At 35.9% G+C, this 72089-nt stretch overlaps 1 protein-coding gene across 1 annotated transcript; it reads left to right on the top strand.

The window, feature by feature from the left end:
* The first annotated feature begins 18192 nt into the window (after positions 1-18192).
* SNX3 (sorting nexin 3) lies at positions 18193-63700 on the top strand. Its single transcript, XM_074187296.1, has 4 exons — positions 18193-18628; positions 56429-56524; positions 61599-61723; positions 62954-63700. Exons 1-4 carry the CDS (start codon positions 18467-18469, stop codon positions 63057-63059), a joined length of 489 nt encoding a protein of 162 aa, XP_074043397.1. The 5' UTR covers positions 18193-18466; the 3' UTR covers positions 63060-63700.
* Positions 63701-72089: the final 8389 nt, after the last annotated feature.

Genomic DNA, 72089 nt, shown 5'->3' with positions numbered 1-72089 from the left:
AGAAAAAACTATGGAGTCTAAATTTAGATTGAAGCATAACACTATTTTCATGTTGGGGTTTTTTGGGGGGAACTTTTCCCTTTTATTGTTTCTTCTGTTACAATATGACTAACACAGAAATATATTCATATGATTTCACATCTTTCACAGATTATTTGTCATCTTAGGGAGGAGAGATGGGAGGGACCCTTCCATATGACAGGAAAAATTTTTAATTCAAAATCTTATAAAAAATGAATGTTAAAAATTACTTTATATGTCATTGGAAAAAAATATATTATTTATTCAAAAAAGAAAGAAAAGAAACAACATGCAATGATTTTACACAGAAGTCATTCTGTAATAACTGATTATAATTTCTTGGGTCAGATATCTTTTTATTTTAAAAAAATCTAACATTTGCATTTTTCCATCTACAGCACTATACAATTTATAGGTTAATTAATTTACCTTTTGAAAAGCTAAACATGTAAGTTAAACACAAATGTATAATTAACTAAGGAAAATATACACCTTTTAAAAGAGCTACATGTAACCCTAAATGTGTGTTTACTGATGGCGCTGGAATAGTTCCAGTTAGTGTTCTTAGTAAATGATATGCATTTTATAACCTTCCAACACAGATTTCATCTTTTTTTTTTAACATAATGTGAATGATATACATGGGCAAAAGGTAGGATATTTAAAGATGAGCATTTTGTCTTTTAAAAAAAAAACTTTATGGATATACTGGAAACACAGCCTGAGCTAGGATTTTGGTATGAGGAACAGTTACCATAAACTATGCCCAGTGTAAGGGTTATAAAGTATACCCTCAACTGAGATGGGGATCGTGACTCCATTCCAGGAGATCACTTTGAGGAATCTGCTGTGCAAGGAGGGGTATCTATTTTTTATTTTTAAATAGTATTCTGACTAACCAAATGTTAGGTTACTGTTGTTTCTGGCCTACTGAGGGACTGACTGCAAGTTCTTAGAATATTCTCAATTCTGCCCCTGGGATAAGGCTCTAGTTGCTTCTGCTTGGGAGACAAAACATCTGCTTGAGAGAGAGAAGGCCCATGATGACAACTTCTGACTGGTCCAATAATTTTTTTTTCATATTTGTAGGTCTTGTATCAATTTTCCTGTGGATCAGAGATCACCAAAGGGGTAGAGAATAGAGTATAAAAATGCCCCTTGCCCCTTTAGGAATCCTTCCTTTCTTTCCGTTTTAAATTTTTTTTTGTTTTTTGTTTTTTGCAAGGCAATGGGGTTAAGTGATTTGCCCAAGATCACACAGCTAGGTAATTGTTAAATATCTGTGGCCTGATTTGGACTGAGGTCCTCCTGACTCCAGGGCCAGTGCTCTATCCACTGTGCCACCTAGTTTCCCCAAAGCCCTTCCTTTTCAACCTATCTGCCAAATCTCCTTGTCTATGCTTTTCTCAGCTAGACAATGACCACTAGTCTTCACCCTTGTAGGAACTCATAATCCTCTGTTCCACTCCAACTCTCAGGTATTCTCTCTCCCTTAAAGACAACTAGGTGGCACAATGGATTGGTACTGTGCCTGGAGTCAAGAAGAACTGAGTTAAAATCTAGCCTGACAGTTATTAATTTGACTTTGGGCAAATTACTTAACCTCTGTTTGCCTTATTTTCCTCAGCTATAATATGGAGATATAAGCACATCACAGGATTGATGTAAGTTGATGAAATATTTGTAAAGTATTTAGGATACGACTTGTTCGCTGTTGTTCTTTGTCTTGTTTTTCAAGACAAATGACACAATTGTGACAAAGACACAAATGAGTGATGTCTTGTCTTGGGAGTAAATTCGATTTAAGTGAGGCAGCGTTTCACAAATCATCAGCCTTACTTTTTCTTTCAGAGTCATCAAAGTCCAGTGGCAAGTTGGTGAAGACCCAGGATGCAGTGGATGACCTTGCTGTCTTAAATTCTTGACCAAGCTCTAAGTGCTCTACAGCACCAGCTTCAGTTGCCTTCATGGACATTGGAACAAATTGATCCTGTCTGCCATTCTGCTGGGAAAGGTCTTCAGATGCATGGAGTAAATATTCCTCTAACTCACCGACAGGTTTGAGTCACTAAAGGGACTTCTCTTATCCCAAAACTGCATAGTCAGCCAGAATCCCCAAAAGAATGTAGACTCCCAGGGGCATGGTGCTAGTGCTTGTAACCAGGGGGCAGTCTCCCAAAGTGACAGGATGTAGCCTGCTGAGTTTGTGTGTTCATAAGCAGCAAGAGTTGATGAACACTCAGATAAGTTCTAAGAGGGTCAAAAAATCTCAGAGTGGGACTTTGAAAGACTTGGAAAGTACCAGTAAAATCAATGTGACAAGGCATAACTGAAATTAGACCAGATCAGGACTGCTATCCTGAAGTTCTGCTATTAGGCCCTGAAGATCTTCAAGTTTCCTAGCATTCTGTACTGAGAAGCCACAGAGGACCCCCAGAAATAAAATATTAAATCGACCCCTTCCCCAAATACACACACACACACACACACACACACACACACACACACACATATATGTTTTTGCAAGGCAATGGGGTTAAGTGGCTTGCCCAAGGCCACATAGCTAGGTAATTATTAAGTGTTTGAGGTCAGATTTGAACTCAGGTACTCCTGACTCCAGAACTGATACTCTATCCACTGCACCACCTAGCCACCCTCACATGTATATTCTTTAGGGTATCCTAGAATCCTTATTTTTAGAGAAATACTAAAGCATACTTGCTACACACACACAAAAACAGGAAAAACATGTAGAAAGAGAGATTCAATCCTTCCTAGCCACCCTGCATAAAGTTCTTCATACAAACCTATTTTTAGTGTACAACTTACAACCATCTATATAATTTTTAACAATTAATTTTGCAATTATTTACTCCCTATGATTGGTCATGAAAAGATAAATCCAACAAAGTTTATTAATAAGGGGTTTTATAAACATTTAGTGCCAAATTAAATGAACCTTTGATTCTTATTTTAGTCAGCTACATCTGAAAATTTTCTTTCATTGAAGCTTCTCCATTCTCAAACCTCCTACAGAGAGTGTCTTGGGCAGCTAGGTGGTGCAGTGGATAGAGCACTGGCTTATGAGTCAGGAAGACAAGAATTCAAATTCCACCTCAGACAATGGACAATTACTAGCTGTGATACCTTGGGCAAGTCATTTAACTCTGATTGCTTGGCATCCAGGGCCATCTTCAGTCTTTCCATTTCATATCTGGTCACTGGATTCAGATGGCTCTGGAGGAAAAAGTGAACCTGGTGACTTAGTACAGCACCTTCTCATTCATATCCAATTCATATAATTGCATCACCTTCCTGATGTCATGATCTTCTTTAATAACGAAGGACAAACATCATCATATAGAGTGTCTATGACTAAACTAAACTCATATTTTTCACTTCATTGGGAAAAAAGATATATTCTAAACCAAATTTGTAGTAGTGAACATACAGAGATATGAAAATAACAAAAAAAATTCACATATAGCATAATATCCACATAAATATAACACTGAAAAGGTAATATTTAAGATATTCATTTGATGTTTTGCATATCTACAGATATATAATCTATATCAAATTGCTTGCCTTCTCAATGGGGGAAGGGAAAAAAGGAAGGGAGGAAATTTGGAAGTCAAAAAAAATTTTTTACAGGTGGAAGGGTTACTTTTATGTTATTTATTTTTTATTAATTTTCCAATTATATATAAAGATAATTTTCAACATTCATTTTTGTAAAGCTTCTCTCTCCAACCCTTCCCTCTCCCCACCCAGGTTAGCAAGTAATCTAATATAGGTGATACATGTATAATCATGTTACACATATTTTTCCCCATTAGTCACACTGTGTAAGAAAAATAAGAATAAAAAAGGGAAAAATCACAAGAAGGAAAAAAGCAAAAAACACATTTAAAAAGATGACAATAATATGCTTTAATTTGCATTCAGATTCCATAGTCTTTCTCTGGATGTGGATGGCATTTTCCATCTCAGATCTTTTAGATTATCTTTGAGCACTATACTGCTGAAAAGAACTAAGTCTATCATAGGTGATCATTGTTCAGTGTTGTTTTAAGATGTAAAATGTTCTCCTAGTTCTGTTCAATTCACTCAGTATCAGTTCATATAAGTCTTTCCAGGTTTTCCTGAAATCTGCCTTCTATTGTTTCTTCTAGAGCAATAATATTCTATTATATTCATATACCACAACTTGTTCAGCCATTCCTCTCTTATAAATGTGGGTCTTTTCTTCTTTTTTTGATTTCTTTGGGCTACAGACCTAGTAATAGTATTGCTGGATCAAAGGATATGCAGTTTTATTACCCTTTGTGCATAGCAATTCAAATTTTTTTAAAAAATTTAAATTAATTTTTTTTCATTGAATTAGGAAAAATAAATATTTGATAAAAAATAAACTTGTTTGGTAATTTTTTTCTGGATTGAGTTTTCTTTAATCTATGATTTTCTCATGGTTGAGGAAGGGTTATTATCTTTTCTTTTCTTTTTTTGCAAGGCAGTGGAGTTAAATGACTTGCTGAAGGTCACATAACTATGTAATTATTAAGTGTCTGAGCCCACATTGGAACTCAGGTCCTCTTAACTCCAGGTTGGTCCATCCACTGCACCACCTAGCTGCTCCCAGGGAAATTATCTTTTCAAACTATTCTTAAAAGAGTTGGAAAGAGTCTAAAGTCGATAGTTTAGCCGTATTTTATAGATTAGGAAATTTACACTGAGATACTGAATGACTTGCAAAAATCACACAACAGTTGGAAATGGAATTAGAACTCAGATCATCAGATTTTTTCAGTTCAATACAGTTTACTAGACACCAAGTAGTCAGTCACCTTTTACATTGACTCTAAGTGAACAACAATAATAGAGGAAAGTGCTGATTACTACAGGGCTATTTAGTTAACTTTCCTTGATTAAAGCATTCTTTCAAATTAACTTTTAGGTCAGATTTGTTCTAAGTGATTATAACACAAATGGGACAAGATTTTTTAACAGAGATCACTCTTGACCTTGATCAACTCAAATAATATCACAGTTTTTCTAACTCTGATATCAATATCCAGTTATTAAGGGGATCAGTAGTCCTCTGGACCTAAATTTTACTCATCACATTAAATATTTACAAGTCGTTTAAAAGAACACAATTATTCTTTCTAAAAAATATTGTCCACTTAACTTTACTAAAAAAAAATCTTCAAAGATTTCAAAGGAACTGGATCAACGTTAATTGAATCTTCATTTATTTGGTTTTTTTTAAAGGAACTTCTTTGAGATGTAATGGTGAGCCATGGTTTCATTAGTCCCAATTTATTGACAACTGGGAGTTGATACTTTTAATTTTGGTAAAATCTGAATATTTAGCAACTTGGGAACAAGACTTTTATTCATCCAAAGTTCCTTCCAAATCTGAGTTTTTTATTTAAACTGGAGAAAACTGAGGTGGCTAGATGGATAAAATATCATAAGACCGCTATTGTCTACACATACCCAATGTAAGGGCCCAATTTTCCCAGCATGTATCTCACTTAGCACAAGCAGTTCTCATCAACTTCAAAGGGAGAGATGTGTATCCACAGAACTGAGTTTACTGTAGCCAGGGCTTACTCAGCAGGAGTACACACTATAATTCATGGTATCAGACTTCTTTGCCTTGGGTCAAATCAACCCAGCTGTATTTTGAACCTTGATTTCTTAGAAATTTATCACTGTGCCTTAAAATAACAAATCCACTTGGTTTAATTTTTATTGATTTTTCAAAATAAGTCAAAGCACAGACTTTTATACATTTGGTTATGTAGCATGCCTAAGATATTGGTGTTTGCTATGCTGATAGGTTCTATTTAAATATAAAAATTAAAAAAAATTATTCTGGAGCTAATTTAATACTTTATATTTCACCAGTGTTTGCTGTGCCACAATTTATTTCATAATATGTTTATAAACACTATTTTTATAACTTAATTTGACACTTTACTCCCAGGTAAATCATATTTTAATGTAATTACTTTTTTAATGCCATAATTATGATCTTAAAAAATTTACAGAGTAATTAAAGGATATTTTCTAACACTACTTTTTTTAAAAAATTGTCTTTCTTTTAATAAATAATGTTGACGTAGCTAATTCATCACTAAATCATCATCACTATCTCATCATCCTTATTATTTTATAGTAATAGAGTAGTATGTAGCTATGTAGACCTTTGCAATTACATAAGGACTTTGAAATCTAAAGTATTTTAATTGCACATTTTCAAAGTTGATTCAAGTATATTTCTCTTTATCTTCTTTCTTGTGAAGCACATATTAGATTTGACTCACTCTAGCATGTTATACACATCAGCACCTGTGCCCATTTAGCAATGAATTTCCGTACAAATCATACTGAATTGAATAGGCTTCTCTAAGAAGCATTGCAATTGTTGCAATATTTTTAGAAACTGAAACAAGGAAATAAACAACTTCAGTAAAAGTGATTTAAATAACAAATAACGTATCTTTATAAACAGCTTATCTCCTTGAGAACAAAGAATAAACAAGGAGACAAGGTTTTTTCCTTCTTCGACTATTAAAGCAGATCACAATATGAATGGGTGAAATGTCATGAATAATTGGAGAAAATCACAGAGTAATCTTCGACAAAAACATCTGATTTATTTAAATTGTCACTGTTTGTCTTATTAGAACCTTTATTTAACCTTGTTATCTACAATGTAGTGTTCAAGCTGATTTATATTTTTGAAAAATGCACTTTGGGATCTATTCTATCCTGAAAATGTTGACTTTCTCAAATAATTCCTATGATACATTGTACACCTTCTATGGTAGCTGACTTATTTGAGACCTGGTTAATAGAAACTAGTTAGTCTAGAGACTATTACTAGGTTAATCTCCTAAAACACTTTCATCAAGACAATTAACCATGGTAGTTAAGAAGTTACAATGGCTCTCTAATGGAGCAAAATTTGGAGCTTATTATGTAAGACTTCACTCTTACCTATCTGAGATCATATTAAACCATTCCCCAGACATTTTCTACTCTTCCATCTTCATAAATTTCATCTTTTCTTTTCTTGTACATACCCTGCCCATTCCCATTTCTATATCTTCACTCATACTATGTAACCTACTTGGAATGGCATCTCTTTGTTTTTAATCCAAATCTTTTTCTTTAAGGAACAATTCAAGACTCATCTCCTTCATGATGCTTTATTAACTTAATCACGTCTCATAAGAACTCTTTCCTAAGTATCAATTTCCTAAACACTTTTATAGGTTATACTACGCAATTTTGTACTTGCTTTAATATGTTACCATAAAATCACTCAGAGGATAATGGAGAAGTATATGGTAAACAGGAGCAGGCTATTATAGTTATAACATGAATGAATGAATGAATGAATGAATGAATGAAGCAAGCAAGCAAGCACTATGCTAAGATAGCACCTGTTCATAAGAAGCATACCTTCAAATGGTTGAATCAACATATAGAGGAGTGGTGCCCAGAGAATGTATGATCTCTGATAATTGACACATTCTTTCAAGAGAAAGTGGTAGGGGGCAGTTAGGTGGCACAGTGGATAGAGCACTGGCCTTGGAGTCAGGAGTACCTGGGTTCAAATCCGACCTCAGACACTTAATAATTACCTAGCCGTGTGGCCTTGGGCAAACCACTTAACCTCATTGCCTTGAAAAATCTTAAAAAAAAAAGAGTGGTAATGTTGATATGTTGATTTGATAACAAGTGTCATAAATCTGGAACATACAACTATTTCATGAGTATATTAAGATGGCATTTACATGGAGGGAGATAAGGAGCTGCTTTAGGGAGAATTAGGATGATTAGAACATGCATGGATATTCTGTAACTGGTTTCAATTGGTCTTCCACATGGTTGGAAGATGCCTTTTCCCATTGATTGTATAAGCAAAATAGCATCTTCAAAATGGTCAGTTTTTATTTTTCTAAATTTGCATTTGGGCTTTCACTTATGGTATCTGATCATATTTCCTTTAATCTAAGACCTTAGGGCTTTCCTCGACCTTTTTTGGCCTTTTTGTTTGGTCTTTTCTATTCTAGGTACAGGGAGTGAAATTATTTGGAAGTTTAAAAGACCAGTAGAATTAGACACAGGAAACCTAGAGTCTGAGAGTCCAGGCTATTGCTGCAGAATAGAGTGAAAATCTGTAGTGACTTTACAATCTTCATTTAGCCTAGAAGTCAGCAGCCATGCCACCTTTGGATGTGAATTTGATGGAGAAAATGTTTATGTAGGAACTAAGCTAAATTATGAACCTAATTATACCCCATCTCCACAAGAGGTGGTATAGGGGTAATTGTGCCCTGAAGTATTGAGGAATTGCTTACACATTTGTTCTTATGTCTTTCAAGTAAATGCACTTTTGTCAAAGCTACCTAATATGAAGTAGTTAATCAGAATTTAGGTGCTAATCTCCAGCCTCCTAAAAATCAAAGGGAATATAGTTAATGGTGACTTAAGCCAATGGCAGAGAAAAAAAAATACAACACTCATTTAGGGTACTGAAAAAATCCCTGAGAGGGAGATTAATGGTGGGGCTAGAACATTCATAATATATAAGGAACTAGCAAAATATTTTTAAAATACTTGCTAAGTTGAATTCTGTATTTCTGTCACTGGAATGAATATGTGTTAAAGGATGTCATCAAAGAAATGTGTGACCAAAGTGAGTTGGGCTGTGGGTTATGTGGGAAGAGCAAAGAATGCCTGTGCTCCATGTTCATGTACCCTATGCCTATTCTCATGTGTGATGAAGTAAGAAAGGCCTTCAATATTCTCGGTGAACACTCTCTATTGAATTTATGGAAGGGCATGTACAAGAATCACCTTGGTAGGTATGAAACAATCTGCACAACAGAAAGGAATTTCCTCATCACTAAGATCACAGATCTGTTTGGGTATTCTGATTAGTACTGGGTTGCTGGGCTGCTACTTCTCTAACTAGAAGTAAATTCTCTGAAGAGATATAGGTATCTGTAGCAAAGTCCAGTATGTAGCTTACAAGGGATAATCACTCTTCTTTCTGCTCCTGAATCATTTTCTTTATTCATTCTTATCTCTGGTCCTAAGGCAATCAAGGGATATGTGCTCATAATTCGTCAATAATGAATAAAATTGTAAAAATCTTTCTCATTATTATCTTTGAGGTTATACCAGAGGCCCCCCCCCCCCAATATGTATGTAACAATGATTCTCAATCCCCAACCCACCCTGGTCATCTGAATACTAAGTCTGTGATACTTCAGCCTTTCCTTCCCCCAAGACCTTTCTGGTAATATTAGAGAACTTGGAGTGCCTCTCATCTCTGTTGGTTCAGGTTCAAACCCCCATGAACTATGTCCCCTAATTTTAGGGGTCCAAGAATTACAGTTCCACAACCCTTAATAATGATATTAATTTTTATAAAGGAATACTTACCTCTTAGGTATAACAAGAATAAACAATTATTTCCCTGTGGGGGAATAAATTTCCCCATGTGGGCATAAATCCCATTATACCACCTCAATCTCTGGGGGGTGGGGAGGTGAGGAGAAGAGGATTAGGTTCACAGTTTACCTCACTTCTATATAGCATTATTCCAACCAAGTTCCTAGTCTAAAGTATCCCTTGGGTTTTCATCCCAAGACACTGGTTTCTCAGCACTTCCTTGCTGGAATGAAATAAATCTACCCTTGGGCTCCAAGTCTCCATGGTGTGAGTTTCTGGGTCACGAGACATCAACCATTCCCTGCACCTAAAACTGAAAAGGACAGAAGAAGCAAGAACAAAATTCCAAGACTGTTTATCAGGGTTTCATGGCCTAAGGCTAGGGCCCCTTGAGCAATCCTTCACTAATTTACCATCTAGTGCTCCCACTGTGAATGTCCTTCACCCCTAGATGCTAGAGGAGAATGTTTATGTCTCTGTCAGGTAGATTTAAAGATGTAGGCAGTTCAATATGATTGGAACTCAGGTCTCATGATTTTAAGTTGAGATCTTTCCACTGTATTTACCTATTTAAGGGAAGGAATCAAGATCTCTTGATTAAGTGTTTCTAGCATAAACAGACAACTCTCTCCTTACCTCCCTACTGCTCCCCCCACCCCGGAAAACTGTAAAATAAGATTTTTAAGTTGTACTGATAGTATATGAGTGACTGGCTAGCATCTGCACTAAAGGAAAGGCTACATAAAATTTTTAGTGGGAAGTTGGTTCTTCTGGGCATCATTAAAGTGAGATTAAGCAGAGTAAATAAAGAACAAGGAAAAGAAATAGAAATGTTAGATTAAAAAAAAACAGGAATAAAAGCTGACATGAACTGGGCTATGCAGGGCAGGATACTAACATAAGCAGTCCAAGGGGAATGTTATAGATGGATGGAGGAAATTAGAAGAAAAATCAAGAATGAAGACCAAATAAAAATATATGAAGTTAGTTTTCAATGTAGACAATTTGTCAAATGGTGAGGAATAACTCTTTAATCTGTTGTCACTTAGAAATTGCTGTTGCTATGGAAAGTAATTCAAGTGGTGACTATATCTGTCCAGTAATAGACAATTCAGAGGGATCTGGAAAGCAGGGATAGGATAGGATATACAAATGCTTGTATAAAGCTGAATGTAATAAATTCAGAAAATTATTTGCATAAATTATACCCCACTCCTTTATCTCAGTCCTGGCAGCCAAAACCTGGACCAAATAAATGTCCTTTATTTTTTAGACTATCTTCTCAAATCTAACATTAAACCCTGTTTCTGCTCCAGTGACTGCCTTTTGCATCTAGTTCATTGGCTCAGTTTACAGTGTAGTTATATTAATTCTTGAATATCAAACAACATTTGTGGCTCCCAAACTGAGTGACAACTCAGTTTCATCATTCTCTAGCCTATGCCATTGAATTTGCTCAAACTTAATCCAGGATTGAGTTACCATTCCTATTCCTGCCCTATCAAGGACCAGTACAAGTTTATGGAAACAAGGAAAGCTCCCAATGTTTTGGGTGGACTTTTGTTGAATTAATGGAAGAGCATGTACAAGAAATATCCTGGATGGGGAGGCATGGAACAATCTGCACCACTGAAGGAAAACTTCATCATCACTAAGATTACAGATCTGTCTGTATATTCTGAATAGTACCACTGGTTGTGGCATGCAGCCTATATGGGTGAAGCACTCTTCTTTCTACTTGCTACTGGCTTATTTTCTTTATTCATTCTTATCTCAGGTCCTAAGACTATCAAGAGATATATCCTGATAATTCATCAATAATGAATAAAATTTCTCATTAACTTTTTAGCTTTGAGTCTGCACCACAGTTGACAAAACTTTTCCTGCCATTAGATTTTGCTAATATTTCTCTCCGTGTCTCTCCCTTGTCTCTCTGTCTCTGTCTCCATCTCTCTTTGTCTGTTTTTTCCTCTATCTCTTTGTCTCTGTCTCCTCTCCCAATATAGTTGCATGTAACAGTGATTCCCAGCATATACACACATGCCCTTAACTCCTGCTGCCTGAATATTAAGTCTGTCACTTCAAAGTTATAACAAGATGGAGTGCTAGTATATCAAAGTCACAGATAAATGTCAAGCTTTGAAGCAGAGATTTTTAACTTAGGGTCAATAAGTGAATTTCAAAAAATATTATAATTGTATTTCAATATAATTCATTACTTTAGCATCCTATGAGTTTTATTTTATGCATTTATAAACATTCTGAGAAGAGGCTTCACCAGATGGTCAAAGAACCAATGGCATTAAAATGATTAAGAATCCCTTTTTTTGAAGAAACTATCACATGAGAAAGCTAACAGAGGAGTGAATATACAGCAAAGGCAAGAAAAGTTATTCCAACATTCCAAAAACTTGTAAGATGAAACAGGCTTATGCTTGTAGAAGTCATACAATACTTTTTCAGAGTATATTTTTATTTATTTAAGGCAATGGTCCTCAGGTTTTTCAGTCTCAGAAACCCTTTATACTCTTAAAAATTAATGAAGATGCCCAAAGAGCATTTGTTTATTTGGGTTTTACATTATTAAAAATGAAAATGTCACCATTATTATCATATCAATAAAAATCTGCAAATAAAGGAAACTAAGAGAAAAAGGTTCAAGCATGATCAGTTTGAATGATTAATAGCTCACATTATGAAAAGTTTTGATGACCTGAACCCCCCTCAGACATCAGGTCTCAGGGACCCTTAAAGGTTTTGGATCAAACTTTGAAAACCACTAATTTAAGGAAAAACGGTTATCATAAGAAGATATAATTTGCTGATATAATAATTGAGGCACAGAATTATGTTTTTAAGGAGGACAGAATATTTCATTTGGTGCTAGTCTGACATTAGGTACTAAAACCAACCAAAGATTTCTAACATGGATGTGAAACTTTATCTTCCACTGGAGTCTCACATTTTAATTATTAAATGACTTTATCAATGTCTTCCTGCATGTCCATGAAAAAGCAGAACTATGTAATAAGCATTGATCTTAGGGGAAAAAAACCACTGATTTCTATGGTCACATCTACATAGAATAATCATAATCAGTAGGTTTATTTCTAAATATTCCAAGTGATTATGACCTTCTTGAGAAGAGAATCTGTTCCTTATCTACATCTGTATCTCTAAGGCCTACTACACAGTGTTAGAACAAAGTTTGTTTGAATATACGAATGATTTGGATGTGGATTAAAGATTTGTTAAATGAAAGATAAAACACTGGTGTCCCTCTTGACAAAAGGATCTTGTGGTGAGAGCAATAGCATAATACCACACCTCTTCCCGTATCCCTTTTTCTCTATAAGGAATTGAACCTATCTTTGGGAACTGATTGACTCTGGGAACTACTGACAATTTTTATGTTGGCTGAGTACAAAACAGCTGCAAGGAGCTCTAGCTTCACTTAGCTAATAAACAACGATGGGAAACTTGGAGGTTTCTCTGCCACACAGAATCAAATCGTGGTGTCCTCAATGCACATACTTTTGAATATGCTTCTCCTGCTAGCCTAAATAAATCTTAAGTGTGGAATAACTTTTGTGTCTCATTCTGTTCCAATACTGAACATAAATTACTAGGCTATTGGTCTTAGGCCTGGCTCAGAATAGGCCTGGATGCAATCTCAGGGTTCTCTTAAAAAAAAAAACAACTGATTTCTGAATTATAATTCCATCCAAAAATTTTGGTAATTTTAATATCTGGTTCATTTTTCTTTCTTAAAAGGGTACTCAGTTTCCTGACAAGCACTTAGTATTATAAGGACATTAAATATGGAAAAAGATTTATTTGCCACACAAAATTCAGAAATAAATCAAGCAAAATCCCTTAGAGAGTCAAGAAAATATTTTCATTCATTCCCATATGGACCAATACAGTTTTTTTTTCAATTTATACAATGCTTGTCTGCAGGGCTAAAATTCACTAGAAAGCTGTCTCCTTAACTCAGAGTGTACATAGTCCATACATGGGATCAGCAAATGGCAAAGTCAGAATGCCATCATCTTTAACACTCATTGCTTCATTGCTTCAATCTTTCCCTATCTTTCAGTGGTCTGTTGACCTGCAGCCAGCTGTGTCTTCATCTAGAACCAGTTAATTTCCTTAATGAGTTGCATAGATACCCAGGACTCCCTTCAGATCTATGAGTGCCTAGGTTGCATGCTACCTGTGTCTGCCTCCAAAGTCTGTTTCTCTTTGCCTCCTCCCTGGAGTGGCATTACCAAGAGGAGGCTGGAATCAGCTCTAACTAGTTCAGGAAAATTGATTAATAAACTTTAAGAGTGAGTCTTTATACCTCAGAAATCAACAAATGCTAGAAATAGGGCTTGATTTGTTGCTTTGCTGATTGTGCTGGAGAGAGCAATGGAGAGAATATTAATAATGCAGGTTAAAATTAAAAAATGTGACAAGCATTTTGTTTTTAGAGTACCAATTGTTAAACATTTACCAATATTATTCTGTTACATTCATGTGCCACAATTTCTTTAGCTATACCTCTACTAATGGAAATCTGCTGTGTTTCCAGTTTCTTGTTCCCACAAAAATTTTGGTGTATGTGGAGCCTTTCTATTTGCTAATGAGTTCCTTGGGGTATAGGTGTAGCAGTGGGATCTCTGGGTCAAAAACATACAGTTACTTTGTCAGCATATTTCCAATTGGCTTTCCAAAACTGTTGCACCATTACAAAGCTCCATCAACAATACATCAGTGTGGCTATCTCCTAACTACCCCTCCAACAGTGTTACTGTTTCCAATTTTGCTATTTGTGAGGTCAAACCTCAGGATTGTTTGATTGTTTCTCTTAATATTAGTAATTTAGAACATTTTTCATGTGGTTGTGTGGAAGAATAATGAACCCCTCCCCCTTTCCCCCTTCAGGGTGCATAATACAAAATATTAGGACAATACATATAGTCCAGTCATGTCTAATCTGAATAAGAAAGTATTTCTCTGTTTTATGAATTTTGAAACAATACTCTGAACTAAATCTTTTTTTGTGTATGACAATCACTTTAAGGAAACTAGATGAAATTTTCAGGGAGAACTCTGCTGTACTTGAGGATAAAATCAGAGCAGTGTTCAAAGGCAAGAAGCTCCTGAGTGATTTACTTAAGAGCAATATGTTCTTTTCTTAAAATTTTAAAATTTAAATTTAATATATTTTTAAATCAAACATTTGCCTTTTCCTCCCTCTTACTACCTCCTACTTCTCTACTTTTCACCATGGGGGGAAAAAGGTACAAAATCTTTGTAACATATAAGTATAGTTAAGTAAAACAAATTCCTACCTTGGCCACATCCAAAAGTGTGTCTGCATACTAGTTCATCACTTCTCTGTCATAAAGAAGGCAATATTCTTCATAAATCCTCTGGAATCATGGTTGATCATTGCATTGATCAGAGTTCCTAAGTCTTTCAGAATTGTTCACTTTTACAGTACTGATGCTCTAGTTTAAATTGTTCTGTTTCTATTCAGGTCATTCTATATTGAATCATACAAATTTCAACTTCCTTCAAAACTCTTCATTTCATTTTATTCAAATACTATAATTTGTTCAGGTATTCCCCAATTGATAAGTACTTCTCTTTGTTTCCAGCTCTTTGCCAATACAAAAAGAACTGCTATAAATATTTTGGCACATATAAAGCCTGTTCCTCTTCCTTTGATCTCTTTGGGGAATAGATACGTAGCATCATTGGGTCAAATTGTTTTCCAGAATGGTTGGACCAATTCTTAACCCTGCTAACAGTAATGTGAATATTTTTCCCACGCCCTTCTAACATTTGTTATTTCCTGATTTGCCAGCTTTGCAAATCATAGTGGTATATGATAGAACTTCCGATTGGTTTTAATTTGCATTTCTCTAATTATTAGTCTCATATGGCTATAGGTAGCTTGACTTTCTTACTTTAAGAATTGTCTCTTCATATTGTCAGATCATTTATCAAGTGGGAAATGGGATCCTATTATATAAATTTGAATGGTTTTCATATATTTCTTAGAAATTAGGCCTATCAGAGAAACTTACTGCAAAGATTTTTTTTCCCTAATTAATGGTTTTCCTTCTAACCTTGATGGGTGTTGGATGTTTTGGGCAGAAACTTTTAGATTTCATGTCATTATAATTGTCCATTTTATTTCCTATGATCTTCTCCATGCTTTGTCATCAACTCTCCCCCTAGCCATAGATTTGAAAGGTAATTTCTTTTATGCCCATGTAACATATTTATGATGCCTTACTGGTCTGCCTGCCACAATTCTCTTCCCACTCCAATAAATTCTCTGTTCAGATGCCAAAGTGATTTTCCTAAAGCACAAATTGGAGCCTTTCCATCTCCCCCCCCCCCCAACCCCCCCAACCCAATTTGATAAACTCCAATGGCTTCCTATCATCTGCAGCATCAAATATAAAATCCTGTTTGGCATTCAAACCTAAACCTCCACCTACCATTCTGGTCTTTTTAGACTTTACATCCTGCCCTCAACTACCAGCAAGCTCTTCAATCCAGTATCACAGGTTTCCCTGCTGTTCCTCACCTTGCTATTTCTTATCTCTAGACTAAGGCATTTTCTCTGGCTGTTCCTCATACATGTAATATTTTCCCTCATCTTTACCTCCCAGTTTCCCTGGCTTCTTTCAAGTCCCAGCTCAAATTCCACCTTCTACAGAAAGTCTTTCTCTATCTCTCTTAATGTTAGTGACTTTCTTCTGGTGCTTTCTTATTTATCCTAGTTAGTTTATAGTTGCTGTCTCCATTAGATTGTGAGTCCCTGGAGGGTGGGAACTATCTTTTGCCTTTTTTGGTAACTCCAACCTACATTGCTGTTGTTGTTTGGTTGTGTTAAACTCTTAGTGACTTCATTTGGGGTTTTCTTGACAAATAGACTAAAGTAGTTTGCTATTTCCTTCTCTAGGATAAGGAAATTGAGGCATAGAGGATTAAGTAATTTGCCTGGAGTCTGTGTGACTAGGTTGAGGTTGGATTTGAACTCAGGTTATCCTCCTCTCTCAAATCTCCAGGTTTTTTTGGTTTTGTTTTTTTTAGTTTTTGCAAGGCAAATGGGGTTAAGTGGCTTGCCCAAGGTCATACAGGTAATTATTAAATGTCTGAGGTGAGATTTGAACCCAGGTACTCCTGACTCCAGGGCTGGTGCTCTGTGCCACCGAGCCACCCCTCAGATATCCAGCTTTAATAAAGGTTTATTGGCTAACTGACAAGCAAACAGTGAATGACCATTCCTTGGGTACTATAAAGGGGATTATTGTCCAGATATACTTTGTGGTATGTGGTCTCTGACCATTCTTTGAATACTGTAAAGGGGATTATTCTCCAAACAGTTTGTAGTAGGTGGTCTCTGACTATTCTCCTGGTGGTCTCTGACTATTCTCCTGTGAGGGGGTTATTGTCCATATATAGTTGTATTAGATGGTCTCTTACCATTCTTTAGGTACCATAAAGGGGATTATTGTCCAGATGTAGTTTGAAGTAGGTCATCTCCGATATCCCTTCCAGAACTGAGAGTCTCTGATTCTGTAGTAGAGAGAAGGTTGGACATGGAGGTAGAAGGGAAGGGATTTGTGACCAAATCACTTAATCTGTTTTTTCATTCCTATTCTTGACTGTGCCTCACCTGTTGTTGGGAGAAAAGTGCTTTGCAAACTTTGAAAATAAAAAGGTTTTATTGGTGGCCGACAGGACCCATCCTCAGACTTGAACCTGGATAGTTGAGATGACCTGTCAATAAAGGATATTATACTATTATCCTTGTCTCTGAAAGACCAAGTAGTTTCTTTCTTTCTTTCTTTTTTGGCTTTTTGCAAGGTCACACAGTCTGAGGCCGCATTTGAACTCCGGCCCTCCTGACTCCTGAGCCACCTAGCTGCCCGAGATAGTTTCTTCAAGGTTATAGATAATAAAAATTATAAGGTACATGTTTATCTTTGAGATTGTGACAGCATCAGGTGACCTGGCCAGGTGATCTCTCCCCTTCTGGTCTTGGGAGGTGGTGGGGGAGGGAGAAGAAAAGCATTTCTTCAGTGCACACCATGCCCCAGGCCCTTTAGGGATCTAGTCTCTTCTGATTTTAACTCGGGGAGGCGGATTATGCCCTTATGCTCATCTGACAGTTAAGGAAACCGAGGCGGGCAAGTTAAGTGCCAGGGTCTGAGTCTGAACTTGAACCCGGGCCTTCCAGGCTCCAGGCGGCTGCTTTCTTCCGAGTGCTGCAAAGCATCAGGGCAGGCGGGGGCCGGCCTTTGGCGGCACGCTGGACTTCTGTCCTCTGGGCGCCGCAGGGTCCCCCTTCCAAGGCCTGAGCTCGCTTAACCCTTCCCCCGCCGAGGCTCCCGTCCTCGTGACCGCCATTTCCGGAGCGGCGCCGCTGACACAGGAGAAGCAGGCCGAGGAGCCCATCCCGTTTTTTTTTTTCCCCGTTTTTTCCCCCCAGGTTCTCCAGGGGCGGGCCCGCCAACACCCTCGGCCGGAACCCCTCCGTGGTGCTCGCGCATTGTGGGAGTTGTAGTCTTACCTGGTGGCCCCGCGCGTCTCCTCCAATGAGGACGCTCGTTCTAGAACCGGGCGAAGGAGCGGAGGAGACTACAAGTCCCGCGATGCCTTTCGCGCCTCCCTCCCCCGCCCCCGGCTTCGTCCCGCCCTGCTCTCTGGGGTCTCCCAGCCGCCGGTCGCCTTTGCCCGCGCTCGAGTCAGCTGTTTCCCCCCGCGGGACGCCGGGGAGGGGGCAGCCAGCGCCGGGGTCTCCTGTCCGCCTCCCCCGAGGGCGGGGGTAGGGAGCGAGACCGGCGGGGGAGAAGCAGAGCGCGCACGCGCGCGCGTCGGTACGTGCGCGCGGGCGGGCGGGAGCGCGCGAGCTCGAGCTCGGTTCCCCCCGGGTGGGCGGCGGCGGAGGTTGGCCATGGCGGAGACGGTAGCGGACACCCGGCGGCTCATCACCAAGCCGCAGAACCTGAACGACGCCTACGGGCCGCCCAGCAACTTCCTGGAGATCGATGTCAGCAACCCCCAGACGGTGGGGGTCGGCCGAGGCCGCTTCACCACCTACGAGATCAGGGTCAAGGTGAGGCCTGCGCCCCCCCCCCCCCCGGGCCCGGGGCCGCGGCCCGCAGTGGGGCGTGGCGGCGCGGGGGGCGGCGGGGGCGGGGACGGGGGCCCCAGCTCCCCGAGGGGCGCCGGGGCCGCGGCCGTGGGGAGCCGCCCCGCCTTGGTCTCCCAGTAGTTGTCGCGCCGGGCCCTCCTCGGGGGTCGGGGTGCCGCCTGCCCAGCCCCCCCAGCAAGCCCGAGGAGGCAAGTCCGGGCTTCTGGTCCAAAAGGAGAAAAAAAGAGGAAGGCTCCCAAGGAGGGGCTGTGGATCTGGCCCTGGACCCTGGACCTCTGGGCCACCGGGCTGGCCAGGGCCTGGGGCAGTCCTGGAATCCAGGAAAATCTACTCATTTAGGTCAAACACACAGACAGACATTCCAATTCCAAGATTTGTGCGTTGAATGAAATCAACTGAAGTAGAAACGCACACTTTAGAAGCATGACACACACACACACACACACACACACACACACACACACACACACACCAAACACTTTCCTGACTTGTATTTGTTGGGGATAAGTAATTCAGATGACTTGAAAGATGCAGATTGAGAACAGCACGGGGATGAAAGAATTTGCCCATAGATCCAGGTAAGTATCTTTTAAAAAATTAATTACATAAGACTAATCCAGCTGTTGAAAACATTAACAAATGAAGGGCGGCTAGATGGAGCAGTGGATAGAGCATCAGCCTTGGAGTCAGCCTTAGACATTTAGTAGTTACCTAGCTGTGTGGCCTTGGGCAAGTCACTTAACCCCATTGCCTTGCAAAAACCTAAAAAAAAAACCCAGAACAAGCTAGTTAATTAAAATTAAATATAACAAAATTTTGACTTTGAATGAATTGAAATTTACATAAACAAATTAGTTTCAAGTTGCCATGTTAATGGAAGTCAAAGAAAAATGGCTTCAGCCACTCTTGGTTTTCATTCTCCCATTATAATGTTTTTTGACTAATGCAAAATTTTTACCTAGGAAACATCTTTTATTTTAAAATGAAACTGACTTCATATATCCAGTTGCCTTGTTCTGTTTGCTAAATAAATAGATGAAATTTTATTGAACTTCAAGAATCAAAATAACTTTTTTTTTTTTTAGGTTTTTTCCCAAGGCAAATGGGGTTAAGTGGCTTGCCCAAGGCCACACAGCTAGGTCAATATTAAGTGTCTGTTTGAACCCATGTACTCCTGACTCCAGGGCTGGTGCTTTATCCACTGTGCCACCTAGCTGCCCCCAAAATTAAAATATCACTTTACTCAAATGGAAAGTACTAGCAAGGTACATGTTGGCATTGGTTTTAAAGCAGTTTTATATTTAGAAGAGTATCTTCCATCCTTTCCAAAATAAATCTTTCCTTATAATTAAAAAAAACAAGCAAAAATTTTTAGGGCAGTGGCTGTATCCAATGATGTATCACACATTCATCCCTGGTAGTAGTGTTTCCCTACCTCCCCATTTCTGTGCCATCAAATTGTGTTTCACTCTTTATTCTCTAGGCTTTATTTCAGTGAGCTATTCATTTACTGTGTTATGTAGTCATTATATACATTGTTTTCTTATTTTGCTCTGCATCAGTTCATAAAAATCTTCTGTTTCTCTAAATTTTTTCTTTTATCATATATAATCATCATATTTATATACCATAGTTTTTTCAAGCCATTGCAAAATTGAAGGGTATTCACTTTGTTTCCAGTTCCTAACTAAGAAAAAAAGGGGCTTTTATGAATATTTATATATCGGACTCTTGTTTTTGTCTTTAATTTCTTACAGGACAGTTAATTTAACATTATGTGACAGTTTATTTAACAGTGCCCTTTATTCACCAATGAGTTTGCCCATTCCTGATAAAGCAGATCTCAGCATTATTTCTGGTCTTTCATCGCTACTATATCCTGCCACACAGATGAATCAGAATTTTCTTCTTCTACTTCCTCTTTTTTTTTTAACACTGATGCTTCCCTTGAAAGAATTTACTAAGTAAGCCTTTTTTGTACTAAATGGAATTTTAAGTTTTTTCTCTTGTTGATCTTAGGATCATTTTTTTAAATTTTTATAAAGTTAGGGCGGCTGGGTGGCACAGTGGATAGAGCACCAGTCCTGGAGTCAGGAGTACCCGAGTTCAAATCTGGCCTCAGACACTTAAAAATAATTACCTAGCTGTGTGGCCTTGGGCAAGCCACTTAAAACCATTTACCTTGCAAAAACCTTTAAAAAAAAAGTAAAGCTAAAAAAATTTTTTTTTTAATTTTTATAAAGTCTCTTATGCTTTCCCTTTCCTGTTTACCTTCTTATGCTTGAGTCTTGTTTTTGAAAGTCAAATTTTCTATTCATCTCTGGTCATGCCATCAAAAATGCTTGAAAGTATTCTATTTTATTAAATGCCTCTGAAGGATTATATTCAGTTTTGCTGGGTAGGTGATTTTTGGTTGTAATCCTAGCTCCTTTGCTCTCTAGAAATCATGTTCCAAGCCCTCCAATCCTTTACAATAGAAGCTGTTTAATCTTGTGTTATCCTGACTGTGGTTCCATGATACTTTGAATTTGTTTCTTTCTGACTGCTTGCAGTAATTTTTTTGACCTGGGAGGTCTGAAATTTGACTGTATTTCTGGAAGTTTTCCTTTTGCAATTTTTTTAATCAATGAATTCTTTCAATGATTAGTTTTACTCTGGTTCTAAAATATCAGAGCAGGTATCCCTTGAATTTCTTGAAAGACCATGTCTAGGCTCTTTTTCTTTTTTCTTTTTGACTTTCAGGTAGTGCAGTAATTTAAAAATTATCTCTCCTAGATCTGTTTTCCAGAGCAGTTTTTTCCCAGTGGGATAGTTCACATTGTCCTCTATTTTTTTCATTCTTTTGGTTTGGTTTTATTATTTCTTGATTTCTCATGAAATCATTAGCTTCCATTTGCTCAATTCTACTTTTTAAGGATAATTTTTTTTAGTTTAATATTTCATGCATTTAATACTCAAATAAGAACAATAAAAGAGATAAACAAAACTAGATTATGTTTTATTATTCATAATAAGCAAATGTATCCTTATGGAGTGAAAGTAGTCCCATGACCACAGCAGCCAATATTGGAACATGCAGAACCAAAACTTATGTCTTCCAAATTGGGCAAAACGGTAATCCTTGAAATCTATATTTCTATAGATTCATTGTTTCCTATTGGTTTAACCTTTGAGAGAACACCAGCACATTCATAATATTGTGGGGGCAATTTGGGGCATATCTCAAAGTGAAAACAAATGACAAATTATCACTCCCTGTTATTTGGCACTTTTTCCCTTTACATTATGTTTCCTTATTGAAATAACAAAAAACAAGGGAATTAAAATGTAGTATGTTATCCAAAGTATAATGAGTTTTATGAAATGAATAACTAAATATTACAAGCATAGTTCCATCAATTTTTTTCCACTGGTGGACGAGATGAATATCACTATGGGCACTTAGGAAACGCTGTTGCTCAGATGAACGCTAAGAAAGGGTAAGGAAGTTAAATTTGTGATTTCAACATTGTGTGACTGTCTAGATGCCCACCTGAGAGAGAACCCTGACTACGAGTGCCATTTTAACAATGGTTCACCTAAAATTCCCATAAAATTACGTATTGGTTCTGCTGAACGGGTACAAACCAGTTGAATCCCACTATTGAACATAAGTAGTAACTTATCAGAGTCAAGATTCAAACTTCAAAGGGATAATTTTCTTTTCTTTTTTTTTTGCCTTTTAACATTTTATTTGTTTTGCAATTATATACAATAGTAATTATGTACCTATCATTTTTTGTAAGGTTTTGAATTTTACAGTCCCCCCCCACCCTCCCTTCCTTCACTCCCCCCACAGAAAGCTGTCTGATAGTCTCTATGTTGTTTCCATGCTATCTATACATTGATGTAAATTGAATGTGTTCTAAAAGTAAACATAAACCCCCTCCACCCTGAGATGAGAAACCTCAAGAATAGAGAGGGGGGGAAAAATTGTACTTCAGTCTGTGTTTAGATTTCAATGACTGTCTCTGGGGTGAGTTACTTCAATATTTTTCCCACAGTTCCTATTACTAGCTGTACCTCCACTCTATTCCTCCCCACTCTCATTTATTCTTTTCTCTCTCTTCTTTCACTCTGGCCCTGTCCAAAAGTGTGTTGAATCTGAGTACCCTTGCCCTCGATCTTCACTCTCTTATATCACCTATTCCCCCCTTCCTTCCCCCCATTCCCCCTTATCCCATCAAAGGGATAATTTTAAGTGAGCTTTTGCTTCTTTCCCATTTAGCCAATTCTATTTTTTAAGGACTTTTTTCCCCAGTGAGTTTTGGTGCCTTTTTTTTCATAAGCCAATTCTCCTTTTCAAGATAGTCTTCACTCATTGATAAAAATAGAATCTGATGGCTGTTATATCAGGAATCAAAAAAACAGTAACTATTCCACTTCTTAGTCTTTTCTAGGAGCTCAAATAATCCTAGGTTCTTTTGGCTCTTCCAAACCTTTAATCATTCCTGTTGTTCTCTTTGAGATTTACTAAATCACTAGAATAGTTTTAAAAAAAACTTATTCCAAGAATTAGGTTTTATGAAACTTAACATTTTGTGAACCTATTCATTCTCAGTTTTGTTTCTGATTCATTTTCAAAATCTTTTTTGAATTCTTTCATGACCCGAGACCGATTCATTGGCAACTTTGGATGTAGGAACTTTGATTTTTCTCTTCTTCTGAGTATGTTTTAATCTTATTTGTCACCATAGTTAATTTCTATGATCAGAATTTTTTTTCCTGTTTGCTCATTTTCCCAGACTATTACTTAATTTTGTTAAATTCTGTTCTATAGGATTGTTAAATTCTGTTCAAGTAGGACTCACAAGAAGACTCACTGTGGTAAGCCTCAGAGCTTTTGTGCAGTTATATTCAGAGATACTTCTAGGGACCTGTAAGTTTTCAGTTTTTCCAAGGGGGTATGATTTAAGGAGATGTGCATTTACTTCTCTTCTGGCCTGTGAGTGACCACACTTTTTTTCTGCCTTGGAACTGGGAGGAGTGTCCTTGCTCTCCTGTGACTCTCTGAGGTGCTTGTGCTCCTCTTCATCCTGGGATTTCCACCCAGGACTGTGACCCAAATTTGAGTTTGGGCAAAGCTACAGTTCTACCCCCAGTCCTAGAAAAGATACCTCTCAAACTCCTGGCTAGCTCTTTGACCCCCTTATGGTCTGTAGGCTGAGACCACTGGAAGCAGCTGCTGCCCATTCATTGGCTTACAAGGCCTGTTTATAGGTTTGGGTCTGTACTAATGCATCCTGCACTGGACTCTCACCAACAGACATTTTCTGCCAAACTTTTTTTTTAATATTTATTTATTTTTGAATTTTACAATTTTTCCCTCAATCTCATCCCCCCACCCCAAATGCCACCGAAGGCGGTCTGATAGTCTTTACATTGTTTCCATGCTATACATTGATTTAAATTGAATGTTTTGAGTAGGCTAGCTAGGTGGTGCAGTGGATAGAGCACGGACCCTGGAGTCATGAGTACCTGAGTTCAAATGCGGCCTCAGACACTTAATAATTACCTAGCTGTGTGGCCTTGGGCAAGTCACTTAACCACATTGTCCTGCAAAAAAAATAAATAAATGAATAAATAAATAAATTGAATGTATTGAGAGAGAAATCATATCCATAAGGAAAAAAATAAAATATAAGTGATAGCAGAATTACATAAGGTAAAGGTTTGGTTTTATTTTTTAAATTAAAGGTAGTAGTCTGGTCTTTGTTCAAACTTCACAGTTTTTTTCCTCTGGACAGAGATGATATTCTCCATTGCAGATACCCCAAAATGGTCCCTGATTGTTGCACTGATGAAAAGTCCATTAAAGTTAATCATCACTCCCATGTTGCTGTTATGGTCTATAATGTTCTTCTGTTCTGCTCATCTCACTCAGCATCAGTTCATGCAGATCCTTCCAGGCTTCTCTGAATTCCCATCCCTCTTGGTTTCTAATAGAACAATAGTGTTCCATAACATACATATACCACAATTTGTTCAACCATTCTCCACTTGATGGACATTCACTCAATTTCCAATTCTTTGCCACCATAAACAGCTGCTATGAATATTTCTGTACAAGTGATGCTTTTACCCTTTTTCATATTCTCTCCAGGGTATAGACCCAGTAGTGGTATTGCTGGATCAAAGGGTATGCACATTTTTGTTGCCCTTTGGACATAATTCCAAATTGCTCTCTAGAAAGCTCCACCAACAATGTATTAGTATCCCAGATTTCCCACATCCCTTCCATCATTGATCATTGTCCTTTCTGGTCATATTGGCCAGTCTGTGAGGTGGTACCTCAGAGATGCTTTAATTTGAATTTCTCTGATAAGTAATGATTTAGAGCAATTTTTCATATAACTATGGATTGCTTTGATTTCCTCATCTGTAAATTGCCTCTACATGTTCTTTGACCATTTGTCAATTGGGAAATTTCTGCTAAACTTGTAACATGTCTTTGACTGGAAAATTATTTCATCTTAACTTTTTGTGCATTCTGCTTTTCCAGGAATTATTTTATGCCATTATTTAAAGGTTTTTGGAGAGATTTTGAGGAGAGGTAAAGCAAGTACATTGCCTTTTCTCTACCATCTTGGCTCCACTCTCCAGAGCTCAGCTTTTTTTTTTTTTTTTTTTTTTTTTTTTAGATTTTGCAAGGCAATGGGGTTAAGTGGCTTGCCCAAGGCCACACAGGTAATTAAGTGTCTGAGCTCGGATTTGAACCCAGGTACTCCTGACTCCAGGGCCGGTGCTCTATCCACTGTAGCCATTGTAAATATTAAGATTTTAAAATTTTAGGGAAATGAAAATTTGCCAGTCTTCACCAAAAAAAGAGGAAATGTTGAGTTAAATCATTTCATCCATAATAGATGAAGCAACCCTATAGAGGTTGTCCTCAGAGATGCACAGCTAATTAATTTTACAGCCAGAACTACCAGGTCTCATTTGAAACCCAAGTTGATGATATTTCTACTACTATGTTTCAAGTCTTCATTCTCTTTATATTTGAATTCTTCAAACTAAGATATAGGCTGAAAAATGTCTTTAGGAAGCAAATAAGTCTGGACTATTCAGAAATAATAAAAAAAATAGTTGCTAGAAGCTTCTAATTACAAATAGTTTATAGAGCTTCATCTGTGTCACAAGGAACTTGATATGAGTGACAGGTGAATGTGACAAAGAATAAAATAAGAAAAAAAATCAAAGATTGGAAATGGTAGGGGAAGCTGGGTGGCACAGTGGATAGAACACCGGCCCTGGAATCAGGAGTACCTGGGTTCAAATCCAGCCTCAGACACGTAATAATTACCTAGCTGTGTGGCCTTGGGCAAGTCACTTAACTCTATTGCCTTGCAAAAAGCCAAAACTAAAAATAACAGAAAGATTAGAAATGGTGAGCAGCAGACCCTAGAAAGTGAATCAGTTAGAATTACTTCTTTCTAGTAGTACAATGAGCAAAGACAATTCTAAATGACTTGTGATGGAAAATACCATCCACAATCAGAGAAAGAATTATGGAGTTTAAATACAGACCAAAGCATGCTATTTTTCACTTTTTAAAATTTGTTTCATTTTTTTTTTTCCTTTTAATCATTTTCCCCCTTTTTTTCTGATTCTTCTTTCACAGCCTGAATAATATGGAAATGTTTTAATATAAATAAATGTATACCAAATCACTGTCAAGAGAAGGGAGGGAGGAAGGAAGGAAGGCAGAAAAATGTGCAACCCAAAATCTTAGAAAAAAATGAATTCTGAAAACTATATTTACATGTAATTGGGGGGGAATTAATTTAAAAAAATGAAGAGAAACAACTTCTATTATCTGGAGATTAATTACATCATGATAGCTCCTAAGGGCATAAACTACCATTTTGAAGGGATAGGAAAGAGAATTTTATAGCATCTGTTACAAATACCATTTTGTTTGATCCTCATAAAAGCTCTGCAAAGTAGATGATGTTGTTATCCCCATTTTACAGTTGAGAAAACTGAGACAAGAGGGTTAAATGACTTGCCAGGGATCATAGGCGTATTATTTTAAGTAGTCTACAGGAAAGAGCATTCGCTGTATACACTTGTACATTGTGATTAAGTAATCCTTCCTTATGTCCAGTTTAAGAAAGAATTTGGTAATAAACATTTGTACAAAATTAAATTGTATGACCTAGTAAGTTGACAGAATCTTGGTTATTAGAAATGTTCAAGCAAAGGATAGATGATCTGTCAGGAATTTTTTTTTTGAAGTATTAACTGTGTGTGCTAGGGAATTGCACTGATGACATCTTTTATTTTCCAACTGTGATTCTCTGATTACATGTCCAACATCAACTAACTCAATAAAACAGTATGATTGATGTTCAGAATTATGGCCACTAATTTAAAAACTTTTATTAAATATTCTCTATTAAAAAGCTTTACAGATTTTCAAATCCAGCTTGTTGTCCACATTCATATGACTAATGCCAACCAATGTGATGGGTGAACATTAGGTGGGTAAAATAGTGGAAGGTCCAGAATGACAAGAGTAGCCTTCTCACTTAGACTTATACTTCCCCCTCCTGTATTGATGATTTTCATTCATAGTTTTTTCTGTCAGTACTGTTGATGTTAGTTCTTTGAGGTTGGATCTGATTGGAATCTCTTTACTTCTGATCTCTAATCTGCATTTTGTCTGATGTGCAATATCTCTTTTATATAGGATTTTATACTTCCGAAAAAGATACAAACATACATACATACATAAATATATATACTTATTTGATTAATATGTTGTCTTAATAACTGAGTTTTAATTGTCTTCAGTTTTCAACTGATAATCCACTTAATTTAATGTTCGGTATGACAGCATCCTAGTATGGTAAGAGAATATGAATACTGAACTAGCATTTACCAGTACCTGAAGGGCATAACAAACCAGTAATCACTGTTGGAGAAAATGCTAATGCCTTTTGAAATATAACTATGTTTCTTAGATTTACACGCTTAGAGAGAATTTTAGAGATTATGTGGAACAACCTGCCTCAAACTACTTACTGTGCTTATAATTTTTTTTTAGAGTTTTTATTGATATATATACCAGTACAGTACTGGTTAGAAGAAAATTCTAATTTAATGGCCCAATTTACTATACACTTAATTTTATTCAGATCCCTCTGCCTATAAATTAATAATTAGAGATTTATTCCTTAGTGTTTTAAAAAGTAAATTGGGAAAGCTTAAATGTTCGATTTATTATCTCTTGTGAGGTAATGTTCTAATTTCAAAGCTCTTTGAATGACCCCAGGTAAAATTGTTTCTTTTAATGCAAGTATATTTCTATTCTTACGTGAGTTAAGAGTTATAGAACAGTATAGTCTATTAAAATAAGTTTCACTTAGCAATGAAGTAGGTGTAAAGAGCATGGAGTTAAGAAGACCTGGATTTGAATCCCAGCTTTCTCATTTACTGCCTGTGTGACCTTGATGCAAATTCTTAAGTTCATTTTCCCCATATGTAAAATGAAAGTTTTGTTGTTCATTTGTGCCCTAATCTTAATTACCCATTTGGGATTTACAAAGATATTGGAGTGGTTTCCTTCTCCACCTCATTTTACAGATGAGAAACTGAGACAGACAGGGTAAAGTGACATGCCCAGTATCTACTTTATCACCTAGGTTTAACTTAATTCAATTTTCCCTTTTGTGGAATGATCTTTTTTACCCCTTTCAGCCAAATCATGCCTATGTCATCTTTTATAACTGAAGATCTTTTAGATTCAGTCCCATTTGATTGTCATCACTACAATAACTTTATTCTTTTGATTTTTTACTTTCAGTCATTTTTAGTCCTGTCCTAGTCTTCATGACCCCATTTTGGAACTTTCTTGGTAAAGATGCTAGAGTGGTGTGCCATTTCCTTCTCTGGCTCCTTTTGCTGATGAGGAAACTGAGGCAAACCAGTTAAGTGACTTTCCCATTCACACAGCCAAGTAAGTGCGTGAGGCCAGTTTTAAACTCAGGGAGACTGAGTCTTTCTGACACAAGGCCTGGCACTCTAGACACTGTACCACTTAGCGACCACTTTTTCCTTTATGTAGGTATAAATGTAATAGTTGTTTGTGGTATACAATATACATATATACGTGTATAAAATATTTTATCTGTGGATTATATGCAGTTACCTAAATGTACTTATCTATAAACATGCATGTAATATTACTCATCCCTTTTCAAGGCTGTGCTTATTGAGGACATATAAGTCATTTAAATATAGTTGGTGGCAGGATGCCAAGCTATGAATTCACTAAACATATTTTGATTTGCCATGTAAACCTTATTAGCATTTCTTGGTTATATATGTAATTGGGGTTATAATCAATGACTAATCAGTGTATGTGTTTCTTAAGTACTTAACTCATGCCTACTTTCTTAACTCTACAAAATCTCGGGAATATTTTACTCAGGTATCAAGAGAATCTTTAAGAATAGGAATTTTTTTTTCAAACTACAATCTACAACAAACCCTATCTGTTTGCCCCAAAAATTACCTTCAGTGGGATATTCAGTGCTCTTCCAGACAAGGGGTCCGACTTGATGTTAAAGAAACAGGACAAGAAGCTCCAGATCGATTATTTAAGAAGCTTAATAGTCAAAGTAGTATGCTAACATTAGCGCAGTCGGGCAGGTGACCATTCCCTTTATCCACTACCTTCCCTCCTTACCCAATCTAATGGAGTAATTATCCATAAGGAGAGTCTCATGGTAGTTTTGGGGATGGTAGTGGATGTGGAGGTTGACCTTTCCTCTTTCTCTCCCTGGGCATTTGAGAAAGCTACCATAAAAATGGTTAGTAGAAGTATGCCTGGAGTGAGAAATCAAATATATTGTCTAGCCATTACCCTAGACTGTCCTGATGTCAGTACCCCCCTTTGATTGTTAAGCTATTTATATAATCAATCTGGAGCTCCCTGACCTTTTTCTTTGGGATAATGTTAGAGCCCTTGTTTGGGGTAAGGGTGGGGGTCTTGAATATCCCCCTGAAGAAGGATTTTGAGGAAATCAAGCCATATAAATAACAAGTGACTCACAGGTTCAGGTAATTTGAAACATATGAAATTTCATTTCTTTTGAGTTTCAGTAAAGAAAAATTTAGTATGTGATCCAGTGTTTGTACATACATACATATATTTACTTGTAAGTTTTGCAATGTACCATTATGTATTTTATAAAACCTGTAAGGAATTAAAGTTTTAAAGAATGAAATGAAAATGAAATAAAAATCTTAAATATTTTGAAATTAATGGTACCAAAACATCTTTTTGCTTTCATTAAAAATAAAGTTAATATTTTTAGTGAGTGCAGTGTGGTTGGATATGTATCTTTATTTTTGTAAGCTCTCAGTGTGTTTAATAAATAAATAATGGTTGTTGGTTACTCTTCCTTTGATCCTTGTAGCCAAATATTTGAATTGTTTTATATTTTTAATTTTCATTTTTTAAATTTAAAAATACATAATACAGTAATCAAGTAATGGTCATAACAGTCAGTGAACATATCAACTTTTCAGCAAGAGTGATTGTTCAGGAAAATCATCAATACACAAAGCAGAAACACCAAATAGAAGTGGACTTGTCTTCAAGTTCAGCTCAGCTGAAAAACTTGAATTTTTGTTATTCTGTTTAATCACAGATATTATGCTGTAATTTCCTTTTTTTCATGTTGAATTTTTGAGCATTTTTGTTGTATTTTGGGATGTATGAGAAATATTAAGATGGAAGCCAGAAGGTAGGTTGGAGCTAGATTATGAAGAGCTTTGAACACTAGAGAAGTTTATATTGATTCTTGAATTATTAGGGAGTTTGAGTAGTGGGGTGGCATGGTCAAAACTGTGCTTTAGTAAAATCACATAGTTATGTGGGGGATGAATTGAAAAAGGGAGAGACTTGAGGCAAAGGAGACTAATTAAGAAACTATTGCAGTTTTCCACCAAGAAGGGTTGTATGACCATTATAATAAATGTTACAAAGATAGAAATGACAAGATTTTACAACTGTTTGATTATATGACATGAGTGAATTGGGGATGTCATTGAGGTTATGAACCTGGGTATTTGGAAGGATGGTAGTATGCTTGACAGCAATAGGAAAACTTGGAAGAACAGTGAGATCTATGATTCCTATCACTACCTTTCTACACCTGTTTATCCTATATGATTCATTTTATGCCACTTTAAAGGGGAAAAAAAAGCTAGGTGGGTGTTTTGTCATGTAGTTACACAGATATGAGATGATATGCTAGGGGAATGGAAAGAGAAGTGTTCTTGATGGTATTTGCTTTTATGAATATGTAGGGTTAGGTTATAATTCCCTCAGGGCCCAATGTAGAAGGGGAAAGGTTGGGAGCTTACACTGCAGTTTGAGGCATCTGAGTGGGAAGAGTATTGAGTGATAATATGTGAAATCATAGAATGCCACAAACTGAAAAATCAGCATTTTTCAGCCATTCCTTAATTGATGGGCATCTCTGCAAAGAATCTACTTCTTTGCAATAACAAAAGGTACCTTTATGAATATATATATAATATGTGTGTGTGTGTATATATATATATATATATATATATATATATATATATATACTTAGGAGTTGTTTCCTCCAATACATTTGCATGTCATGGCATTGTCTCCCTGATGTCATGGTTCTCTTAAAGAATGAAAGATATAGGGGTGGCTGGGTGGCTAGATGGTACAGTGGTTAGAGCACTGGCCCTGGAGTCAGGAGTACCTGAGTTCAAATAAGGCCTCAGACACTTAATAATTACCTAGCTGTGTGGCCTTGGGCAAGCCACTTAACCTCATTGCCTTGCAAAAATATTTTAAAAAAAAAGAATGAAGGACAAACAACAATATTTGTATATATTATTCTGGAGATGTTATGTAGCTTGCAAATCAATATTGGAGATTACCCAAAGATCAATAGGAAGATTTACTTCTTCATAGAAAGCAATGTAAAAATAACAAATAGATTCATTCTTTTAAATGGAAATGGACTGGAGAGATAGTGAAGGTGAGGGATAATCAATTCTAGTCTCTTCTGAGAGAAGACAACAGGCACCTTCCCCTCTTAGATTCTAATTTGCTCTTTTTCTTTTTTTCTTTCACTGACCCTTTAGGATTGCAAAATTTATTACCTATCTCTTCTCAGTATTATCTTCCTTCTTAACTCATAGCTAGAGTGTGCTTATCTAGCTCTTCAGTATTAGCTTTAATACCATGAAGTGAAAAATTGGAGAGGGAAGTGAAAAGCAAGACTTTCCTTATAGGAAAATTTATGAACCTCTATAACTGTTGTACAGGGTAATAATAGCTAATATTTATATGATGTTTTATAATTTACAAAGACCTTTCATCACAAACCTATGACAGGTAAATAATAACATAGGCAGTATATGATCTGTTTTTCATTATTTTTATAGATATATGAATTGTTGCTATGATCTGACTCCCGTTTTATAGGTGAGGAAAACTGAAGATGAGAATTTGCAACTTGCCTGCTCACATTATTAGCAAATGACAAATCTGGGGTTTAAGCCCAGGTCTCCTGACTCTTAAGTCCCTTGTTGTTTTTTTTGTTTTTTTTTTTTAGGTTTTTTTTTGGCAAGGCAAATGGAGTGAAGTGGCTTGCCCAAGACCACACAGCTAGGTAATTATTAAGCGTCTGAGACTGGATTTGAACCCAGGTACTCCTGACTCCAAGGCCGGTGCTTTATCCACTAGCCACCTAGCCTCCTCAAGTCCCTTGTTCTTTCTTATCACCCCACATTTTTTAAAAGGATTTTTTTCCCTCTTAAATTACTAACTGGAAAAAATGGCCACTAAAATAATAATATAAGCATGGATTCATACTGACTAGCGCTGTAAAATGCAGCCACTTTAATGACAAATTGGATTGAAAAGTTTAAAAGTCTTACTACTGTGAGATATTAGGTAAATTAATGATGAATTGATGATAAATCATTTTCCAACATTGAATCTAGGTTAAATTTTAACAGAATGTTCAGTGTTATTGACAAGCCTTTGAACCTTCCAGCTTCCATTCTGAGCAAGATCATGGGAGTAATAATCTGTTTCTCTCTACTCAGTATTTTTAGAGGTGAAAATGCTTACACTTAGTCACTTCGTGATCTCCCATATCAAAGTCTAGAAAGATAATTTTAAACAAGGCCCATTGTTCCATGAAATCAGGGTATCTACTTCACATGATCTTTTTTATTTTGTAAATATCATGACTTTGCATTTTGTTTATAGAAAATCTTTGAGTTGCATCTTAATTTTCAGCATGTTGTGGTGATCTGGTTCTAAATGGAACTCAAGAGGAATGTAGCCCTGTATTCAATTCTAATTATATGCTTTATTGATAGCATAACCTACACACCACCAGGGCTAATATTTGCAAGCAAAAAGGATAGAACATTATATGTGCTAATTGGTTGTGCTGGCCACCCATTTTCTCAGCTATCTTTGCTGGTCAGTGAGTGGCAAAAAACCATATATAATAATTCTAGAGAAAGTCATCCTTATCTAGAATTACAACTTTACAGACTAGCTCTGAGTAGCTTTGGTTTGGTAGCTGAAAATATTCAGGACAGCTGAGGGAGCCGAAGCCTTTTCAAATGCACAAACCTAAGGTACGCAGATAGTATCTTTTAAGTAAGGCTGTAATTAGGAGTTAATCTAAATAAGGAAGCAGACAAGAATTGGGAGAATTCCTTTGGTCTCTGGCACTAGACTCAAAATATCCATCAATCCTATGTGGGGAATGGTCCCAATTGATTCAAATTTGATATCATAAACTAATTTAGGATTAAGTATTGCTCATTATTTAAATTTTTTTAAATTTACTTAAGTGTTGTTGGAGTAGACACATAGGTGGTACTTTAAAAGCTGAGTGGGGAGGAAGGGCATTTATTAGGTTGTGCCAGGCCTGATGCTAAGTGCTTTATAAAGACAATCCTTGCCCTTAAGGAGATGAGAAGATGAAGATCCAAGTGGGTGGAGAGACCATGTACAAATCCACACCACATCCTTTTGGGATAAGTACAGTTGAGTCAGTCAAAAAGGATGAGTGACTTTTTTTTAGGGTCATTCAGCTGGATTTGAACTCAGATCTTCCTGACTGTAGGCCTAGCAAATTAAAGCATCAAAGAATGTTTCAGCTTCATTAGAGAATCTTCATGACAAACTATATGCTACCCTTTACCATCTCTCCTGTGATTCCTCTGTTATCTCCTATTTTATCTGGAATATAGATTATTTGTATATAGTTTCTTCACCCACTTGGATCTTCATCTTTTTATCTCCTCAAGGACGAAGATCCTCTTTACTTTTCGTTGGATCCTCAGCATTTAGCATTGTGCCTTGCTCATACTGGGCATTTATTAAATGTTTATTGATTGATTAAAAATACTTTGTTTACTCCTGCAGGATCCTAACTCATTCTTTTGGGTATTCACCAAAACTCCTGAGTTAGGATTAAAGACAATCTTTCTGCTAAGTTAGGATCAGTGTTCTGTTTCAGACTAGAAGATCTTACTAAGAATATGAAATTTCTTAATCAACTCTCAAACTAACACCACAAATTGTAGGTTTTAACTATAGAGATAGTATTTTTAATAGAAATTTAGATTATAGGCCTAGTTAACTCTTATAACTGAAAATTTGTGAGGACAAAGTTAAACCCCTGCCTCTGTAAAGGAGAAAATGTTCAAATATGTAGAATATACATATTTTATTGTAGGTAAATGATTATGAGGGGACTATCAGAAATAGGAAACTTTTGATCAGATTTTTCTAGAAGATTCAGTGATAAGTTTTAAATTGACTAGTGATCCAGCGAATCTTTTGATATCATTGTGCCTGTGCTAATCTGTTCTCTGGGCTTCTTAGGTTTTTTCCCCACAGGGCTCTGAACTAAGCAGTTTTTCTCTCACAGTGACTTTATTTTTTTTTTTTCTGGTCCCTGTACCCTTTGTTGCTAATTTAAATTTGACAGTTTTGTCTCTTGGTTCTTACCCTGATCTCAGTGTTATTTAGGCCATTTGATTTCTATCTAGTTCCACTTGCCTTAAACCTGCTAGGTTTTATATACTTAAGGGTATATAACTTAACTTAACTCCAAGGACTTCTTATGGTAGCAAGTCATAAGGAAAAATTATTAAAGCAAGTGTTTTTGAATTTAAATTTGTCATATTCCCAATTGTAATTGAGGAAGACAAAATAAACCTCTCCCATTTAGAATACTGGAGACTGGCCTAAATTGATAAGAGTCATTCACACTAGTGTTTTAACATTTTGTTTTTTATAATTTGGAATTCCACATTTTCTCTTTCCTCTCCCCTCCTTGAGAAGACAATCAATTTGTTTTAGACAAAAAAAAGGCAAGAATAATGAAGTAAAACATTTCTATATTTGAACTCCATTAGTTCTTTCTCTGGAGGGAGAATCATATCCTTTGAATTTATCTTGAATCATTGTGTTGCTGAGAATAGCCAAGTCATTCTCATTTGATCATACTTCAATATTGCTGTTACTGTGTACAAAGTTCTGGTTCTGCTTACTTCTCTTGTAATCAGTTCATATAAAAATCTAACCCAGTTTTTTTTTTTAAATCCTCTTGCTTGTGATTTTTTTGTTTTTTTCAAGGCTAAAGTGACTTGCCCAAAGTAGGTAATTATTAAATAACTAAGGTTGGATTTGAACTCTGGTTCTCCTGGCTTCAGGGTGGGTGCTCTATCCACTTACATCCCCCTAGTTGCCTCTGCTTGTGATTTTTTTATAGCATAATAATATTCCATCACAGTTGTATGTTATAGCTCATTCAGCCATTCCTCATCTGATTAATTTTTTTTGCAAATTTAATATTTTATTTATTTTTCAATTACATTTTTCAGCAATCTTTTTTGCCAGATTTTTGAGTTTTACTCCCCCCTTTCATCCAATCAGAAAGTAGTCGAATAGATAGGCTATACATGTATACCCATATTAAACATAGATCCATATTAATCTTGTGAAAGAGGAATCTGATTAACTTCATCAAAATTTCTACAGTATTACAAACTTGTACACCATAACAGCAACATGGGGTTGATGATCAACCTTATTGGACCTGCTCATTTCATAAGTGCAACGCTCAGGGACAATTTGGGGGTATCTGCCATGGAGAATACCATCTTTATCCAGAGCAAGAATTGTGGAGTTTAAAAAAAGACCAAAGACTTTTACCTTTAATTAAAAAAAAACACATGTTATCTTATTATATAATCTTGCTATCTCATATTTTATTTTTTAAGAATATGATTTCTCTTTCAGCGCATTCAATTTAGATCAATGTATAGCTTGGAAACAATATAAAGACTAACAGATTGCCTTTTGGGGGTCGGTGGGGGCAGGGAAGCGAGATTTGGGGGAAAATTGTAAACCTCAAAAATAAATACATAAATATTTTTAAAGAGTGTTGCAAACATTTCAATTTCTGCCTTAAGCAGCAGGATTTGGAGTTGGGAAGACCTAAGATAAACTCTGACTTCAGATATTTGCTAGCTATGTTAGTCCAGATTGAATTTTTTCCTTCATCTATTTTCTAGGTCACTTGTTTTTCCAATTAGTTATTTATTTTACATTTTCTTGTATTTTTTCATTCCTTTAATTTTGTTTTATTGTTTCTTGATGTCTCATGGAGTCATTAGCTTCCACTTATCCAATTTTACTCTTTTCTTCAAAAAATGTTTTATGACTTTTTCCATTTGACCAGTTTTTTTTTGTTGTTGTCGAGTTCTTTTTTGTTGTTAGCTCATTTTTTCCAGCCTATTTCTTGACTTTTAACTTTTTGCTGAAGTTAGTTCCTCAGAGGTGGAGAGGTCACTATGCCAAACTTCAGTTTTTTTGTGCTTCTGCTTTCAATTCTAGGGGTCTGTAAGTTTTTAGTGCTTCCAAGGTGGTATGAGCTCTCCTGGTCTGTGCATTGGTCTTTATCCAGGAAAGACCTTTATCCAGGTCTTTATTCCAGTAGGTTCAAGTGCTAGCACTCCTCTTGGCCCTAGAACTACAACCTGTAGCTGCATATGCACAAGACAACAGGGTCCTAAACCCAGAGCCATCAAAAGGTTCCTTTTAATTTCTTTCTGACCACTTGTCCAACCTCCTGAGCATCTGTGGACTGAGAGTTCTGAAACTGCTGCTGTCACTTTTGTAGAGACCTCTAAGACTTCTCACTGGCTGTGCCAGACTTGGCCTGTGATCTGTGCTCCTGGTGTGACAGATCCTTCCTGTTGAACTCCTAAGTTGACTTGAACTGCAAAATTTTTTGACCCTGAACTTTTGTTAGCTTTGCCACTCCAGAATTCGATTTGAGAAATTATTTAAAAATTATTTGAAGAGGAATTTAGGAGAGTTCAGGTGAGTTCATGCCTCTCTTCTGTCATCTTGCCCCCACTTACTTTTCTTACTAATGTTTCCTTATACATGAGAAAATGGAACTGTATGGAGATTAGTTGACTTGCCCAACACACAGATTACTGGAGAAAAGATGAAAATTGTGAGGAGTGCAGGAATGGGGTTGAGGTTGCCCTTGAATGGTTCCTGTTCCTTAACCTAGTTTTGTCATATCTCTTCCATTTAAGAGGGATAAGGACTTGACAGAACACAAAGGGGAAAAACAGTACTGAGAAAAGAGTAAGAATACATGGCTTTTACTACCTTACCTTAGGTACAGCTTTAAAATATTTAACTTGGGTTCACTTTCCAGTAATAATTAAAGCTAATTATAAATTTTTTATGATATGTATAGTATAAAAAATTAAACTAAATTTTTGTCCATTAAAAATACAAACATTTCTTTGATACCTAAAATTTACTAGTTGCTTTTAAATTCTATATTTTCAATAGTGGTTGCTTAACAAGGAGAATTCTTGGACAAAATTATAACAGCAAAATATACTTTTTTCATAAAATTATTTGGATCATATAGATTTGAATACCATCAAGCTAATGAAACAATGATGACCATAGGTCTTTTCTGTTGTGTTGGCACTGCTTTTAATCTGTAAATCTGAAGCATGCAGACAATAGTATTTAATATCATTTATCTGACTATTCTGATTCAAGTTAAACATCTACTAGAAGAGAAAGGAGCCTGTTTGTGAACTACATTGGATTTTTCTTTCTCAGTTTGACTATTAGATTTTGAAGAAGTGTGTATTTACAGAAGTCTGTATCTAAATGGATAAAGGGGTCTGTATATCTCTTCTAGAGAATTAAAAGACTCATTAAAATTCTCTTTTGGTATTTCTGTGGTTTATTTGCAAAACGATGTTTCATACTGTGGTAAAATGTGAGTTTAATTTTGGGGGGGAGGAGGGGGCTCCTCTGTCCTCTAGGTGGCACATTATTTCTTTGTAGGTGGCATATTGATTCTCTGCAGCTGCTAATTGGTATGCATTCACTTGTTTTAAGATTTATCTCTGGGAAAAGCATCACCATCATATATCATGTGATCATACTTAATAATTGTTTAGAGAGTGAATTATGGACCTTTCATTTAAATTCATGGTGTAGGTTCTTTAATGAATTCATTAACACTTGATTGTCCAGAGGTCACTTATCTAGCAGTCTTAACTGTGTACAGAGCATAAAAATAGAGTTGAACAAACATATCCATTGATAATTGCCTATCATGCTCCTGGGCACTAAGGATACAAATTTTTAAAAACTAACTCTGCTTGCCTTTTATTAGGGAGAAATAACATCTATACAAATAAGTAAATAATTACATATAATGCACAGAAGGAGACTCAGGATGAAATAGGGATAAACTTTGAAAGTTGAATTTATTTATTATGCTTATTTTTAAAAGCAAGTTGTATATTAAAAGATGTGTAACTTCACAAAATTTTTTTTAATCTCAGATGATAGTAAATTAGAGAAGTGCTATGTGAGTGCTTAAGTGAGGCACATTGAGCAGCAAGAAGAAATGATTCATAGACAGGAAATAGAAAAACTTAAGAGATAAGAATGGTTTCTCCTAGGGATAAACTTCCATGCCTTGTTCTTTATCTAATTTTTGTTGTGTTGGTAGAGGTAAAACTGAAGGGAATCATGCAGTTCTGCTGATTGGGTTTATTACAGATTTATGTTATCTCATTTCAACTGGACTCTTACGGCATTCTTGGTTTTACTGTTCTCTAATGGATAATAGCATTCTCTCAAGGCTTTCAAGGGTCTCTTTCCCCACCTGTTCAGCTAACAGCCTCAGACCATCTTTTTCCCCAAAAAGGGGGCCATTTGCCATGAACCCCCCCCTTTTCCCTCTCTTGTTTTCTAATATCCTCCTCTTCCTCTTTCCTTTTGTCAGTCTCTAATGAAAAGGTGACCCTTTTAGCCGGTGTGCCAGACACTGCTTCAACAGGCGATTGCCCCCATTTTCATCTTTTACTATTTACTAGCTCCTTTCTTACAGACATATTTAATTCTCCCTCATCTTTGAAAACAAAATGCCAAAGCCAAAAACCTTATTAGAACTGACAGTCCCTGTTAACTATCATCCTGTATCTCTCCTCTGTGATAGCTAATATTTTTAAAAAACAATCTGTACTCAATGTCTCCAACTTGCTCTCCTCTCATACCCTTTCAAATCTTTATCAATCTGGCTTCCAACTTCACTCACCATTCTTACAGTTAACTGTTAAATCTAATGATCTTTTTCTCATTGCTTATCTTTCTTGACCTCTCTGTGTAGCATTGGACTCTTTTGCCCACCCTCACCCCTGGATTTTTCTGACACTATTTTTCTTAGTTTTTCTCTTGTCTTTCTTATCACTCTTGTCTCTTTGCTGGATTTTCCTCCATGTTATTCCCATTCCCTGTGCATGTGTTTCCCAAGACTCTTTGCTGGGCTTTGTTCATTTTTTTCTCTAGTTTCTATTGCTCATCAAGGAAAGAAGGAAACAAGCTTTCGAGCAGTGTTCTAAGTGCTAGTGATAAGAATGTGAACAAAGCAATAAAAAGGAAAAAGTATTTGCCTTCAAAAAGCTTATTTGCTGATAGGGGAAAGCAGGACAAAAAGGGAGTTGAAAGGTTTGGGGATGATTTTGAAATCCAGAAGCGAGAAATGTAGCTGGGAGGAGATGTAAAGGATAGTGGGTTTTTAGAGGGATGTTCCATGTTGAGAAGGGTGCAGGGGTGGTTAGATTTATGAGGCTGAGGAACTGAGGGAAGTTTTAGATTGAGACAATATGGTTTGGAAGTCTAGGAGCCAGGAATCATTTGATCTCAAGTTACTTCCCTTCTCTGTACAGAAGACTTTCAAAGTCATGTATCCAGATCTAGGCTCTCTCTTTGATCCAGTTACTTCCCTTCTCTGTAACAGAAGACTTTCAAAGTCATGCATCCAGACCTAGGCTCTCTCTTAAGCTTCATTCTTGCACAATATTGAACATTTTGAAGTGAATATCTATAGACATCTCTATATCATTGTATTCAGAGCAACTCATCATTTTCTCTCTCAAACCTAACCTTCCTTTTTACATTTGAGGGACTATCCTTTCATTCAGCCAGTACTAACTTTAGGGTCATTTTTCAATTTTTATACCTGCTTACTCCATGTTATAAAATCAGTTGTCTAATTGACTTTAATTCTATTGATTGTTTCCATTCTTTTTTTTTTTTAAACTAGATTCTTTTTAAAAAATTTTTCCTTTTTGCAAGGCAATGGGGTTGTGACTTAGCCAAGGTCACACAAGGTGATTATTTCCCCATGGATAAGACACATCTTAATTTTGGGGTCCAAATTTGGGGGAAAAAAATATCACATAGAGTTGTTGAACTTAAGTTTTATTCATCATAAAATTCATACAGCTCCTCATCACTGTCAAAACTCCCATCTGTTAGCTCATTCTCATTTTGTTTGATGAGATGCTCTGCCTGCTCTCCTGCCTGTGTTCTGGTCTGTCGTAAACCACAGTACTCCCTGGGCATCTGGTTCATGAATGCATGCTTAGTCCATTCTGTTTCATGAACCTGAAGCACCACTTGTATCCTCCTTTCAAATCAGTCACTTCTTTTTTCATCAGCAATTCTTCTTGCCTCATGCTGAAGTATATTTTTAGACACAGGAATTCCAGTTGCCCTTTGTTCTTCAATCCTTCTCTTCAGTTCCCTCTCTAGATCAGGTCATTTTGCTGACTTGCTTCTCATGGCCTCCTGCCATGGCATTTTCAGTAGGGTTTCTTCTTTGCTTAGCCAGTCTTGGATTGTTTTTTCAGTTGGAGGAGGACCAAACTTACATTCAGCAGCATGATTTCCATTCACTTTTGCAACATGAATCACTTTGAACTTGAATTCAGTACTGTATGAAAATCTTTTTCTGAGTAATTTCTGGGTAGAATGTGGCAAAATATAACCTAATATATCAGTAACAAATGCAAAACAATGAGTGCAAAGACAATAAGCGAGAAAAAGTGGGAAATGCAAGTAAAAAAATATAAAACATGGGGTGGCTAGGTGGTGTAGTGGATAAAGCACCAGCCCTGGAGTCAGGAGTACCTGGGTTCAAATCCAGTCTCAGACACTTAATAATTCCTAGCTGTGTGGCCTTGGGCAAGCCACTTAACCCCATTTGCCTTGCAAAAAAAAAACCTAAAAAAAAATAAAAAAATACAACAATGAGCTTAAACACAAGCACAAAAAAAGGGGAAGATGCAAGTAAAAAATCTATAACCACTGTATAAAACCCTCTCAGTTTTTAGACCCCAAATTTTTCGGAAAAGGGTGAATCTTATATGTGAGAAAATGTGATGGATTTGAACTCAGGACCTCCTGACTCCAGGGCCAGTGCTCTATACACTGCTATACCTTAACTGCCTACTTGTTTACATTCTTAATCAATACATCCTCCACATAGCTGCCAGTGAAAATTTTCCTAAAGTGCAAATCTAACCACGTTTCTTTCTTTACCATCTGATTCTAACATCTGTTCACTATTATCTCTGGGATCAAGGGTAAAATTCATTTGGCATTTAGCTCTTCCCAACTTAATACTCTCCTCCCTTCCAAGTTTACACAGTATTCCCATCTATACACTCTGTGATCCACGCAGATTGTCCTCCTTGCAGTTCCTCAAATGTGATATTCTCTCCCCTCTCTTTGCCCTTTCAGATGCTGCTTTTCATTTCTGGATTGCTCTACATCCTCAGCGTTTTTGATTCTGGTTTTCTTTGAGATGTATCTTAAGTACTCCCTTCTGAAAACTTTCCTGTTTTGTGCTCCTCCCCTTTCTCTCCAGGTGGTCTTGTTTCCATCTCTCCTAGGTTCTCTGACTTCTACATTGTGTAGTCATGTTATGTCATGTTTCAGTTTTTGCAGTGTTAGAAAGTGAATTCCTCTAGGTTCAGGACTGTTACACTTTTGTCTTTGTATCTCAGTATTCCACACAGTGCCACGGCTTACTAAAGTAAAAGTAGGCACTAAAAAAAAAATGATTGATTGCCAGTGCTTGGCTAGGTACTGGAGATATAAATGCAAGGAATGAAACTATTCTTACTTTCAAGAAACTTTGATTTTAAGAAGACAAAAATAAAAGTTTCTGAGAGATATATATATATATATATATATATATATATATATATATATATATATATATATTAACAAAGGCTATTCATTTAAGTTTTAAGAAATTCCCTGCTAATAGAAATGAACTGATTATTTTTAAAATTAGATTTTATGATTCTAAGCAAATAAAATAAGAGGAGTTGACCTCAATGGCCTTTGTGGACCTTTCTAGCTGTGATCTTCTGATAGATATGAGCTTATTAATGTGCCTCTGGCTTACAATTAGCAGTTTGTCTCATACTGCATATAGTAGTTTATAAAGCATTTTTTACCAAAATAACAGCAATATATAGAAGTAAACTAGAAGTATTATAGACTGCATTGTCACAGTTTCAATGTCTTTAGCCTGAGGCATTTTTGATTAGTCTTTTAAATTCTTTCAAGTTTCAAATGTGCAGACTTTGCAGACTTTTTAAGTGGAGTTATGAACAGATTTCTCTTTGTTCATGATTTATTTTCTATTTGCTAGGGAAATTGCCCTGGTTTGTAGGATTCTTACTAAACTCTGTTCCATTACAGAGCTGCTCATCAAAAACCCTAAGTGACCTCACACATGGATATATCACTGCTGGTTCTTAGATGAAAATGTAGGAAAATGTGTAAGTGTGGATAGCTTAGTAACAGAACTGGTTGAGATAATTTCCTCTGCACTAATTGAAAATTATACTGTAAAAGACACTTAAAAAAATAACGGGGAATTGTAATACTGGAAGGCCATGTACTTGCAAAAAACTGAACTGAATACTTTGGCTTAGTGACAATCTACATTTCAAAAGGGTCTCCTAACTAAAAGCTTTTTCTTTACAAAATGACTTATCCCCAGATTATATTTGAAGTTCATCTAGGTTATAAACCATATCTGCAATTATTCATGCCATTCCAGATTGGGTAAAACTAGTATCAAAAGTTCTGAAGGGAAAGGTAATGGCTGAAGCACTTCTCAGTTTATCCTTTATCTTAAGATGCAGATATGGGAAGAAATGCAACCATTTAATGAGAACTATAGTGGGGCATCCATTTACATCTCTGAGGATTGACTGAATAGAGCATGGCCTATCGAGTACACTTTTGATGTAGTTGCCAGTCTCTTTTTAGATGTACACGTGACACTTATCTGAAGAAATATTAGAAACAGCTAGTAAACATTTTTTCTGATATCTATTGTTAAGCTGTATTCAGATGATTATATAAAGAGTTTTGGTCTTTCTGCTCAAGTTGTTGGTGATAATCCAGCCACATATAGGGTATCTGAGTTAGTGACTTTAATAAGTCACCTTCGTTAAACTGTAGTTAGCTTCTTGAAGCCCAAATGAAAGGCAGCTTTTTGTGTTTGAGAACAAAGGAAATATATACTGAGGTATCCAAATTCTGTTCTCTGAAAAGTATCTAATTTGAGTTCTGAGACTGGGTTCAGGTTAATTTATAGTGATTTTTTTTTTTAGCTTTTTGCAAGGCAAACGGGGTTAAGTGGCTTGCCCAAGGCCACACAGCTAGGTAATTATTAAGTGTCTGAGGCTGGATTTGAACTCAGGTACTCCTGACTCCAGGGCCGGTGCTCCATCCACTGCGCCATCCAGCTGCCCCCACCCCTTATACTATTAAAAATTATTTTGGGCCTCCCTCTGTTTCAGAACAATTTTTTAGTATTTTAAAAAAAAGGTTTGATTTCATAGATTTTTCTCAAAAGGTTTCAGGGATCCTCATGTTCCTAGTTGATACTTTTAGAACTGATATTTTAGACAGTTATCTCAAGCATCTTGTATGAATGGACATTAATGTCTATGAACATTCTAACAGAGTTTATTTCAAATCCCTTTTTTGTTTTGCCATTTCTCCAATCTGAAATGTTCTCAGTATTACGTAAGAAACTGAAAATGGATAGCATGAACTTAAAGTGGTTTTAGAAAATTATTTTGCTGTTTTAGACCAGGTGTATTTTTAAATGCCCTTGATATTTTGTATAATCCAGTTTCTATAATCTACTTCACATTCTTCTAAGCTAAGTGAAAAAAATTATTCTGTTTTATAGTGAAGGGGGAAAAAAAAGAGAAAACCAGCTTGCCTGGAGTTAACAAAAATAAAGTGCTGTTATCCCTTAACTTTAAGAATGTGTATGATTATAATGGAGCGAAGATGGCAGAGAGAAGACAGGAACTTCCCTGAGCTCTCCTGGCTACCCTCAGAAAAATGAGCTTATAAACAGAGATATCTTAGAGGGATTTTAGAAAAAGTATGTCTCACACAAGTGTGTGGGCACTCATCTCATACAGGTGCAGCGGAAGGCAGAAGAAGGCTTTTAGTCATAGTGCAGATCACCAAACAAGGTACCTAGATTCTGGTTCAGTGGGCAGCAATACAACAGACCAACTAAGAGGTCTTTGGACCCAGTGTAGAAGGCAAATTGTGAGCCCCAGAACTCCAGCACCAATGGATACCACTAGATTGGACAAACCTAGCACAGTGGGGAAAGCCATTATTAATACTTGAGGTCCCAAGAGGTGAAGAAGGTCAGTGAGCAGGCCTCTGACCCCAAGTCCAAGAAGCTTTGGACAGTGCCCCTTGTGACTCAAGAGCAGAGCTCAAACCTGACTAAATCTGAGTAAAAAAAGAAAAAATTCCTAACCACACAAAGTTATTGTGATAATGGAAGCTCAAAACACCATCTCAGGAGAGGAAATTGGAAAAAGGTCTAATGTGAAGTTCCAAGGGGAATATGAATTTGTCTCAAGCCCCAAAAAAAAGAGCTTTTGAAAGAGATCAAAAACATTTTAGAATCAAGTAGAAAAAATGGGAAAAGAAATAAGAGGTATGCAAAGAGTCAGCAATTGGAAAAAAGCAACACAAAAATTAATTGAAGAAAATAACTCCTTTAAAAAACACAATTGGACACATGAACAAAGAAAATTCTTTAAAAATAGGCTACATAGAAAAAGAGCTGCAAAAGTTAACTAAAATCCTTATTCCTCAAAAATTAGAATTGGGCAAGTGGAAACTAAAGACTTTATGAGATATCAAAAATCAATCAAACAAAAATTTTTTTAAATGAAGAAATAGAAGAAAAAAGAAAATACCTAATTGGAAAAAGAACTGACCTGGAAAAATAGTTCCAAGAGAGATAATTTAAGAAGTATTAGACCACTTGAAAGTCATGATCAAAAGCCTGGACAGGTGTTTCAGGAGATAAGGAAAACTGCCCTGACATGCTAGAAGCAATGTTGAAAAAATCCAACACCTGGAGGGATCCCAAAATAAAAATACCAAGAAATATTGCAGCCAAATTATCAGGGTCAAAATACAGGCAGTCAGAAAGAAACAGCTCACTTATCAGGGAGCCACAGTCAAATTTATGCAGGACTTCGTAGCTTCAACATTAAAGGATCATAGGACTTGGTGTATGATATTCCAGAGAGCAGAATAGTTTGGATTAGAACCAAGAATCAACTATCCTGAAAAACTGAGCATATTCCTTCAGAAAAAGATAGACAATTCAAAGGAATAGGGGACTTTTAAACTTTCCTAATGAAACAAAAAAATTCAGTTTCAAATGTAAGACTCAAGAGATACATAAAAAGGTAAATAGAAAATGGAAAATAAAATGTTATTCAGTAAGATGAAACTGCTTCCTCCCTACATGGAGAGATGATACTTATATTTCTTGAGAACTGTGTCTCTATTAGAAGGGATACACTTAAAACAGAGTGTGGACATAAGTTGATTTTGATGTGATGATATAAGAAATTAAGCTGAAAAAAAAGAATGGGGGAAGGGCAGGAGGCAGAATAGGGTTAATTACATCACATGAAGAGAGCAGAGGACTATTACAGTAGAAGGAAAGAAGGGAGGAGGGAAGTTGTTTGAAATTTTTTTCTTTGGATTTCATTCAGAGAGGGAAATTACATACTCAGTTGGATATAGAAATTTATTTACCTTACAGGGAATTAGCAGAGGAAAGAGGGGAAAAAGAGAAAGAGCTGCTATTAGAATCAGGGGTAAAAGTAGAAGGGGAAAGAAAAGGGAGGGGAACTGAATGAAGGGAGGGTAGATTGAGGGAGGTGGTAGTCAAGCAAAAAAAAACACTGGTGTGGAGGGATAGGGTGAAAAGAGAGAGAAAAGTACAAGGAGAGGAGAGAAAAGAGGATGGAGAGTTAGTAATCATAGCTGTGAATGTGAATGGGATGAACTCTCCTATAAAACAGAAGTGGATAGCAGAGTGGATTAAAAACCAAAATCCTACAATACATAATTTATAAGAAACATTTGAAGTAGAGATACACACAGAGTTAAAGTAAAAGATTGGAATAGAATATAATGTACTTCAGTTTGAAGTAAAGAAGGGAGAGGTAGTAATCCTGATCTCAGACATAGTAAAAGCAAAATCTAATTAAAAGAGATAAGAAAGTAAAATACATCTTCCTATAAGGTACAATGAAATAACATCAGTATTAAAATATATGTGCATCAGGTGGTACAGCATCCAAATTCTTAGAGGAGAAGTTAATTACAGGAAGACAGACAGCACAACTATACTTATACTAGTGGGAAACCTCAACCTCCTTTGCTCAGAACTAGATAAATCTAGCCACAAAAAAAATAAAAAAGATTAGAAAGTGAATAGAATGTTAGAAATGTTAGATATGAAAGACCTCCAAAGAAAATTGAATGGGGATAGAAAGAAATTTTCTCTGAAGTACATGACACTTAGACAAAAATCGATCTTGCATTTAGGCCATAAAAACGTCACAATCAAATTGCAGAAAGCAGAAATATTAAATGCATTTTTTTTTCAGTTCATGATGCAATAAAAATTACTTGTCATAGAGGGCCATGCAAAGATAGACTTAAAATTAACTGAAAACTAAAAAACTTAATTTTAAAGAGTGAATGGGTCAAATAACATCATAGAATCAGACTTTGGCTAAAGTCAACTTAACACACATACTCACTTAACTTAAAAACATCTAACCTTTCAAGTATTAAAAGGGAAAAAGGGGAGGGAGGAACGGAGAAAGGGGGAAGGAAAAAAGGGGAACTAACAAAAGGAAGGGAAGGGAAAAGGGGAAAGAAAGGGGAGGGGTGGATATAGGAGGGCAAACACACTGAAGGGGGTGGTATTCAGAAACAAAATACTGGGGAATATGGATAAGGGGGAAGGGGAAAAATACAAACAGGGAAGATGGCATGGAGGGCAATAAAGAATTACTAATTATAACAAATAACATCATAGAAATAATCAATTTCATCCAAGGCAATAATGATGATGATGATGATGATGTCATCAAAACATGTGGAATGCAACCAAAGCAGATCATTAGGGGAAATTTTATATCTCTTAACTGCTTACATGAATAAAAGTAGTGAAAGAAAACAGTGAATTGAACATGGAATTTAAAAAGCTAGAAAAACAACAAATTAAAAATCTCCTGTACCTTAAGTACCTTATTAGAGAAGAAAACCAAATTATCAGTATCAAAAGTGAAAGAGGTGAATTCATCACCAGTGAGGAAGGAAATTAAAGTAAATTTGAAGCTGTTTTGCTCATTTGTATGCCAACAAATCTGGCAATCTTAAGTGATATGGATGAATATTTACAAAAATATAAGTTGTCCATATTAAAAGGAGAAATAAAATAGTTAAATACCGTAAGAAGTTCTTTCAAATTCCTTCTTTGACACCAATATATCAATGCTGATACTTAAACCAGAAAGAATCAAGAGAGAAAAAATTAGACCAATTTTCCTAATGAATATTGATTTAACATTTTAAATAAAACATTAGCAAAGAGATTATAACTTGTTATCACAGAGATTATACACTGCGATGAGACTTATATCAGGAATTTAGGACTCTTCAGTATTAGAAAAACAATCAACATAATTACCATATCAATAGCAAAACTAACAAATTACATGATTATCTCAGTAGATGCTGAAAAAACTTTTGACAGCACCAATTCCTAATAAAAACACTAGATAGTACAGGAATAGATATAGTTTTCCTTAAAATGATAAACAATATCTTTCTAAAACCATCAGCAAGGTTGCCAGTTATCACCACTATTCAATTTTGTATTAGAAACGTTAGCTTTAGGAGCAGCTTGGTGGTGCAAGTGGACAAAGCACTGGCCCTAGAGTCAGAACTTAAGTTCAAAATCAGCCTCAGTCACTTAGTAATTACCTAGCTGTATGACCTTGGGCAAATCACTTAACCCCATTGCCTTGCAAAAATAAAAAAAAAAAAGAAGGAAGGAAGAAATGTTAGCTTTAACAATAAGAGAAGAAAAACAGTTTGAAGTAATTAGAATAGGTAATGAGGAAACAAAACTTACCCTTTGCAATATGATGTGATGGCATATTTAGAGAACCTAAAAATCAACTGAAAAACTACTTGAAGCAGTTAGCAATTACCAGAATTGCAAGATATAAAATAAGCCCACATAAATCATCAGTATTTCTATAAATTACCAACAAAACCCAACAGCAAGAGATATAAAGAGAAATTCCATTTAAACTAACTATAGACAACATAAAACACTTGGGAGTACCAATCCAGAAACCATAGGAATACAATTACAAAACACTTTTCACACAAAGTCAGATCTAAACAACTGGAAAAATGCCCATTGCTCATATAGAAAAGACATTTCTGCCTAATAATTGGTATAGTACCATACCAATTAAACCATCAAAAAATCATTTTACAGAACTAGAAAAAAATAGTACAAAACTGTCTTGTACTGGCTAACAAATAGTGCATTAGACACAACATTGTGTGATCAACTGTAAACTACTCTCAGTAGTTCAGTGATCAAGGACAATTCTAAAAGACTTGTGATGGAAAATGCCATTATAAATCCAAAGAAAAATCTGAAAGCAGATCAGAGTACTGAATTTCAGTTTTTAAAACATATTTTGTTTTTTTTCTTTTCCTCATCTTTTTTTCCCCTTTACTTCTGATTCTTCTTTCATCATATGACTAATATGGAAATGTATTAAAAATGAATGTACAAGTATAACTATCGGATTACTTGCTGTCATGGGGGAGGGGAAGAGAAAGGAGGGAAGTAGGAAAATGTGGAACTCAAAAACCTAGAAAAAGATAAGTGTTGGAAACTATCATTGCATGTATTTGGAAAAAATAGCATTTAAAAAGTGGTATATCAGTGGAATAGATTAGGTAGAAAACCAACAGTTGTAAATGACTATAGTAATCTCCTGTTTGATAAATCCAAAAACTTCTGGGATTAAATAAATCACTATTTGACAAAAATTTCTGGGAAAACTGGAAAATAGTATAGAGAAACTATACCTAGTTATGGTTGAAATGGGTACAGGATTTAGGCAAAAAGGGTGATGATATAAACCTGTTAGGGAAAAAAAGGGAATAATTATCTGTCTGATCTATGGAGAGGGGAGGAAATTCAAACAAGATTAGAGAACATTATAAATTGCAAAATGGATAATTTTGATTACATTAAATTTAAAAGTTTTTGTACAAACAAAACCAATGCAACCAAAATTAGAAAGAAAGCAGGACAATGGAAAACCATGTAGAATAGGTTTTATACTGTACAATCATACTAATTTAAAATGTTAATGATAAATAGTTATTTAACAAAACCTGTGTTGAAAAATACTGTCATAGGGGTGACTAGGTGGCCTTGGAGTCAGGAGTATCTGGGTTCAAATCCAGTCTCAGACACTTAATAATTACCTAGCTGCGTGGCCTTCGGCAAGCCACTTAACCCCATTTGCCTTGCAAAAAAAAACAACTAAAAAAAAAGAAGAAAAATACTGTCCACATTCAGAGAAAAAAACTACTCACTGCCATGGGGAGGGGGGAAGGAACAGACAGGGAGAAAAATATGGAATTTAAAAGCTTACAAGATAAATGTTGAAAACTCTTTGCATATGATTGGGAAAAATAAAATAGTAAAAAATAAAAAAAGTATGATTTATGCAAATTAACTAAAAAGTAAAGTTTTATGCATTGAGCCCTTTTGCCATTGACTCCACTTTTTAAATAAGAGTTATAGTCTAAGCTTTTAGTGGAAAAAGAGACATTTGTTTCTTATCAATACACATCTATAGAAAGCAGAAACAATTCCTTATCAGTTTTCTAAGTTCAAAATTCAGTTATACAAATTTCTGTATAGCAAGAGACAATTTCATATTTCCAAGTTGTCATCCACAGTTACTTAATATGCTTCAAAGATGTGTGGAAGGAAAATGTAATAAAATTAAGAATTTAGCCTTAACTTTAACCCATTGAGATTTGACAATATAGGAGAAGCTAATTGGCAGAATTTTAATTATTTTCTCTCCTATCCTATCCCTTAACTTCCAGCCTGTACAAAATATTTTGGAAACACAACATTTAAAGAACTGTTAAGATACGATTTTTGAATCTGATACTTCTATACCAAGTATTGGTGTAGTTATTTGAAATACTTTCACATCTTTAAGGAGACAAACCATAAAGGGATTTCATATCCAACTTAAAAGATCTGTTTTAAAAGAGCTTTCAAAACAAGTAGCAATTAGATGGTCTGCTTGTCAAGTGGGGGAGTAAAATATTATTGTTAGAAAAAATTATGTTGTTTTTTTTTTAAGTAGAGAAAGTAGATGAGACTAAGGTTAGGTGTATCAGTGTGTTATACCAAGGACATTAGTGCTCAGAACTTTCTTTTCAGCACCTGCAAGTAGCAGGGTCTTTACCCCTAGTAGACTTGCAGTAGCAGGCACCTTCAGAAGGCAGTTGTCAAGTCCAGTCTCAACAATAGTGGCTTACTTCTATGATGATTTTGTTTGAAGGTTGGAGGCACTGCTGGTATGGGTTGGGAGAACTTGCTATTCCTGGTGGTTTGACTGTGGCTTGTAAAAAGAACCAATTAACATGGTTATATGATTTTTTTTATGTACATTTAAATTTAAAAGAATAGAGAAGATATATGGTGAGAGCAATCCAGAATTGAGCTTTGGGAAGGGGTGTGCAGCAATTGGACTAAAACTTAAGGATAGTGTGAAGCTGAACTGGTTAACAGTAAGCCCAAGACTTTGAAGGAAGAAAAGTGAGGGAGGGTAGGGCAGGAAGGCCCATCTGCCCAAAGCAGGCAGAAGATAGAGAGTCTGAAAGGTGAAAAGAGGATATGGATTAAGAGTGTTGAGGCACAAGGAGAAAAGAAATTTGTTCAACCAGAGAAATTTCAGAATTTTGAGTGGTAGATGATTTGTAGATCAGATCAGGTTATTCCTCTGTGTGACTGGTAGAGTGAAACTGCAGTATCATGATTGTTGAGTTTGATAAATTGAGAAGCCCCAGTCATAAGTACTAGTGTTAGGGAGGAGATTGTGAACTAGGTATTTTAATAATATGAGGGAAAAGAGATGTCATTGTCTGATAAATGAAAGGATCCCATTCCATAAATAAGGGGTAACAAATGGACAACTTCAGACTCCACAAATAATTCATATGCCAGTTCGAGCTGTAGATTAACTAGCTCCAGCTCAGTATATCAGGTACATACCATCTCAGCAGGAATAGCTTTCAATTCTGGAGCTAAACAAAATGGAAATGCAAAAAGATCCAATGAAACCTCCAAGATTCAAAATTAATAAGAAATAATTCATTGTCAAAAAATCAAAAGGAAGTCCCCTAACTCATTAGGCAGACTCCCGTGGAGGATTTATAGAAGGACATGAATGAAAATGTAGATGAATAAAAAGGCATAGATAGATTGTGGTCCTTCATAAGAGGAGGAATACCCAAAATGATATAACATCTAGAATTTTCCATACATTCCTTCATTTGATCTTCCTGTCTTCCATTTAGAATAGGTATCATACTATACAGTATATTATAGAAGAGGAAATTGAGGTTTGTAGAGATTTAGTGACTTGCCCATAATCACATACCTAGTCAGCATAATCTAGGATGTGAAATCAAGTATTCCTGATTCATGATTCACTCCACTGAACTATTGACAACTTCAAAGAATGGATAATTTAAAATTTTGATATTGAATAGAGTTATGTTTAATAGTAAATAGCCTGTAAGTTCAACAAGGTAATGATACTCTGATCAGTAATGATTCCCACCTCAGACCTCCTTTGGACATACTAGAATTCTGAATTTGTAATAATCTGTATTTATGTCCTATTCCTTATTTGGACAACTCCATGAAGAACCTTGATTCTTTTAGGTACAATGTAAAGTGTAAAGTTGACAGTTTGGGGAACTAGAATCATATCCTTAGTTTAGATTTGTGATCTCATAACATAATAACAGTAAATAATTAGCATTCATATAATGCTTTTAGGATTTGCAAAGCATTATTATCTCTCATTTGATCCTCATAACTGTGAGGTAGATACTATTATCCCTATTTTACAAATGAAATAGATTTAAGTGACTTGTCCAGAGTTACAACTAAAAAGCATCAGGCATGATTTGTGCTCAGGTCTTGCTAATGCTAAGTCCAATACTATCTATTGCAAAAGAAACAATTTTTGTTCCTTAACTTGCATTCCTAGATTGCCTTGGGCACCATAGTTAAATGACTTGCTCAATATCACATTAAGGCTGGTTGTTATCTAGTATACCATGGTGGTTGCATTTCCTTTAGAAAGGTGATATTCTGACAATTTTTGGTTTTATACCATTTGCTTTTTTTTTTTGCATCAATAGTTTGTTTAATCTTTTGTTCTTAACAAATCAGTAGTCTGACTTTATAGACAATTATTGTCTGTTAGCATTGTAAAAAAACTGATCATGATTATGAGTTTGCTTTGTTCTCTGTTGAGTTCCCCCCCACCCCAAAAAGCAAATGTTAATGATTTGTAGTTTTGAGGCAACCTGCTAATCTTTCTTATTCCTAACCATGTATTCCAAGTTATTTTTTTGTAAACTTTTCCACTGCCTATCTTTATGTTGAAGTTGTTTTAATTTAATTTGGATGATCAAATAGTTTTTCAAAAGAGTTTTTCTTGTCTTCATCTTCTGAAATAGATGTTAGCAGATAAGCAACAATTATCTTGAGGAATGCAAGAAAGATAAAGATGGCCAGGTATCCCACAAAATGATGTTTCTTGTTTTGGGATGCACAATAAAACCAATTTCACCAATTCCTTTATTTGTCCCTCTAAGGTGAACATGTAAATCATTACTCATCTGTAATTTCCTTTTTCTTTGCAAGAATATTCACTCACTAGTCTTTAGATAAGGATCTCACATTTAAAGTATTGGTAGCCAATATTTATAGATACATTAAAAACTATATGATTATTGGCATCTTTTATACACCCCACTCTTCCCTGCCCCCCTCTTTCCTACTACTATGCTATCATTGCAGAAGTGGACTTGAGGGTCTTTTATATGTTGCCATGGCCAGACTACTGGAAAGCTTCTCTGAATTTGATGAGGCTGATTCTTGAAAAGCTCACCAAATCTATGTTGGTGTCATTTTTGAGTCCTTTCCAACATGGTAAAACTTGACAAAGTTAACCTGCAAGCATATCATTCAAAACTAGTAGAATTTCTATTCCACCCTGAGGCAAAAGAATGACTTTCTAGAGGGAATTCTTCTTAACCTAGGGAAATTGGGGAATTCGTGGAATGAAAAAGAGAATTCTTAAGTGTGAAGACAAGTTTTGGGCTTCATGTTAATGTTTGACAGTGCTTGTGATGATAGCAATGGTATCTCCTTGTATTCAATCTAAATAGATAATTTGGAGCTTTTCCCCCTCTTTCCTAAGGCATTCTAAATAATTGTGGAACCACAAGAGCTTGTAATCAGATGTAGTAGTTTAATGGTAAGGTTTCAATAGTTCTTTTGTAGTAATCTTATTCAGCAAAGTAAGACTTAAAATGATCTAGTTTTCTAATATGTTTGACTACTTTAAATCTGGTAGGTTTGTAGAAATGTACTATCACCTCATTCTTTTTAAAATTTGAGTTGTTATATCCAAATAGTCTTAGGATAGCAAAAGAGAAAAAGCTCACACAGGAAAAAAAATATATTAAAAAAATACTTGAAAACTGGCCTTTGTAGTAGGACTCTTTGATTTTGCTCATTTGGAAAAAAGAGAAAATCTTAGGGGAGGGTTTCTGACATACCTTCTCTCAAAATGGTGAAAATTCCATATTAGAATGAGTCAGATATAATCTTGATTGTGTGTCAAAAGTTCAAAAGGGAAAATGGAAGGTAAAATGAGCTGAATTGGCACTCTTACCCCAACATTGTACCTGTAAGCTTGATATGTTGTTTCAGAGATTAACTTTATAGACTTCCGTGCCCAGAAGTATGAAAATTCTTAGGGAACTCTTTTCACAGGCTTGATCTTAAGGTATTGAATAAAAGAGAGCAGTTAATCCCTTTTGTAAGGTAATTTGAGAGGAGGGAATTCAAAATGTAAAATCTCACCTGCAGAAAACACTCAGTATTGTAAAGGCCTTTCTATCTTTTGACACTTACAAAGACTTAATATTTTAATGCGGAAGGTTGAACTCAGTTAAAAAGCCAATAGGTGAAATTAGAGAGAAATAATCCAGTGCTTTATTTCTGGGAATCATCATTCTCCACTCTGGGGGACCTAATTTTATTCCCTGTTGGGGATAAGAATACTCTGTACAGAAAGCCAGAATCTTTGAATATAAGCTTGACTTTTAGCATAATAAGAGTCTTGTTAGGTGCAATTTTGCTCTTAGTCATTAATACAATGAACAAATGTTGTGGTTACCTGGGAAAGAAAACTCAAGTGCTTTTAAACCTCTTGTGAGATTTAGTTTCATGCATGAAACATATACAACGGCATCTGTGTAGGACTTCAAGCTGTAAGGTATACAGTGTAGAAACTAATACACTTTGGAAAAAGTTGAGAACACTACAAAATGAGTTTAAGGTCCTGAGCACAAAGCTCTTATTTTTGCCAAGCAACACCCTGGCTCTCAGCAACATTTTTATTAAGCGGAAAACTAGAATTTTATTAGATTTTGGAGAGTAAATTCTGTTTTAAAGCCCTTTTTTTTTATTTTGCTTGGCCTTTTGTTTCATATTTGATTTCTAAAGTCCTTCAAGTGATTTTTGGTTTGTATCTTCTATCTTCAATACAATTTGTCATTCTAAGAAAGAAACCAGGCCTTTTTTGGTTGAATCTAGCATAATGTAGAGGGTTTTTACTCCCATCTGGATCCTTATTTAAATTACTAAATTAGATCAGTTAGAAAAATTTTTGTTGATGAATAAAATGTTATATAGCAAATAATTAATATTCCACAAATCAAAAGTGGCCCAATCCATTGGTTTCTGAGTTATAATATATTATCTCCATTCTTAAAAGGTAAAAGATCCTGAGAGGCTTTCATTTGAACTGTTAGAAATTGTGAAAAGCTTCTGTGTGAGATTGCAAAGACTGAGTCCCTAAATGTTTTCTTGCATTCCTGTATAACTTCAGGATGTTACAGATCATCGTTTCAGTTTTACTTAAACATTTAACTTGCCCACAGCCTGTAAGATTCTGGATATGTGAATATGATCGAATTTGCAAGGCTGCTTTAATTTCTTACTCTTGGAAAGAATTATTTCACGGTATTTTGGTGCTATTGGAGAGGCAATAATGTTTTATTTAAATTTTCCTCTTATATCAGAAACATAGTCTCACGTTTGTAATATAAACAAAATCTGTTTTAAAAGTTTTTTTTTAATTCCTGTATGTAAACCTTACTGAGGTAGTGAGTAGAAATTGTAATCAGTGTTGCCTTCCTATACTGCTTCTTGAAATAGAGGATATTAGTTAAGATTTATATAAAACATTTGTACAGCATGTTAACCTCAGTAGCGAACAGGAATAACTTTTTTGGCCAATTTAAACTTTATGCTCTTTAAATAATGTTCCCTTTAACATTTAATACACAATTTATACTTTTTTGTGTCTTTAAAGATGAAATGCTGTCTCTTTAGGCCATCTTATCAATTTCCTTGTTAAATCAAATTGACCTGGCATTTTCTACATTTGTGCTGATTTGACATGTAGAAATATTTTTCTTTTAGAGTTTTTTCAAGCATATTACGTAAACTTTAACTTTTTTTTGTCTTTCAGACAAATCTTCCTATTTTCAAGTTGAAGGAGTCTTCTGTGAGAAGAAGATACAGTGATTTTGAGTGGCTTCGAAGTGAATTAGAAAGAGAAAGCAAGGTGCGAATTGGGATAGAACAACATTCTTAGAATATTGTCTCTAAACAAAATGTATTGTAAGCTAAAGTGTTAAAACTAATAGTTTTGGTTTCTGTTTTGTGTTTTCAAGGATGTATCTAGTCTTCTAGTAGATCTGTAATCTCAAATTTGAATATTGCCACTATTGATAACAGATCACAATCTAATCATCTCCCTCTCACTCCATTAGTTCACCTGAGGGATGGGTTACTCCCAAAGAGCTAGGAATCTTCTTTGTTTCCCCTGCCATTGTGGCATGCTGACTATCCAATTTCTATCACTGGGCTTCTAATTCATCTTTCTTGATGATGTGTTTCTTTGATGGCATTTTTTTACACTGCTTTTCCTGAACAATTTCTTGGTTTAATATTTTGTATCATCTTTGTGCCCACTATGCTATTTTTTGTTGTCTTTTGGGTGGTAATTAATATCAGTTCAACAAAGATTAAGTTATATAACTTAATCTGATTATAAAATAATTTTTGTCAAGTTAAGATGAAGTATATGATTGTCTTAAATCTTGAATTAAATTTCACATTAGTGAACTATGCCTTAATTATATTAAAAACATTCCCTACTCTAAAATTAGAAGCAACTGTTTTTGGATCAACCACTAAAGAACCTGCATTTCTGACCTACACAAAATTAGTAATGCAGACCTTCTGAAAATAACTTTCAAATTTCTCTTGACTACTCAGTTGTACTATGGGTCTTCATTTCCAACTGCCTGACAGATATCTGCATTCAGTAGTCCTAGTATTTCAAATTCAGGATGTTCAAAATATAAGTTTTTTTCCCATGCATTTCCCTCATTCTCTCAAAGGAAAACTTAATTATTTTACTTGTCCTCTATGTTTCTGTTAATGTTACCATTGTCCTTGAAGTCATCCAACCTAAAATTCTCAGTCACCTTTGATTCTTCTCACTCACCATCCCCACCCAAGCCAATAGCCAGGTCCTCTTGCTTCTGTCTTCATAGTGCCTTTTGTCTTCGTAAGTTTCTCCTTATCTTTCCCATTTCTTAATAGGTTCTCATTTAGAATCTTTATATTTTTCACTTGAATTTTAGAATAGCCTTCTAACATGTTTGGTGGTATAGTAGAAAGATCACTAAGTTTAGAATTGAGAGAACTGGGGCAGCTAGGTGGCGCAGTGGATAAAGCACTGGCCCTGGAGTCAAGAGTACCTGGGTTCAAATCCAGGCTCAGACACTTAATGATTACCTAGCTGTGTGGCCTTGGGCAAGTCACTTAACCCCATTTGCCTTGCAAAATCCTAAAAAAAAAAGAATTAAGAGAACCTGAGTTCAAATCTTAGCTCTACTACTTATTAAGTTTTGTGATCTTGAAGAAAGGTTTTCATATTCTCTCAGCTTTAGTTTTCTTACTTAAAAACAGGGTTGTTAGCAAAACTCTTCATCAACTTTTAATTAAGTCTAGTCTTCCTTCTACCCTGTTTGAATTTACAGACAAGAAGAGGTCTATCCTTCACAAGGCAAAGCCCTATGTGCATTAATGAGCTCATTCCAATTCTGTCTTCTCCAGTAGATTGCTCTCTATCTGTTCTATTTTCACCCTAATCTTGAAATGCTCTTTACCTACTGACTGCTTCTTTACTGCTTACAAACATGCTTTTATTGCTCCCATCTTCAAAAAATTTGTCACTTGATCCATTTCTCCCAGTTGGTTATAGTCTTTTCTCACTTTTGTGTCTAAACTTCTTGAGAAGTCCATCTACAGTAGAAGCTTTCACTCCTTTCTTCTCAATCTTAACTCTGCACTCAGGCTTCCTTATTCAGCAGTGGCTCTCTTCAAAGACCCTATTGATGCTAAATCTAATGAATGACTTTTTTCCCCCCAATCCTTATCTTTTTAAAATTTCTTTCTGGTAGCCTTAGATATCACCGATCACCCTCTTTTTCTTTTCTTTTTCTTTTTTTTTCTTTTTTTTTTCTTTTGCAAGGCACTGGGGTTAAGTGGCTTGCCCAAGGTCGCATAGCAAGGTAATTATTAAGTGTCTGAGGTCAGATTTGAACTCAGGTACTCCTGACTCCAGGGCTGGTGCTCTATCCACTGCATCACCTAACTACCCCCACCCTTTTTTCTAATAGCTCTTTTCATTTTCATGACTGCTCCTTCTCTGTTTTCTTTGCCTGTCATCTTGCTAAACCATAACAGCCTCTCAAGACTGTTCTGAGCTTTTTTTTTTTCCTCCCTCTTTCATTGGGTGATCTCCTTAACTCTGGTTTCAGTTATCATCTCTATGCAGATGGTTTTCAGATCTTCTTATCAAGCCTATTCTCCTTTCCTGATATCCACATTCACATCTCCAACTATCTGATGACATCTCAAAACGGAGTCTTCCCTAGATATCAACATGTTCACAGTTGAATTTATCTTTCCCATGAAACTCTACTTTTTCCTTGTCAAGGATACCTTGCACCCTCAATATCCTCAGCTACTCACTTTCTCTACTCTCCTTCCCCTATCCACTCTCCTGTCAAGTCCTGTTGTTTCCATCATAGCATCTCTTGTATACTCACCCTTCTGTCCTCCAACACTACCTCTGTTCTGATACTGGCCCTTATCACCTCATACCAGACTTACTAGGTTGGTGCATCTGTCACAAGTTTCTTCTCCACTCCATTCTGCCCTCCTCTCAGTTGTCAAAATGATTTTCCTCCACCATCCTTTTCTCCATTCAGCAAACTCCATTCCCTTCCTGGTCTCTTGTTACTCTGAGATCCATGTATGCTGGCTTCCTTGCTATTTCTGGTACATGACACTACATTTCCAGCTCTTGTGTGTTTTCACTGGCTATCCCTGGTCATCTTATCTCACCTAAAGCATCACTTTTTTTTAATTTTTCAAGGCAATGGGGTTAAGTGGCTTGCCCAGGGCCACACAGCTAGGTAATTATTAAGTGTCTGAGGTCAGATTTGAACCCAGGTACTCCTGACTCCAAGGCAGGTGCTCTATTCTCTGCACCACCTAGCCGCCCCAAGCTTCACTTTCTACACAAAACCTTTCCCAATCCTCTGTACACACACACACACACACACACACACACACACACACACACACACACGTATATGTGGGGAGGTGGGGGAGAGAGAGAGAGAGAGAGAAAATATAGATATAGATATATCTTGTTTGCATGTTTTCCTCTCTGGGACAATAAGGTCCTCCAGAGGAGGAATCATCTTTACCTTAATTTGTTTCCCTAGTACTTAGCACAGTGAATGGTGCATAATGGGTGTCTAATAAAAACTAGTTTATGTCACTGTGTAGTCTTCCTAAAGCAAAATTTTGGCTATGTTATTCCCCCTGTTATTGATATTCAAGGTCTGCTACAATAATGACCCCCAACATAGTTTTTCCAGTCTTATATATCATTACTGCAGTATGTGGTGATGAGACTACCTCAGGTCTAAAAGCAGAAGACCTGGGTTCTAATACCATGTCAAATATTACTAGTATTGCTACTTTAACAAGTTAACTGAACCATCCTGAACCTCAGTTACCTCACTTATGAAATAAGAGGATTGGATTACATGGCCTTTGATGTCTCTTTAAGCACTGGATCTGATACAATACTGCAACCAATCTGCATTATTTTCATTCTTAAATAAAAAACAAATTCTTTTAGCTTCTGCATGAAAATATATTCTTTTCTTTGCCTAAAATACTCTTCTATCACCGTCTGTCTCTTCCCATCAATTATTCCTTATTTGTTTTCTACTTTCCATTTCTTTTTTTGAAATTGTGTTTTCTTAAACAAAACTCTGAATGTTTAAACCTACCATTAAACATTCTAGACTTTTATCCCCAGCCCAGTCACTGAACTTCTGTTATTTGCCCCTCCTTTTATAATATCTATCATAACAATACTACATTATTTTAGTTTAAAATATAATCTCTACAGGTTGAGGAGTATTTGAATCATCAGTGTGACTGGGTGATACCTTGTACATAATTTTTGTTGTTCGGTCATTTCTCAGTTGTGTCCAACTCATCATGGTCCTACTTGGGGTAATATATGCCCAAATATTTGTGAATTTGTGACTTGGAGGGAACAATCATAAAACAACTCCTGCCCTTAAAATACTTGTATTCTAGTTGATAATATGAAAGAATCAGAGTTGTTGAGTGTTAAAAAGTGTAAGAGGGATAGATTCCAAGGTAATTTGTTCGGCAAATATAGGTTAAGCATTTTCTAGTTGAGAAGAAAGATCAGGGGTAGCTCTAGGTGGCGCAGCGGATAGAGCACCTGGCCTGGAGTTAGGGGGCCCTAAGTTCAAATTGGCCTCAGACATTTAATAATTACCTAGCTGTGTGACCTTGGGCAAGTCACTTAACCCCATTACCTTAAGTGTGAGAGAGAGAGAGAGAGAGAGAGAGAGAGAGAGAGAGAGAGAGAGAGAGAGAAAAGAAAGATCACAAGAATAACCCCCAATAAAGAAGGCTTTATTGAAGAACTGACCCTGCAGAATGATAGAACTTTTCATTCCGTTAAGGTGGAACAACATGAATAAAGGCAAGGAGGTGAGAATAAGGATATATTGTGTTCTGTCACTAGTGTAAAATAAGGACTAAGGGCCTTGAACATCAAATAGGTGTTTGGACTTAATGCAGAAGATAAAATGAACTGTAAAGTAGTTTCCTTTGCCAGGCTTTGTTCCTTCCTCTTTTTTCTCCATAGTTAATGATGAAGTATTCTTCTTTTCTTTTGCATCCCCCCTCCATTTTTCCAGGAATTACACCTTTCTTTTGCTAGTCACCAGAAATTTTTAAACTTAAAAAAAAATAACTGATATTATTTTGAATAGGAAGTCTTCACATTTGGAATTTTCTTAAACAGTGGTTCTGTAATTGTTCACCTCTAGAATGTAGTGAAAATAATCTTTTCCCCATTTGTTTTCCTTAGTGATCTCTGTAAACTAGCTAAGAAGCTATGATGTTGCAATGAGGACTCATACAAACTTGGAAAAGTACTCTACAAATCACTCCTCAGCTTCAGATCAGCATGAATTAAACTTTTTCTTTTTCCTCTTCAGGTTGTAGTCCCACCTCTTCCTGGGAAAGCATTTTTGCGTCAACTTCCTTTTCGAGGAGATGATGGAATATTCGATGATTCTTTTATAGAGGAAAGGAAGCAAGGGCTTGAACAATTTATAAACAAGTAAGTACTCACTGTCCTTTAAGGCAAGTATAGGCAACCTTTTCTGATACGGTATTAAGCATATGCAATTTTTTGTTTACAGCCAACAAATACCAGTTTTGCTTATTGTATAAAATACTGCTTTTTCCTTTGGACTTGACAGCCATTTCTAAGCTTGTATAACTTTTGCATAATTTAAACTTCAAAAATGTAGAGATACCTAACAAGTTGAATGATGTGTATGATGTTAAATATTAACACACTTAAGTGATTGAAATGAGTATCTTTGTGTTGACCTAAGTTTTGTATTTGTTTTGCGTGGTTAATTTATGCAAATTACTACTGAAATTACAGCATTTAAAAAAATGCAGTTTTACTTGTGTGGATCTTTCTGATTTAAGGTATGTTCTGTCATGAACAATAAAACTTACAATGCACTTGCAATCATTTTGTTTGATTGCAGATGGAGGTATTATCAGCATGCCTTGTGTAAAGATGCACGTTTTTCTTTAATTTTCATGGTAAAATGTATTCTTTTGAAACTGTAAGAATGCTTAGGATTGTTTGTCTCAATTTGGTCTTTACTTTAGAAACCCTTAATAGATTGCATACCAAAATTTCTAGCCATGTATTTCATTCCCACTTGAATTTGTAGCTCTTTTAAAAGCAAAAGTAATAGGAAGATTTATGAAAGGAAAAAAGGACTGACTATAATTGTGTATTGGTCTTAATAAATAACTCCCTAGACTTACTGTATTTCTTCCTTTAAAAAAAGTTTGGAAAATATGCTTGTGTTACATAATATAGTCAGTGGTTAAAGGAGCTTAGAGAATTTTAATGCATTATCCCAAGTACATCCCATTTAGAATGTACTTGATAGATAAGTCAAACAAACAAAATAATGAGAAAACTAGAAGAAAGTTACACAAAGTCCAAGAACTGCCTCTGCATTCAATTTCTTAGCAGAGTTATTATTGCTCTCTTTTGTGAACTTGCTCTGCTCTTCTGGGAAAGACATTACAACCCTGGGAATTTTTCAGTACCATATATAAGATGTAATAGACACAGAAGTAATCTTTTCTCACTTTAAATTTCATCTACTTTAGGAGGAGGAGGAGGAGTAGGAGTAAAGATATTGAATGATGCTATATTTTAATGTTAAGAAAATAGTTATCTATGTAAGCCCAAACTTAGTCTTTTCCTCATTTTTGTGAAATTCTGAGAATTGAGTTTTTTTATTCTTATTCCTAGGGTTGCTGGCCACCCATTGGCACAGAATGAACGTTGTCTTCACATGTTTTTACAAGACGAAATAATAGATAAAAGTTATACTCCATCCAAAATCAGACATGCCTGAAATGCTGTAAAAAAAAAATCTGTGTAAAAATAAACAAAACTATTACCATGAATATTAGTGATTCATACGCACCGGTGAAGAGGTTCTCGCTAATTTTAGCATGCTGCACAGAAACAGGCCAATAAGCCTCCAGTATACTAACACTCATTATGATGCTCAGTTTTGCTTTGTTTTGGCAGTTGAAAACAAATTTATTTGCTTAAGCAAAAAATCCCTCTTTCTACCTTTTAAAAAAAAATAGCTCTTGAGTGCTGTTTTAATTCGGTGCACACTACTTGTCCCCCTCTATTATCTTCTGTGTCCCAACTAAAGTTACTGACTTGGCCTTACTGGAATTTGCACAGTTTTCCGTGTCATATCTGCTTTGTGTCTGATTGACTAAAATGTTTCTCACAGTCTTTTTGATATGCAGTGTCACCTGTTCTAATTTATGTGTAGAAGCATTAGGCAGTTATTTTCCAGTACTTTACGTGTGAGAGAAACACTCGTGTGCAGAAAGTATCCTTCAGGCTTGTAAAACACTTTCTATGGAAGACTAATGAGGGAAATCTTTATATTGTGTATAAAAAAACAATCAAATTTATATACTAAAATCATTTGTCTAAAAATTTAAGTTGTTTTGAAATAAAATTGAAAATACATGTCTAGTGTGTGATTGTTACTTTGCTTCAGGCCTTCCTATTTGATTTTATTATTTCATTTGCTGGGAGGGATTATTTACTAATTATATATTCTCTTTTAACTTCACTCCTTAAAATAAAAAACCAAAGTAGTAATATCAAATATGCTGCTGCCGCCTCTGAATAGGGTAATTTTTAAAAACATTGCAGTGCATTAAAAAAAGTACTGCCCTTTAAGGTTTATTGAATAATTTATGAAGTGCTTATTTACAAAATACTGTATAACCTTAAGTTGTTAAAAAAAATAAACCTTTAAGTTAGGCATAGTATGTCTTTTTTTTTTCCATTTTATTCCAGCTAACTTGTGTAACTCATTTGAACCACATTCTGTAGTCACACTCTTTTTTTCCCCTAAATCTGCTCAGCCTTGTATCCTTATATTTGAGCAGTAAAAATAGCAATCTGTTTAAACTGAAGAAAGTTGTGGACAAAAATGATAACCTTACTGCTGAAAACTGTGCCCCTGCTATTTCACACTAGGCGTAAGATGCCCTTGACATATATCACCACATTTTTGAAGGAAGGGGAACTCCAGGATCCTTTTGTATTTTAGGAGGTATTTCCCTGAACTAGATGATGATGGGAATATTATGTAATAATGAGATAACATGTATATGAAGTTTCTTTTAAGGAGCCACGTTGACTTATTGCTCCCTACAAAAAAAGCTGAGTCAAATGCAGATAAATATCATTAAAGGATTCTAATTTCCTTGTAGAGTACTTTTGGAGAATCCACTAAATTGGGATATATCCCTTGCCATATTAGAAGCCTCAGTAAAATTAAGGAATTGCTTTGGAATTTCATAGCATCTGTTACCATCACTAGGCACTTGATTGATTGCAAGTGGAATTTTGGCATAAGCAGTTGTGCCTTGAGTTTTTAACTTTGGATCAAAAAAAAAATATTAAGGGATGTCAGTTGTAGATATACAAAGCATTGAGTTTTAGTAGTAGCTATTTCTGAGTAAGTTTCACTCATAAGGAAAAACTTTTTATTGAATGGTTGGACTTGACTCTGTAGAGATGGATCACTGTTATCATCACTGTGACCCTGGAATATTCATACCCCTGAAAACATACCATTAAGTCCTTTTATGGTCATTTTTGTTTTTCATGATATGATAAAAATAGGACTGGATATGGCATCAGAGAAGCTGCGTTTAAGTCCTAGCTCTGCTACTTTTTATCCTCGTGACTATGAAAGTCACTAACACTCTTGGCCTGAAACCTCAGCTATAAAATGAGAAGGGTTGGATTAGGTCATCCCTTTGTTTTCTTCTGACTCTGGGAGTGTAATGCTATTAGCGATCTTCATTGGGTTTCTCCTTTTATTCATCTGAAAACTCAAGCAAAAATAGTACCTATAGAGGAAATGTACATAATAATGAAAGGTTGGCTTAACTCAGTTCACTTTTGCCAGCCCTCTCTACATACTTGAAACTAATGGCTCATTAAATGGAATCATATCTAAAGGGTATTGTTCTTAACTGGGGGTGTAATGTGATTGTCTTAATCTTTCCTGTTTGGCATCATTAATGGACTGTAAATACTAGTTTCAGATTAGATTTCATTTGTGATTTCTTATTTTGGAAGTGAGCTTTTATCCATAGCTATTACACCAAGCACCTGTAGATTCTGGTGTGATGGTGGTAGAGTGGTAGAGAACTGTGGATTAGGGTGGTGGATGGACTGATCTCTCCCTCATAATCATTTTTATGGAATTGTTTAATGTTGGGCTGCCAACTGCCAACTCAAGCCTAAATGCTTGTGGACTATCTGGTGTGACACTTTGGAAGATTGTGGGATTAATGTGTGATGTCCATTACCACTACTACTATTCAATATTGTTTTAGAAATGTTAGCTTCAGCAATAAGAAGGGAAAAAAATGAAACATTCACTCTCTGCAGATATGATTGGTATACTTGAACTGTAGAAAATCAACTAAAAAAACTTGAAAAAAATTAACAGCTTTAGCAAAGTAACAGGATATAAAACAAATCCACACAAATCATCAGCATTTTCATCTATGACCAGTGAATCCCAATAGCAAAAGGTAGAAAGAAATTTCATTTAAAATAACTGTAGAGGGCATCTAGATGGTGTAGTAGATAGAGCACTGGAAGACCAGAGTTCAAATTTGGCCTCAGACACCTAATTACCTAGCTGTGTGACCTTGGACAAATTACTTAACCCCATTGCTTCACAATCCCCTCCCCAAGAAAAAGCCAAGGTGTCTCTTAATAAATAAAATAACTGTAGACAACATAAAATTCTCGAGAATCTGCCTCCCAAGACAAAACTAGAAACTATGAAAAAAAATTTCAAAATATTTTCCACATAAAGTTAGATCTAAACAATTGGGAAAATGGCATTTGCTCATGGATAGCCCAAGCTAATGTAATAAAAATGATAATTGTACCCAAATTAAATTATTCTATAACCATACCAAACTATCAAAAACAAATTTTACAAAGCTAGGAAAAAATAGTAATAAAGTTTATTTGGAGCAATAAAAGATTAAGAATATCAAGGGATTTAATGGGGGGGTGGGAGCAAATGAAGATGGCCTAGCTGTACCAGATCCAAAACTATATTAAAAAGTGACAGTCAAAACTGTCGTATTAGAAATAGAGTGGTGGATCAGTGGATTACATTAAGTACAAAACAAGTAGTGAATGACTATAGTAATTTATTTTTGGATAAACCCAAAGACACTAATTTTGGGGATAAGAATTCATAATTTGACTTTTTTTTTTTAGGTTTTTGCAAGGCAAATGGGGTCAAGTGGCTTGCCCAAGGCCACACAGCTAAGTAATTATAAGTGTCTGAGACCAGACTTGAACCCAGGTACTCCTGACTCCAGGGCTGGTGCTTTATCCACTGAGCCACCTAGCTGCCCCAAGAATTCATAATTTGACAACTGCTGAAACTGGAAAATAAGTATGACAGAAACTAGGCATAAACCAACACCTCACATCCTATACCAAGATCAGGTCAAAATAGTTACAGGATTTAGAAAAGGGTGATGCCATATATCAACTAACAACAAGAAATAATTTATTGGAAATATGGAGAGGGGGAAGTTTAGGACAAAATGATATAGAGAACATAAATTGTACAAGTCATTCTCCAAATTGATAAATGGTCAAAGAATATGAACAGGAAGTTTTCATATGAAGAATTGAAGTTATATGAAAAAATAATCCAAATCATTATTAGAGAAATGTAAATTAAAATAATTGATGTACCACCTCATACCTATCAGATTGGCTAAGATGACAAAAAAGGAAAATGATCATTGTTGGAGAGGATGTGAGGAAATTGGGGCACTGATGCACTATTGGTGGAGTTGTAAACTAAACCAAACATTCTCGAGAATAAATGCACGAAGGACAATAAAATTGTGCATATTCTTTGATCCAACAATACAACTACTAGTTCTGCATCCCAAAAAGATCATAAAAAGCAGAAAAGTCTCACATGTTCAAAAATATTTATGCAACTTTTTGTGGTAGTAAAGAATTGGAAATTGAGGGGATGCCTGTCAATTGATGAATGACTGAACAAATTATGGCATATGAATGTTATGGAATACTATTGTCCTATAAGAAATCATGAATAGGGGTGGCTAAGTGATTCAGTGGATAGAGCACCGGCCCTGGAGTCAGGAGTACCTAGCAAAAACCTAAAAAAACCCAAAAAACAAATCATGAATAGTTGGATTTTCGACAATCCTGGAAAGACTTGCATGAACTGATACTGAGGGAAATGAACAGAACCAAGAAAACATTGTTCACATTAACAACAACATCATTGTGAAATGATCAATCATGATGGATGCAGCTCTTTCAGCAGTTCAGGGATCAAAGACAATCCTGAGAGACCTGTTATGGATAAGCCATCCTCATCCAGGAAAAAACTATGGAGTCTGAATGCATAGCAAAGCATATGTTCATTTTTTAAAAACATCTTTTGTTTTTTCTTTCTTACGTTTTTCTCCTTAGTTCTAATTCTTCTTTCACAACATGACTAATATGAGGGAAAAGGTAAGCATGATTATACATGTACAACTTTTACCAGATTGTTCACCCCAATGGGACAGGGGGAGGGAAGGGAGGGTGGTAGAAAAATGTGGAATTCGTAAACTTGCAAATGGATGAATGTGGAAAGCTACCTTTGTGTGTAATTGGAAAAATTAAATTTCAAAAAATTTAAAATAGAGACGACAACCTCAACTTAGCCCTTTGTGGAAATGGAAGCTATACAGGTGTTAGACATTGCACCTGTTTTCAGATTTCTTTTAAAGAATTGTGCTGACTTCTGCCCCCCCCCTCTCTTTTTAGGGTTTTTTTTTTTACAAGACAATGAGATCAAGTGATTTGCCTAAGATCACACAGCTAGGTAATTGTCTGATGGCAGATTTGAACTCGGGTCCTCTTGACTCCAGGACTGGTGCTCTAATCCACTGTGTCACCTAACTGCCCCTTTTTACCCCTCTCTTAAAAAATATTTATCCTATGGGATGGCTCTTTAGGAGGACTAAAAAGGTACATGAAAAATATAATATGAGTCATTGTTGTGGCAATTTGAGAAACAGAAAATAATCGATAAAAGCTTATTTTTTCTTTCTAGGTTTTTTGTAAGGCAAATGAGGTTAAGTAGCTTGCCCAAGGCCACACTACTAGGTAATTATTAAGCATCTGAGATCAGATTTGAACTCAGGTACTCCTGACTTAAGGGCCGGTGCTCTATCCACTGTACCACCTAGCTGCCCGCTAAAAGCTTATTTAAAAAAAAAGCATAGTTAATCGAAGTGGATTCCTACAACAGCCAAAGCATATCTGATTCCACATCCTGTGTCCATCACCTCTCAGGATTTGAGCAGCATGTTTCATCATTGACCTTCTGCAGTCATGTATATCTTTTCAAAGTTATTAATTTTTTTTAGTTTTTTTTTTTTTTGCAAGGCAAATGGGGTTAAGTGGCTTGCCCAGGGCCACACAGCTAAGTAATTAAGTGTCTGAGACCAGATTTGAACCTAGGTACCCCTGACTCCAAGGCTGGTGCTCTATCCACTACTCCACCTAGCCACCCCCATAGTTATTAGTTTTGACAGTGCTGTTACTATATAAATTGTTCTGTCCATTTCTTATTGCTTCAGTTCAGTGTTTCCATCTTCTCAGTTTCACCAAAACTGTTGCTTTCATCATTTCTTATGACATGATATTATTCCAATATATTCATATGCTATAATTTGTTCAGCCTTTCCCCCATTGATGGGCACCACTTTAGTTTTCAGTTCTTGATTACTATAAAAAGTGCTGGGGTGGCTAGGTGGCACAGTGGATAGAACACTGGTCCTGGAGTCAGGGATACCTGAGTCCAAATATGGCCTCAGTGACTTAATAATTACCTAGCTGTGTGACCTTGGACAAGCCACTTAACCCCATTTGCCTTGCAAAAACAAAAAAAAGTGCTGCTATAAATATTTTTGTACATACAGATTCTTTTACTCTAAAAAAAATTTAAAGTTTTTCTCTCATAATAAATCTCCAATTCCAACTACTTTGAAAGGGGAAAACAAATATACATGGTCAAATAAAACAAATTACCTCATATACTATGAGGCTATATTAAAGCAACTTAATAAGCAAACAAGCAAATAAATATAAATAAATGAATGAATGAATAAATAAGGGCATATCTCTTGTTTTATACCCTACCCTGAATCTATCATCTTTCTGTAAGGAGGTAGATGGCATTTTAAATATTGACACCCTGGAGTAATGGAGGATCATTTTGTTAATCCCAGATTTTACAACTTTCAAAGTTGTTTATCATTACAGTTAGACTTCTTGTATAAATTGGAAAATAGGTCTAGTAGTTGACCTGGCTTCCTTAGCTTCACATCCAGGCAGCAGTAAGGGTTTGGTTCACATGCTATCAAAGTCTTACAAGTTGTATTTTAGGACTACTGTATTTGGGAATCAGCTTGGTATGAAAATGACCATATCAGGGCATCTAGGTGGTGCAGTGGATAGAGCACCAGCCCTGGAGTCAGGAGGGCCTGAGTTCAAATGCGGCCTCAGACAATTACCTAGCTGTGTGACCTTGGGCAAATCACTTAACCCCATTGCCTTAATAAATAAAATAAAAAAGTTTACCATATCCAATGCCTTCTTTAAAGTGAGACCAGGATGCCAATAAAGTTGATAGTGAAGGAAAACTGGAATCAATTTAGGAATTATCTTCGATTTCACCAAATCTTGTCATTGACTTAGAGAACCATGACTGAAAAGGAATTTCATATGTGCTCATCCATGTCTTCGCTTGACGATAGTGAAATGGAAACTGTTTAGCTTCTGGGCTGTTTCACTGGACTCTAGTTTTCTCTCTTTTATCCTTACTATAAGCTTGAATTTGCCTTTTCTGAACTTCCCCTTTACTCCTCTTTGTTCTGTCCTCTGGCACTAAGTAGAACAAGCCTTGTGTCCTGTCATGTACTTCCAAAGTTGATTTTTTTGGGCCCAACTGTTATTTATGTTAAGCCCTGTTCAAATTCATTTTATTAGATTTGGCTCAGTGTTATAACAATCTGAGAGTTTTTTGAAAGCTGTTAGCTTTTCTTCCTACTCTGTGTTATCACATAATTTGGTCTATGCCTATAACCAAATTATTGATCAAAATGTTAAACAGCAAAAAAAGTCAAGAATTGATCCCCAAAGTACTCCACTGGAGCCTCCCTTGAGCCTTTAATGACAACATTTTGGATCTGACCATTCTTCTAGATCCAAATACATCCATCTATATAACTATCTAGTTTATGCTTTAGAACCATTCCACAAAATAGACTTGAAAAACTCAAATGTTTTACTAAAATCTAGGTTAACTGTACCAGTCTCTATGTACGAATCTATTAACTTGTCATAAAAGCTATGAAGTCAAATCTAGCATGTTTTGTTCTTTGGATCTCTACTTTTTCTCAATGCTTACTATCCTGTTAATGATAGGTCCTAGAAATTTATCAATAATTGAAGTTAAGCTCCATGGCCTATAATTGGCAGATTCCATGCCTTCCGCGCTTTCTAGTTTTTTGGGGCTAGGCACATAGTAAGAACTAAATAAATATTTGATTGATGGATTGCCTATTTTGCTGGCTACCAGTTTTCCTTCTGCTCACCACAGGCTCCTTTGTATCTTTTCTCTTAACCAACTCTAGTTCAGGAAGTAATTAGACAATGTCTCTCTGACTAATACACAAAATTTCCTCAAGACAACTTTTCTCTAAAAGGGGCAAATAAAAGCTTGTTTTTTGAAAGCTGGAAACTCAAGAAATTTTGGAAGGGATTTAAGAAGCTATTTAGACTGCTACATGTCTATACATGAATCTCTGCTCACATAAGCAGTGAGATTTTACCTTCAACTTTTGGGCTTACTAAGATAAGTCCAGAATTAATTCGAAAAGTGTCACTTTAGAGGCAGCTAGGTGAAGGACAATTAGGTAGTGCAGTGTATAGAGCACTGACTGACCCCATAGTCAGAAGGACCTGAGTTCAAATGTGGGCTCAGACACTTGATAATTGCCTAGCAGTATGACCTTGGGCAAGTCACTTAACCCTATTGCCTTACAAAAACACAAACAAAAAGTATTAGATGGAAATCAGATTGGAAATGCCCTCTTGCCTGCCTTGGTGAGTCAGTATTATATAGAGGTGGGTTTACTTGGGGCTTCCTCACACAAGCATCTTACTATAGGCTCAGTCCTGGCCTAGGAGGAGGACATTTTGATTTATGGTCTTGGATAAACTAGGTGAGAAAGAATGAGGATGATAGCCCAGTTTTCAAAAGAAGATAGTGGTACCCTTGACTGCAGTATGGAAGTTTGGAAGAGGGATAGGTTTAGAGGGAAAGATGAATTAATGAAATCTGTTATATGGATTGTGGTCTATTGATGTCTGTTCATCTTATGTAAATTGTTTAGTTCTAGTAAATGAAACAGGGAGGATGTATCTTATCCACCACTGGAGCAAATTGTCTAGCCCTTTCCACTTCCAGAACTCATCTTGAGGGCAGGAAGTCACAGTGCTGACAGAGGCAGCAGGTAGGAAATTTTAGCTAGGCAGCTGCTAAGGGTACCTGAAGTGGGTTATTGTTGACTCCTGTGTAGAGCCATCAAGGACCAGTGAAAAGAGTGGGTAAAGTGGGAGTGTTGAATAATTATGGTTGAAGGGGATGGTGTATTTCTTTGGAATATCACAACTTTGTGTTATGCAACCTATCTTTCCACCTTATAAATGATCACCTTTTGGGCTCATGCCAGTGTGCCCTGAGAGGACACAGCCTTCACTT

This window comes from Macrotis lagotis, chromosome 5 (genome assembly GCF_037893015.1).
Source record: "Macrotis lagotis isolate mMagLag1 chromosome 5, bilby.v1.9.chrom.fasta, whole genome shotgun sequence".
Taxonomy (NCBI): domain Eukaryota; kingdom Metazoa; phylum Chordata; class Mammalia; order Peramelemorphia; family Peramelidae; genus Macrotis; species Macrotis lagotis.
The sequence above is the reverse complement of the archived record's forward strand: the minus strand, read 5'-3'. Positions and strand labels throughout refer to the sequence as shown.

Bases quoted from the DNA above. Each gene is read 5' to 3' on its own strand.
- SNX3 (XM_074187296.1), top strand. From the start codon at position 18,467: ATGGCGGAGACGGTAGCGGACACCCGGCGGCTCATCACCAAGCCGCAG. The intron at 56,525-61,598 runs GTGCGAATTGGG...TTTCCTCTTCAG, and splicing joins AATTAGAAAGAGAAAGCAAG to GTTGTAGTCCCACCTCTTCC. The intron at 61,724-62,953 runs GTAAGTACTCAC...TCTTATTCCTAG, and splicing joins CTTGAACAATTTATAAACAA to GGTTGCTGGCCACCCATTGG.